Source organism: Vicia villosa, unplaced genomic scaffold, assembly GCF_029867415.1.
Source record: "Vicia villosa cultivar HV-30 ecotype Madison, WI unplaced genomic scaffold, Vvil1.0 ctg.002408F_1_1, whole genome shotgun sequence".
NCBI lineage: Eukaryota > Viridiplantae > Streptophyta > Magnoliopsida > Fabales > Fabaceae > Vicia > Vicia villosa.
Window position 1 is genome coordinate 9306 of NW_026705920.1, and position 72089 is coordinate 81394.

A 72089-nucleotide genomic window follows, 5' to 3' on the forward strand; every position below is an offset into this window, starting at 1 on the left:
CTACAACCACCTTTTAAAATGGGTACATTTTCCATTAACTAGGTGCAGCTTTTTACATATAAATTTATGTTTGAAAAAAAGTATATAACTTTAATAAAATATGTATAGAAAACATATCTTTAGTAAAATATTAGAGTAGTAGTCTAATTTAACCCAAATTATGAGAAATGTATTGAACTGATTTTTTTAAAAACTACTTTTGCCAAAAAAAAAGTCTTAAATTTTGAATGATTATAATTTTGTCTGGCATAAAAAAACAAATAGGTGATGAGTTAATTATAGAAAGAATTTATAATTATTTTTAAAATTTGAATTCATAATTATTTTATAAAATTTGGGGTGGGAATATCTAATTATTCTGAATTATTAGTTGAACAGTCTGATTGAATCTTATAGAATTCAATGATTTATTTAATTTATGTTATATAAAAAATAATTTTAAATTAAATTAAATTAAAATGATTTCATTTTTTAATAATATCATATTATAAAATTTCTTTTGTTGAATTTTTTTTTTGGAGCAATAAAGAGAATATATATATTCCAAAAAAATCAGTTTAATACAAGCTGATCCTAACCAGATCCAAGCCCCTGATTACATAGAAAAGCAAAAACTAACTACAAGTTATCAACATATGCTCTAAGTTTCCTAGCAAAATCTTTCTTTTATTGAATTAATATAAAATTTTATTTAATGGTTTATTGTCTTATAAAATAATTAATATTTAATTAAACTGTATAATTAAACTAGCCACACATATATGTTCTTCCCATGCTAAATGGCACAGTCAGGCCAAAATATTAATTGCCCGAGAGAATCTATTGAAACATGCAACAAACACCAACTTGTGAAGTATCAGATTGTAATATGTATGCAGGCAGAGAAATAGCTTTCTCATGCAAACTCACATAATTATGAAGTATAGATTAGTCTGTGCTGTGAAGTATAGGCTGTAGAATAGAAATAGACTAGTATGTAAAGTGAAAGCATGCAAGTTCACACAAATCAATGTTTAGCTGCATATACTAATGGTAGATTTCTAATTGCATATTCAATAGTTAAATAGTTAAAGATAGGGGTGGACAATTGGTCGGTTTGGGTCGGTATCGGGTCTAAAACTTTAAATCGACGTAAACCGCGGTTTCATTTTAATGATTTAATTTTGATCAAAAAATTTCAATTTTCGTCGGATTCGGTTAAATCGGTTAGGCGGATAAGTCGGGTGGATTTTATCGGTTTAATATTTATTTAAATAAACTCATTAAAATGACTATTTTTTAAAAAAATTTCATATATTTATTTTTTAATTGTAAACTAATAAATAAAATTTTAGAATAATTAAAGAATTAGTTATTTTTTTATTGATTATTATTATTATTATGTGATAACATTTTTAATATTATTGACATTATTTAAGTCGTTATCATACTTTAAACTATAAATTAAATAACATTCAAAATTTTATTGTGCAGTTCTTATATTATTGTAATAATATAACATTATTGTTAAACTATAAAAATGATAATAACAATATTGTGAATTTTTATTTTATAATATATTAGCCTTATAGTAATAAAAATAAATAAAATAAATATTAATTGAGTTCGGTCAGATTCGGTTTTTGACAAATACAAAATAACCATTCAGGCCCGACAGAAACAACTCTATAATATCCAAATTAAACAACTAATTCAACCCGACACCCAATTCGATTATACAAATAATTAATAGATCGGTCGGTTTGAATCGGGCGGATAAAATTTGTCCACCCCTAAGTTAAATGTTTTAACTTGAAATGAATACAGTCCGGTTCAAATTTAATCCAAATAGTACTCCATACTAATATAAATAAGTGAGTAACACTTTTTTTTTGTAGTTGACAATCATTGTGAACTTCAAATACCTTATACTTTTAAATATATCTATTTAAAGATTTTTCTCTAAGATTAATTATTAAGTTGACATGAAATATTTAATATATTTTTAAAAGAGACTACTTTCAAATGAACAATTTTAAAATTTAAATTCAAATGATTTATATTCATTACAAAGTACAATTTTTTAATTCAGTTTATAAAATTATTTTTTTAATACAACAAAAGAGATTTAGTTTAATCTTTAAAAATAATTGAACTCATAAAACTTTTTATTTATTTAATTTTTTTTAGTTATAGATATAAACATTATGTAATTGAGGCAATTGTCACCGAATTAGACTAAAAAGATGAAGACTAATTTTATATGAGAAATAAATTTGAAAACTTGATATAAATAAAAATTCTTTAAAATCCATATTAAATTAAAATAATATTAGTAAGTGATTACATGAAAAACTCGATACATAGAGCTTGTGAAACACACTATCATACTAACTATCTAATAACATATGTTAACTAACAATATAACTATTTACTAACAACAAACTAAATCCAAATTCAAGCTTGCAAAGCTTAAAAATGTTTCAATTAAATGTGAAAAATATGACCTTACCAATTATATCCACAAAAGTTATTAAAATGTTGTTGCTAGTATGTTTAATTAATCACTTATATTTTTTCTTAATAATTAGTAAGAAACTACTGCTCTCGTACGGGTAATTTATTTATGATATTGTGTAAATAATTAAAAAAAAATTATAGTATTTGAGATTCTTCAAATAATAATCATATAATAATACAATAACAACAAAAGTTTTGATAAGGTATAAAATATATTAAAAAACACATATAAGTTGGAAATGAGATATTTAATTGTAAAATGAACAATTATCATAAAATTCAATTATATAAAATAAAAAGAAAAAAGGGGCCAATGAAATGGAGAAAGAAAAAAAAATGAATTTTTAATATTTGAAAATAAAGATTTTGCTTTTTAAATAAAAATTATTGTTAATTAAAATGAAATATGCGTTGTGTTGATAGTGACTCGTAAAATAAAATAGACATTGTGTAAATAGGCATTTTATTATTGTAAGATTAAATGTGTTTAGGCCACAAAGACTATGAAATATACTTCTAAAATAATTGTCCCATTGAAGAAAAATATTTTTTCCAAAATAATTATCACATTTTAATGAAATAATTCCAATTATACTCTTAATCATTTTTCTAAAATATTTGTTTTTAGAATAACTTTCATACATTCATTAATTATAAATTTTATACAGATTCATTAATGCATTGTCTTTTCCCATGGAGTAATGTACTTTTTTTATTTTATTTCCATATAACTAAAAAGATTTATGAAAAGTATACAATTGTCTTAAATACAATTTTTGAATTAATCTGAATATGGAAAAATTACTTAAATTCAAAAACATCATCATTAAATTTAATTAATAGATAATATATTCAATAATTATAAATATTGAAAAAAAATATTCTGCTAAAATAATAGAGTTGAGTAACAACTAAACAAACTACTAATAATATCAACAAATCAAAAAATTAACTTGAATAATTATAAATAATTTTTTAAATAAAACAACAATAAATAAATAAATAAATAAATAGCAGTACATAAGAACAAACCTAACAAAAAATTCAGCATTATGAATATTGAAATAAAAAATTATTCTACTATAATTATCTTGCATAATTATGAATAGGTATTTAAATGAGCAAAACAATTAATAAGTAGCAATGAATAGAGGATAAAACATAACTGGAATAAATTGAACATAAAAAAATCAATAAAAAAAAATTGAACATAAAAATCAAGTGATTCTTCAATGCTATAAAATAAAAATCATGCTAGTATAAACGACGGCTGTCCATTATGCTTTTGAAATGAAAATATTCAAAATACTTTATATACTGATATACCATTCCACATGCTTTTGTGAAACAATATTTGTGCATCAGGTTTTTTCTTTTTAGAAATATAAAAATTAAATGAAGAGTTTACACTCATGTTGCAGAGAATGGTACATCAGTGGTTCATTTATGTTGTGATTGGTGGAATTATCATTGACATTCTACTTGATTTCCTTGTGTATCCTTCATGACACATTGCTCCTTCTCAATACTTTTTCCCCTACATGCCAACAATAACCAAGGAAGATCCTGCAATACTGCTTATAGCAGTTAGGGATTCATTAGGTACAATGGAAGAAAGAAAAGGTGTGGAAATCATAGAAGAGTGAAAAAACAAATCAACCTTCCCATGTATATTTCCTCCTTTAGTATTGAGAAATCGAGAACAACTACAGATATTTGTAAAAGAGGGGTAAATGCAGTAGTAAAAATTGGACCCCTTTGTTTGACACACCATGACATTGCGACATATAACACATGTAACACCCCAATTCTACCTATGAAATTTAAATAAAATCAGAGTATAAAAATTCACAAACAAATAATTGAAGTATCACATATTCAATCTCAAAAGAAAATCACCTCGTCGCATAAAGCGAATACATAACATTCATAAGATTGATGAAAAGATAACATCATATAATAGTTTTTAACATGAATTCAACTTCCATAAAAGTGCAACGGAAACTCAATAATTAATTTAAGGAGTCATAGCATCTTAACTCAACAATTAACACACTCTAAGGTGATAGTCTCAAATATTCACCAAGACATGATAATCCAAAAACAAGTAAAATAATGCATTCGTCCTCCCGAGTGCTACATATCAGAGCGACAACGACTCAAGACCAACTCGGCTAATCTCCTCTCAATGCGTATCATCTGCACGTTACCAATATAAAGGCAACGGAGAAACAAAGAAAGGGTGAGATATCAATTCATATAATTGAGCGTATGATAAAATGTATATCAGAAATTAGACATATTCAGTCAATCGCATTCACGAGTATTAATATCAATATGCCATTCACAAATCATTAACTCACCAATTCACATACTTTCATCAATAACAAGTCACAAAAAACAATCACGACATAGTCACAAAACGTCACAATTATGAATCACATAAGACATATGGGACATGACTCATGTATATGCATGCGGTACCAATTGGAGCTTCAGCCCCCGTCACCAATCGCCTAATTCAGAGGCACAAGGCATAAGCCTTTGTCACAAATTTGCCAATCCAGGCCATCAAAATATATATGCAAATGTATGCGACTCAATGAATCGGACACCACACAACGCCATTATCATCATTTACTTCACAAAAATATTCGTCACGAGGCATACGCCTATATCACAATTATTACCGATTATTAAAGGTAATAACACTTCACATATATTCCAAGAACTTCGAATAAACAACGGAGCAATTCCGATAAATCACCAAGTCAACGGTCAATTCAAATAATCAAACAGTCATAAAAATATTCACAACAAATCATAAGATATAATTATAATTCAATACCGGTTAATCGGACATAATTCAATTATTTCACCGTGTGTCAATTTCCATCACAAAACCAACTTTGATTTATAAAGAATATTTAAATTAAACCCAATTTCGGTCGATTCGTAAAATATCACAATTTTAACAAACTAACACCACTACGTTAATCTACTAATTAAACTTAGCTACCACGTAAATTTTCATCAAATTCCGGACAACTAATTATACGGTTTAATTCAGCTATGTCGGTCAAACGAAATTGTTTTGAATTACATAAGGCACCTATTTCCTTCTCTTTTTGGCTACAGTATGTTATATATACATATTTTCGTTTCACTATTGGCAGTTTTTGTGCAATGCTAATGCACATGAACTCTCTTCTCTATGAATATAGAAATAATTTTCAAAACAAAACAACCTAAAGATATATTTGATTTTTTTCTTCTTCTTATACAATAGTGTTATCAACTCCAAATAGTGAAGCATAGCAGTCAACCGAAATAATGCTATAGCAAGATAGCAAAATGACTTCTATTTTGATATTTTTCTATAGTTCATATAATTTATACTATATTAGCATCAAAACTCAACAACTAGAGGAGGCGAAGCCGAAATGTTGTTCTAGTGTTTTCAAATTACAAGGTTCCTGAAATACCCCAACCATAAAGGATACTTTTTAAATTCTAATATTCAATCTCATTCTGAGGTACAACACTACAGCATCTCTTTGAACCCATTTCTATTTTATAGGTTTTCAACGAGCTTATTCTACTCAAGTATAAAATCAAGGAACAATAACGCAGAAACTCAAACAATTTCATGACAGAATCTTACTTCTAACAATCAATTAACACAAGCAATTGCAATGAATCTACACACCTAATTACCCCACATACAAGGTTTCATAAGCCCCATTATAGGAAGAGAACCCCATCCCTACCTTGTTTTGATTGAAGAAAACTCTACAACCCTAGCACTTGGATTGGGATCTCTCTAAGCTTGCTCTACTCTTCAAGACCTAGCCTCCTCCAAATGCCTTCTATTTTTCTAGTTTTCTCTCCACTCCTCTTCCTCTTACTAACACTAAAAACCTAATTTTATCATAATATTGGGCTTAGTAATTAACACCCCCTTCACTATTCTTCACTTAGCCAAAGTAGGCCCAATAAGCTCATTAACTCAAAAACGATTTAAAATACTATATCTAGCGATATCCTACCGGTAAAAACATATTATTCTCAACCAAAATATTAACCAAGTCACAATTACGGTCAAATCTTAATTACTCGGAAAATTCCCAAAACGTTACATATTACCTCATTAATATTATTAATACTAAAAACATTAAAATTTTCGATTAAATATCGACCCGCTATCCCGAACTAATACCGACTAAATCATCTCAAGACGCAAAAAATTTCAATAAACTTCGGAAACGACTAAATTAAGCAAATAATTATATTTCCGGGCGTTACAACTCTCCCCCACTTAAAAGATTTTCGTCCTCAAAAATTTACCTGATTCAAACAATTCTGGATAGGATTTTCGCATCTTGCTCTCCAATTCCCAGGTCAAGCTTTCACCAGCAGCTCCTAACCAGACAATTTTCACCAATGGAATCTCTTTACCCCGTAGAACCTTCATCTCACGATCCGCAATTCGCACAGGCATCGTCTCCACTGTGAGATTATCACGCACTTGCACATCGTCCATATGAATCACATGAGACGGATCTGAAACATACTTTCGGAGTTGTGACACGTGAAACACATCGTGCAAATTAGCAAGATTTGGCGGTAACACCACACGGTAAGCAACCTTCCCAACCCGATCCGATATCTTATACGGACCAATAAAACGGGGAGTGAGTTTCTTAGACTTCAGAGCTCGCCCAACACCATTCACAGGTGTGACCCTCAAAAACACATGATCACCAGCTTTGAATTCCAAATCTTTTTATCTCTTGTGATGGTAACTTTTCTTCCTACTTTGAGAAGCTTTCATCTTATCTCGAATAAGCTTCACTTTCTCCATAGTCTCTATAACCATATCGGGTCCAAGTACCATACTCTTACCCGACTCGTGCCAACGTAACAGAGTTCTACATCTCCGACCATACAACGCCTCAAAAGGTGTCATCCCAATACTAGAATGGTAAATGTTATTGTAAGTGAACTCAATCAACGGGAGATAAGTATCCCACGAACCTCCCTGCTCAAGAACACGTGCTCTCAAAAAATCCTCCAATGACTGAATAGTCTTCTCGGTTTGACCATCTGTCTGTGGATGATACGCCATACTCAACCTCAACTTAGAACCCAACGCCCCTTGCAAACTTCTCCAGAAATCGGAAGTAAACCTCTGATCTCTATCCGACACAGTACATAAAGGTATACCATGCAACTTCACAACCACCCTGGCATATATCTCTGCTAACTTTGCTATCGGAAATGTGATGTTAATAGGTATAAAGTGTGCCGACTTCGTAATCATATCAACAATCACCCAAATCGAATCAAATCCTCTCAAGGTATTAGGTAATCTCGTTACGAAGTCCATTGAAATGCTATCCCATTTCCATTCTGCAACTTCTAACGATTGCATCAATCCTGCAGGCTTCTGATGTTCGTTCTTTGACTTCTGACAAGTCAAACAAGTATACACAAACTGTGCCACATCACATTTCATACTAGGCCACCAAAACAAACCCTTCACATCTTGATACATCTTTGTAGCTCCTGGATGAATACTTAAATTGCTTCTATGACTCTCTTCAAGAATCGCTTCTTAATCTCTTCATTATCAGGAATGCAAATACGATCTCGGAATCTCATCACACCACGTGCATCTAACTTGAAATCACCATTCTCAAGTCGATCGCTTCCCACCATCAAATCCACGAACTTCACATCTAGCTTCTGAGCCTCTCTAATATTGTCAAGAAAGTCATTGTTAATCTTTAACATTCCCAGCATAACACTATGCGGTGTCACTTCGCAAACCAAACTCAAGTCTCGAAACTGCTCAATGAACTCCAACTCTTTAACCATCATAGCCGACATATGCAAAGTCTTTCGGCTCAAAGTATCAACCACAACATTAGCTTTTCCGGGATGATAGTTCAAACCAAAATCATAATCCTTCAACAATTTAAGCCATCTTCGCTGCCTCATATTCAACTCTTTCTGATCAAAAAAGGTACTTCAAACTCTTATGGTCGCTAAACACTTCGAATCTAGAACCATAAAGATAATGTCTCCAAATTTTCAACACAATAACTACTGTAGCCAACTCTAGATCATGCGTAGGATAATTCTTTTCATGAGTCCTCAACTGCCTAGACGCATAAGCAACCACTTTACCGTTCTGCATAAGCACACCACCTAACCCCATCAGACAAGCATCACAATACACAACAAAAGGCTCTCTTGAGTTAGGCAAAGTCAAAACCGGAGCCGACGTTAACCTCTTCTTCAACTCATTGAAACTTTCTTCACATGTAACATCCCACACAAAAGCCTTTCCTTTGCAAGTCATTCTTGTCAAAGGAAGTGCTAACTTAGAAAATCTTTCGATAAACCGTCTATAGTAACCGGCTAAACCCAAGAAGATTCTAATCTCAGTAGCTGACTTCGGAGTCTCCCATTGTAACAGAACATCAACTTTAGAAGGATCCACGACAATGCCTCTACCAGAAATGACATGACCAAGGAAACTAACTTCATGCAACCAGAATTCACACTTAGACAATTTGGCATACAATTACTTCTCTTTCAGAACTTGCAACACAATTCTCAGATGCTCTTCATGCTCTTCTTCAGATTTAGAGTAAATAAGAATGTCATCAATGAATACCACTACAAACCGATCCAAGTAAGTATGAAAAATATGGTTCATATACTCCATGAAAACTCCCGGCGCATTAGTGACACCGAAGTGCATCACAGAATACTCGTAGTGTCCATATCGAGTCCTGAACGCAGTCTTCTGAATGTCATCTTCTTTTACTCTAATCTGGTGATATCCGGACCTCAAATCAATCTTAGAAAACACACTAGCACCCACTAACTGATCCATCAAGTCATCAATTCTTGGAAGTTGATACTTGTTCTTTATCGTCACTTTATTCAACTGCCGGTAATCGACACAAAGTCTCATAGTTCCATCTTTCTTCTTTACAAGTAATATGGGTGCTCGCCACGGTGATACACTTGGTCTTACAAAATTTTTCTCAAGCGATTCTTTTAATTGCTTCTTCGATTCAGATAACTCCGATGCAAACATCCTGTACGGTGCCATAGAAACAACTCTGGTACCAGGTACAAGATCAATCACAAATTCAACTTCTCTTTCTGGAGGTACATCAGGAATGTCATCAGGAAACACTTCAGGAAATTCTCGCACCACCTTTAACTCATCAATTCGAACTTGATTCTCAAAAGACAAGGACGCCATCAATGAGAACATTTGTGCTTCGTCTTGCATCAGTTTCTTCAATTGCTTACCAGTCAACAAACCAACTCCTTCTTCTTCAAGAGAAGAAAATCTCACCGTGTTGTTAGAACAATTGATATGAACGTAGTTGCGTTTCAACCGATTCATACCCAAAACCACATCCAAACTATCAAGCGGTAAACACACAAAGTCAACAACAAAGTCCCTATCAAAGATCGAAAAAGGACAATTCAAATATACTAGAGAAGTAGTCATTGTTCCCTTAGCGGGTAGTTCGATAACCATTTCTCCATTCATAGCAGACAAATTAAGTAAGACCCAATCTTCTCACACATTCATCAGCAATAAAACAATGAGTGGCACCGGTATCAAAAAAAGTAATTACATGAATGCTATTAATGAAACAAGTACCTCTAACAAGGTCGTCCTCAATAGATGTCTAAGTTCCTGACAAAGCAAACACTTTACCACCTACAATTGTCTTCTTTGGCTTCTAACACTGGCTATCATTATGCCCCTCCGCACCACAATTAAAGCAAACAACATCCTTATGCTTACAATCAAAAGTCACGTGTCCCGTCTTACCACAACGGTAACACCTCTTCACCTCAGCATTACAAGCATTGCTCTTATGACCAGGTCGACCACACTTGAAGCATACAATCATAGCAGGAGCATCTCCCCCACTAGTCTTATGACCATGAGCAACTTTTTGCTTCCCTTTAGCAGCATCATATGGTTTCTCACGGCTTTGTTGATTCTGGCCCCTCTTCTCATTAATAACACGATAATGAGCATTATTTTCCTCCTCATAAATCCGACAACTATCAACCAAATCAGCAAAAACACAGATCTTCTGGTAATTAACCGCTTTCAGGATTTCTGGACGCAACCCATTCTCAATCTTGATACACTTGGAAAACTCACCGTTCGCCCCATCATAGTATTGGTAGAACTTAGCCAACTCACCAAACATGGCAGCATACTCCACAACAGATTTGTTCCCTTGTCTTAGGTCAAGGAATTCAATCTCCTTCTTACCATGAACATCCTCAGGAAAGTACTTCCTTAATTATTCCATGCGAAACGCAATCCAAGTGATCTCCTCACCATGAGCCTCCAACCTCCTACGGGTCTCTAGCCACCAATCACCCGCTTCCTTAGCCACCATATGAGTGCCATATCTAACCTTCTTTGCAGGAGTGCAATCCATAACACAAAATATTCGCTCGATCTCCTTCAACCAATCAAGAGCACCATCGGAGTCATGTGTACCCTTGAACACTGGCGGATTCTCCCTTTGGAAAGTCGCCAAACTACGAGATCCAGCATTCTCGTCAGCATTAGGTTGGTTCTACGTAACCTGAGCCATCGCTTCCAAAGCAGCAGGTATCGCAGCGTCATTCCTCCCAGCCATAATGTCACTACAACACAAAAAAAATCAGCACAAACAACAATACACGATTGTTAGATTACACTACGACTTGACACTTGGCCGGACAAGACCAACCAGTGTTAGAACAAGATTAAGAATCTATGTTCAGAATATGGTTTTGATGATAACAAGCATATATTTTGTGAGTAATAATTTTATTACTAATGGTTTCATTTAGTGTGCAGATATTATGCTATAAGCCTTATACAGGATTTACCAGAAAAAGAGCACAATGAATACACCAGAAACTGGCTCATATATGAAAGAATACATGAAGAACCAAACATTCAGAAGATTAACGAAGCCAAGACATCAGTCATCAGATGTTCTGATCTAGAACACATCAAACTGCCAAATTCAGCAGATCAAGAAGCAAACAAGCAAAGATGGAAAACAAGCTTATTCAGAAAGAGCACGCAACATCAATGATCACATACATCAAGCTCAGAAATATCAGAAAGAGTATCATACAAGCTTCAAAGAATCAAACAGAAGATCAATATACATGAAGATTCGTTACTACACAAAGATCACATATTGAAGAGATCGCAAGTTCTGATAGAATAACACAGTGACATACTAAATACAAAGTCAACAGAGTCACTTATGAACCAATGAAGAATCTACAGCTCAGCATACAAATTAACTAAAATACAAAAGCGTAGAATCAAATGAAGCCGTTAGAAACATCATCATAAGCAAAACGGTTGCAACATTAAATGGAACAACTCTCAAGGTTGAAAGAAGAAGCACCCACATGCAACGCGTTGGAAATGACAAACCAAGGAAACACGCCACCAACTGTCATCATCACTCTAGGGATAAGGCTGTTCCATGAAAAACACTTGTCATTCCTGGTTCAATCGAGATAAAGCATTCAAAGCAAATATTCAAACAAATCTCAACGGCTAGATTCCAACGGTAACACATCAAGCTATATATAGATCAAAAATCAAATTTGATAGTGTGTCAATGGTACACCAGAATGTGTATCCATGGTGTGACTACAGACTGCAACAAAAGAGAGATCTTGAGAGAAAATATGTAGAGAACAACTGAGCATGAAAGCGCAAAAGAAACATATGAAACCATGCGTCAGAAGTTACATCTAGAGGCAACGCATACTCTATATGTGATGAATCAATCCACAGTGTTGTCACACACTAAACATAAGCCTGTGTGAAGAAAGAAGGAAATGGAGAGCATGAACGTGAAAGCTGACAATCTAAATCAAACTGCCCAATTAGAGGCAACATACACTAAGTGTATGATGAATCAAATGTTGAAATATACATCATATGGCTACAAGAAGAATATCTTAGAAGATGAAGAAGAAAACCTGCATGTTATGCAGAATGCTCCAATGGAGATTAGAAGACAAAGATCAATTTGAAGAAGTAATTAATCTAAGAGCTTATGCTCTAAATCTGCTTGAAGAAAAAGTGTAGTTCAACTACAGAAGCAATCAACATGAGAGCAGTTGCTCCATATCTGCTTAGGAGAAAGAAGATGAAGATCAAGCCAAGAAGCAATCAAGACAAGAGTTGATGCTCTTAATTTTCTTACCAAAAGAAGAAGATTTCATCCAGAAGTTCAAGAATAAAAGACTACAAGATTATGCATTGTTCTTGAAATTAACTGTCAAACACATAGAGTTGTAGCTTGTATTATGTTATATCTGTTAGAACAAGAAATGTTCTGATCAATATTCTTAGTTTTGATGATAACATATGTATGAATTTTATATAAGACAATATGGTACTCTAATCCTTTACGTTTTCCATTTCAGGAAAAGTGTAAAAGAGTATGCACAAATCAGCGCTCAGAAGCACTGACCCAGAAGTTCTTGATGGCTTCATCATAACATGGTTTGGTAAGACATCAGAAGATGGTCATGCAGAATAAGAACATGAACTGGAAAGCATCAGAAGATGGTAGTCAGAAGTCCAAGCTCTGAAGCTCTAATGGTATCACGCTCAAAGCTCTTCAAAGTCAGAAGACAGAAGATGCTCTGCACCAAAGCTGAAGACTCTGAAATTCAAACGTCTATTCAACAAATTCTGAGTCCAGAAGAAAGTACAAGATGAAAAAGCTATAACGTCAAATCTCTGACTGACAAAAGGAACGTTAGAAGCTACAGAAGGCAAAGTCAGTAAAAGCAGCAAAAGCATGGCTCAAGGTAGTTGACAAAAGTGTGAAACATTAAATGCAGCGTTGTACTATTCACGCAAAGCATTAAATGCTCCCAACGGTTATTTCCTCTCAAGTGCCTATATATAGAAGTTCTGATTCAGAAGCAGCAACCAACTCACTTGCAATATACCAAAACGTTGTCAAACTAGAATCGTGAAAAGCAAAAAGAACTTCATCTTCAACCTCACATCTTTGTAATATCTTAGTGGGTGTTAAGAATTAGAACTTAAGAGAAATATCACTGTTGTGATTACAGCTTTATTAGAAGCAATCTAAACTCTTATAAACACTTTATTTTACATTGATTGTAAAAGATTTCCTAGAGTGATCAAGTTATGATCTGTAGACTCTAGAAGACTTAGAGGGTATCTAAGTGGATAACCATTGTAATTAGTTGGATTAGTGGATTAAATCCTCAATTGAGGTAAATCACCTTGTCAGGGGTGGACTAGAGTAGTTTGGTTAACAACGAACCAGGATAAAAATAATTGTGTTCATTGTTTTTATCTTCCAAGTTTTTGAGTTACACTTATTCAATCCCCCCTTTCTAAGTGTTTTTCACTCATTCAATTGGCACAAGAGCACCGGTTCTAGGTGCAAGCACTTAACCGTGTTAGACAAAAGATTCAGGGAGAAAAACACAAAGTCAAAATGGTTGAAACAACTTCATCTACTCCTACTTCTGAACAAAACAACAATGGTAACAATGGAAGCAGTAGCTTCAATGGTTACAATAGACCACCAGTCTTAGATGGTGAAAACTTTGAGTATTGGAAGGATAGACTTGAAAGTTACTTTCTTTGTCAAGATGATGACTTATGAGACTTAGTGTTGGATGGTTACTTACATCCTATAAACACTCGTGGAGTCAAGATTACAAGGCAAGTTATGAGTGGTGACCAAAAGAAAGAATTCAAGAATCATCACAAGTCAAGGACCATATTGCTAAATGCTATCTCTCATGCTGAGTATGAGAAGATAACAAACAGAGAAACAGCTCATGACATCTTTGAATCTCTAAAGATGACTCATGAAGGAAATGCTCAAGTAAAGGAGACAAATGCCTTAGCTCTAATCCATAAGTATGAAGCATTCAAGATAGAGGAAGATGAGAACATTGAAGCAATGCTTTCAAGATTCCAGACTCTGACTGCTGGATTGAGAGTGCTAGATAAAGGCTACACCAAAGTTGATCATGTAAAGAAGATCATCAGAAGTTTACCCAGAAGATAGGGACCCATGGTGACTGCATCCAAGATTGCCAAGAATCTGAATGAAGTGTCTATTGAGGAGCTGATCAGTGCCTTAAGGAGTCACGAGATTGAGCTGGATGCAAATGAGCCTCAAAAGAAAGGTAAGTCTATTGCATTAAAATCTATTAATAAAAAATGCACTAACGCTTTTCAAGCAGAAGAAGAAGAAGAAGATTCTGACGAGTCAGAATCAGAAGAAGAAGAAGAAGAAGAAGATGAACTATCTCTCTTATCCAGAAGAGTAAATCAACTCTGGAAAAGCAAGCAGAGAAGGTTCAAGAACTTCAAAAGGCCTGAAAAAGGAGAATCTTCTGGACACAGAAGATCTGACAAGAAGAAAGTAACGTCTTATGAATGTAAAGATCCTAGACACTACAAGAATGAATTTCCAAAGCTTCAGAGGGTAAAGCCCAAGAAAATATTTGAAAAGAAGAAAGGTCTTATGGCTACATGGGATGACTCAGATTCTTCTGATCAAGAGCCAGACTCTAAAGATGAGCAGGCCAACATAGCACTCATGGCAACAGTTGAAGCTGGTGAAGAGTCTACCTCTGATTCAGACTCTGATGAGGTATTTTCTGAACTTACTAGAGATGATTTAGTTTCCAGCTTATCTGAACTTTTGGAAGTCAAGAGTCATCTTAGTATCAAATACAAAAAGCTAAAAAAGCTCTTTGAATATGAAACTAATAGACTTGAAATAGAAAATTCTGAACTTAAAGAAAAAGTTTTAAAACTAACTAAAGATGTTGAATCATCTTCAAGTTCAGAAAAGTCTATTCCAAGGACTAACAATATTCTGAAAGAATATGACTTGAGCTTCAGAAAGTTCTTATCTAGAGGAATAGGCAGAAGTCAGCTAGCCTCTATGATATATGGTGTAAGTGGAAACAAGAGAATAGATATAGGCTTTGAGGGTGAAACCCCATATAAACTTGAACCTGTTGATGAGATGATTATCACATACAAACCTTTGTATGAACAATTCATGTATGGCCATTCTCATGATATTAAACACACATCACACTCTCAGAGTTTCCACATAACACACACAAAGAAAAATGTTGTTGCACACCATAGGAAATCTTATGTTAAACCACATGCTAAGTCTCAGTTCAATCAGAACTTGAGAAGGACTAACCCCAAAGGACCCAAAAGAATGTGGGTACCTAAGGATAAGATAATTCCTGTTGGAGATCTCTTTCAAAGCTCAAAAGACAAACATGTCATGGTACCTGGACTCTAGGTGCTCACGACACATGACGGGAAGAAGGTCTATTTTCCAAGATCTGGAACTTAAATCTGCTGGAGAAGTAAAGTTTGGAGGGAACCAGGAGGGCAAAATCATTGTGTCTGGAACCATATGCATTGGTAACTCTCTCTCTCTCTATAACTAATGTTCTTTTAATAGATGGATTAGCTCATAATTTATTGTCCATAAGTCAATTAAGTGACAATGGTTATGACATAATCTTTAATCAAAAGTATTGCAAAGCTATTAGTCCGAATGATGGCTCAATCCTATTTACAGGCAAGAGAAAGAACAACATTTATAAGAATGATCTTCCAGATATTAAGAATCAAAAGGTTACTTGCCTTATGTATGTCAGTGAAGAGCAATGGGTCTGGCACAGAAGATTGGGTCATGCTAGTTTGAGAAAGATCTCTTAGATTAACAAACTCAATCTGGTCAAAGGACTCCCTAATCTGAAATATAAATCAGATGCTCTTTGTGAAGCATGTCAGAAAGGGAAGTTTTCAAAACCTGCATTCAAGTCTAAAAATGCGGTCTCTTCCTCTAGGCCGCTAGAACTTCTGCACATTGATCTTTTTGGCCCAGTCAAAACAGCATCAATCAGAGGGAAGAAATATGGATTAGTCATCGTAGACGACTATAGCAGATGGACATGGGTAAAGTTCTTGAAACACAAGGATGAGTCACATACTGTGTTCTTTGACTTCTGCACTCAGATTCAATCTGAGAAGGAATGCAAAATCATAAAGGTCAGAAGTGACCATGGTGGTAAATTTGAGAACAGATTCTTTGAAATTTATTTCAAATAAAATGGTATTGCCCATGATTTCTCTTGTCCTAGAACTCCATAACAAAATGGAGTTGTAGAATGAAAGAATAGGACTCTACAAGAAATGGCCAGAGCCATGATCAATGAAACCAATATGGCTAAGCATTTCTGGGCAGAAGCAATTAACACTACATGTTATATTCAGAATAGAATCTCTATAAGACCTATTATAAATAAGACTCCTTATGAATTGTGGAAGAACAGAAAGTCCAACATTTCATATTTCCATCCATTTGGATGTGTATGCTATATTCTGAATACTAAAGATCATCTGCATAAGTTTGATTCTAAAGCTCAGAAGTGTTTTCTACTTGGATATTCTGAACGCTCAAAAGGCTACAGAGTATACAATACTGAAACTCTGGTAGTTGAAGAATCAATCAATATCAGATTTGATGATATGCTTGGTCTTGAAAAACCAAAGCAGTTTGAGAATTTTGCAGATATAGATATCTCAACTCAGATCATGAAGAACCTAAGAGTAAAGAGGTATCAGAAGATCAAGTTGCAGCTTCTTTAGAGAATCTCAGAATATCTGAAGAGCTAACACTCAGAAGATCTTCTAGACTCAACTCTACTCATCCAGAAGATGTTATCATTGGAAAGAAAGATGATCCCATCAGAACTAGAGCATTCCTGAAGAACAATGCACAATGTCAATTTGGTCGAGTGTCTTTGATTGACCCAACTTCTGTTGATCAAGCTCTGGAAGATGCTGACTGGATAATTGCCATGCAAGAAGAGTTAAACCAGTTTACAAGGAATGATGTTTGGGATATGGTTCCAAGACCAAAAGGATTTAACATCATTGGATTAAAGTGGGTCTTCAGAAACAAGTTGAGTGAGAAAGGTGAAGTCATCAGAAACAAAGCCAGACTGGTTGCTCAGGGTTATAGTCAGCAAGAAGGTATTAACTATACAGAAACCTTTGCACCAGTGGCCAGGTTATAATCTATTCGTTTATTAATTTCATTTTCCACTCAGAATAACATCACTCTGTATCAGATTGATGTTAAGAGTGCCTTTTTAAATGGTTATATAGATGAAGAAGTATATGTCCACCAACCTCCTGGTTTTGAAGACTCTAAGTCTCCAGAACATGTTTTTAAACTTAAGAAATCATTATACGGACTGAAGCAAGCTCCCAGAGCTTGGTATGACAGATTAAGTTCTTTCCTTCTGGATAATGGTTTCACTAGAGGAAAAGTGGATACAACTCTCTTCTGTAAAACCTTTAAAAAGGATATTTTAAATTGTCAAATATATGTTGATGATGTTATATTTGGAACATCTAATGCTACACTTGGAAAGGAGTTTGCTAAGTCTATGCAGGCAGAATCTGAGATTAGCATGATGGGAGAACTCAAGTACTTCCTAGGCATTCAGATCAATCAAACTTCTGAAGGAACTTATGTTCATCAGACTAAGTATGTGAAAGAGCTTCTGAAAAAGTTCAATCTGTCTGAAAGCAAAGAAGCAAGGACTCCAATGCATCCAACGTGTGCATTAGGTAAGGATGAGGTAAGCAAGAAGTTAGATCAGAAGATCTATAGAGGTATGATAGGATCTCTTCTATATCTTACTGCTTCTAGGCTTGATATTTTATTCAGCGTATGCTTGTGTGCTAGATTCCAATCAGATCCTAGAGAATCTCACTTAACAGCTGTTAAAAGAATTCTTAGGTATCTGAAACGTACTACTAATGTTGGTTTAATCTACAGAAGATCTGAAGAATACAACTTAGTAGGATACTGTGATGTTAATTACGGTAGAGATAGAGTTGACAGGAAAAGTACTTCTGGAAGCTGTCAGTTTCTAGGTAGTCACCTGATCTCCTGGTACAGAAGCAGAATATGTTGATGCTGCTGGATGTAGTACACAAATGCTCTGGATGAAAAGTCAGCTAGAAGACTATCAGATATATGAGAGTAATATTCCTATACTCTGTGATAATACTTCTGCTATTTGTTTATCTAAGGATCCTATCTTACATTCTAAAGCTAAACATATTGAGATTAAACATCACTTCATTAGGGACTATGTTCAGAAGGGTGTTCTTTCTTTAAACTTTGTGGATACAGAACATCAGTGGGCTGATATCTTTACAAAACCCCTTGCTGAAGATAGGTTTAAGTTCATTCTGAAGAACATCAGTACGGATTTATGCCCAGAATGAAAGGGTGAGAAGATCTGATATATGGATTAGATTTGAAATGTTTATTTATTTCTTATCAGATGTTCTGGATATGTTGATCATTTAGATACTCTGATTCTGTTACTCCTAATGTTTCATATGTCTAAGTATGATCCAGAATTTCTGTTAAAGCAAAACAACTGTCACCAGCTATTCCAAATGATGACCACGTGTTCATTCTGAAGGGACAAGCATGTGTGCAGTTAATGAGACGCCGCCCTAGGTAACTGTTCAAATCATTTCAAATTTCACGTTATCTCTCCTAACGTCATTCAGCATTAAATGTGATTGATTCTCTGCATTTTGTAACTGTTCATTCTCATAATTTCATTGCATTTTGTTTCACGTCTGTGGCTATTTAAACTCATCTATCATTCATTTTCCCTCTTTTCACGCATTCATCATCTCTTTGTTTATGCATTTCTGCCTCTTCTTCTCCCTTTTCAAAAACCCTAAAGTAAAGAAACCTAGAAATCTCAGTTGTGCTTCAATGGCGTCTTCATCTAAGTAAAATGTTGGTTCATCTTCTCAACCACAAAATCAAGATCAACAGCAACAACAACTTGTTCCACATAAGACTTTTTTTATTCCGTTAAAAGAATCAGAAGTTATCTGTGAAATGATGGTCGACTTTAATAATCTTGAAGAACATGACATTCATCTGAAGGATAACATGATTTTTCAAGGATGGCAAGCTTTCTTCTATGGTTTGTGTGGACCAGTTTATCCAGATTTGGTGAAAGAATTTTGGGTTCATGCAACTGTAATGCCTAAAGCTATTTTGTTTATTGTTCATGGTGAACTATTCTCCATCACTGAAAATCTTCTAAGGAAATTGTTTGGGTTGGAAACCGTTGAAGGTGTTTCTGGATCAGTTGTAGGAAGAACAGAGTGGAATGATGTGTATGAAGGAATCTACAAGTCTGGGAAAGAGTCTACAGAAATTAAGGAACTGAAGACTCCTTACAGAATCTGGGCTAAGATTCTTCTGGGTTGCATCTATCATAGAAAGGCAACTGTTCCCTCCAACTATGTCAATAAGGATCAACAATACATTCTGTATTGTATTGGTAAACAGATAAAAGTGGATCTTCCCTTTATCATCTTCAACCACATGTGGAATCATGTGAAGGAATCTAAAGATGAATCCAGATTGAAGAACCCTAAGCACAAGAGAAACATTATTCCTTTTGGAAGAATCATCACAGATCTTCTGGTTCAAACAAAGATAGTTGAGGATCTGGAGAAAGTTGGCATTATCAAGGATCCTTATACAACAATTGAAAGCACCATGAACGCTACCAATCTAAAGAAGATGGGCTTAATTGAGACCATTGGTGCTACTCCCAAAATGGACACTAAAGTTCTAACCAGAAAAGCTCCTGCTCTTGCCACTACTGCTGATCAAGTTCCAGAGTTAGTGATAGAGAAAGAAAGAAGAATGAAAAGAAAGTTAGATCTACCAGAAATAAGGAAAGATAAGAAGGAGAAGAAAGAAGAAAAGAAAGAAGAAAAGAAGGAAGAACAGAAGGAAGCAAGGAAGGAAGAGACTAAGAAGGAAGAGAAGAAGGAAAAGAATAAGGAAGAAAAGAAGGAAGAGATACAGAAGGAGAAGAAAAGGAAGACTGTTGGAGAAGGACCTGCTAGGCCTCAGAAGAAGAAACGACCTTCAGGTATTGTAATTTCTGAACCTGTTTCTGGTCCTGTTTTAAATTCAAATATTGCATCAACAGAAGCTCCACCAAATATTTCACCAGAAAAAGCCCCAGCAAATCCACCTCCAACCACCAAAATTTCTAACCCTCCATCTTCCCCCAAGTCTAAAGGCAAAAAGCCTATTCTTGATTCTAAACCTCCTGTTTCTGAACCAATTCTTGAACCCACTCCTATAAACACCATCATTCCTCCTCATGCCATAATCTCCACTTCTGAACCTCCTCCTCATTCCAACTATGAAACTGTTGACACTGCTGTGTTATTTCACCTCCCCTCATCAGAATCCTCTATTTCTGATTCTTTCATTCGCCTCATGCAATCCTATAATCGTAAAAACAAACCATCTTCTGACCTCGTTGTCGTAGTCTTAGACTCGGATAATGAAGTTGAATCCTCTCATCAACCATCCTCTTCATAAACATTGTTTTTCTTGATAGAGAATCTCAACCCTATGCTTTCTTTCACCCAGAAAAACCAATCTCATCTCTCAATCCAAAATCTCCAATCTCACCTCCCATAACAAACCCTCCTAAACCTTTTGTTGATGCACGTTTTTATTTTTTAAATACCAAGGTCAGGACAGGTTTAGAAGTTCTGAAGGTTGCTCATGATTCCAAGTTGGATCATGTGGCTGCTGGAAAGCTCTGGAGAGCTTTTGGTGAGGAAATACAGGTTGAATTTCTGGATCTCCAAAAAGACTGTTTGGCTGCTGCTCCTGGTCCTGCTGGACTCTTCTTGGAGTATGATGATGGAAAGTACTATCATCCAATCACCAACTGGAAGCCTCTGGAAAAGAAGCAGTTTGTTGATGAGTTAGAAGAAGAAAATCCTCTGGCTATAGTGGTATGGAAGCCACATCCTTACAAGGTTCTGACTAGATATTTTTAGTTGTTGTTCAACTGGTTCAGGGAGAACCCTCTGGAGAAGGCCCCTGATATGGTATATCTAGAAGTTGAGTACCCTCTAGAACCTGAGCTTCCCTTCTTTAAAGAGCAACCTGCTGAAGATATTCCTGCTGAAGAAAATCATGAAGATGTTCAAATGTTTGAAGCTGATGCTGCTCATCCTGTTCTAGAAAATAGTTTTGATGCTTCTTCTGCTGATCCTTCTGCCTCTGTTCTGCTGAACACTCTGAAGGAACTCCAACAGAATCAAGCTACCTTGGCTAGTCATCTAGACAAGCAAGATGACACCATTGCTGAGTTCAAAACTTGGATGAAGAACCAAAAAGAAACCTCCAAGAAGCAAGCTAAAGACACTTCTGAGATTAAGAACCTTCTGGCCGCCTTAGCTTCTAAGTTTAGCCAGTCGTAGTCTGTCTTGTGTCTTAGTTGGTTTTTCTTTGTTTTTGCATCTGTTTTGCTTGCATCTGCTTTGTATTCTCTTCTTCTGACTAATCAATGAAATATTATCTTTTTCTTTCTTCACTCCATCGTGTCTTTCATTTGAATCTTTTTTGCTTTTTGATGTTATGACAAAAAGGGGGAGAAATGTGATAATTGAATTGATTTATAATATCATTTGCTGGGCTTAAGTCTCAACATTCCTAACAGTTATTTGCAAGTTTTCTGTCTTTGATAGTTTTTGCAGGAATGTGATATTCTGTACAAGCTCAATATGAGAAGCAAATACACGGGGAAAAGCAATTCTAAAGCTCTTTAAGAATTGAAGCAAGCTTAGTGCTCTGAAGCTTCAAGATCTGAAGCAAGAAATGCTGTGATCAAACCTAAAAGCTTTGATACAAGAAGTTTCAAGATATGATAGCTCAGATACAAAGAAGACTGAAGATATATAGCTCTGATACAAGTGATCACAAAGAGAAATTCAAAGCTCTGAAGCTGTCCAATGGAAGCTCTGAAGAGAAGCTCTGAATGTTCTGAAGTTCTAGTTCAACGTGAAAGTCTCAACTGAAATGGAAAAATACTCAGGGAAGTATTTTATTTATAAATTCTTCTAGTATTAATTTCAGGGGGAGATTGTTAATCTCAGGGGAGACATATTCACACACTCTGAATTATATGCTTATGCTATATCTGTGTAATTGTCTTTGTTCATCTGATATTCTGGATACAAATTCATATCAATTCTGTATGTTTTTGTCATCATCAAAAAGGGGGAGATTGTTAGAACAAGAAATGTTCTGATCAATATTCTTAGTTTTGATGATAACATTATGTATGAATTTTGTATAAGACAATATGGTAATCTAATCCTTTACGTTTTCCATTTTAGGAAAAGTATAAAAGAGTTTGCACAACAGAAGATCTAGATGGCTTCATCAGAACATGGTCTGGCAAGACATCAGAAGATGGTCATGCAGAATCAGAACATGAACTGGAAAGCATCAAAAGATGGCATTCAGAAGCACAAGCTCTGAAGCTCTGATGGTATCACGCTTAAAGCTTTTCAAAGTCAGAAGACAGAAGATACTCTGCACCAAATCTGAAGACTCTGAAATTCAAACGTCTATTCAACACATTCTGAGTCCAAAATAAAGTACAAGATGAAAAAGCTATAACGTCAAATCTCTGACTGACAAAAGGAACGTTAGAAGCTACAAAAGGCAAAGTCAGTAAAAGCAGCAAATGCATGGCTCGAGGTAGTTGACAAAAGTGTGAAACATTAAATGCAGCGTTGTACTATTCACGCAAAGCATTAAATGCTCCCAACGGTCATTTCCTATCAAGCGCCTATATATAGAAGTTCTGATTCAGAAGCAGCAACCAACTCACTTGCAATATACCAAAATGCTGTCAGACTGAAATCGTGAAAAGCAAAAAGAACTTCATCTTCAACCTCACATCTTTGTAATATCTTAGTGAGTGTTAGGAATTAGAACTTAAGAGAAATATCACTGTTGTGATTACAACTTTATTAGAAGCAATCTAAACTCTTGTAAACATTTTATTTTACATTGATTGTAAAATATTTCCTAGAGTGATCAAGTTGTGATCTGTAGACTCTAGAAGACTTAGAGGGTATCTAAGTGGATAACCATTGTAATCAGTTGGATTAGTGGATTAAATCCTCAGTTAAGGTAAATCACCTTGTCAGGGGTGGACTGGATTAGTTTGGTTAACAATGAACCAGGATAAAAATAATTGTGTTCATTGTTTTTATCTTCCAATTTTTTTAGTTACACTTATTCAATCCCCCCTTTCTAAGTGTTTTTCACTCCTTCAATATCTTAGAAACTTCTGATAGATCGTTTAGGCTCCAGAAGTGACTTCTAGTCAGTGAGTCATAAAAATATGTACTTAGAGTAGGAGATAATCTGCTTAACTAAGAAGCACACATGTAATCTCCAGAAGATTGATGAACGTTATATCTCACTGACATCATCTGTAGTCAGCCACGAGTAGTTGGCTTGTGCAGGGTTAGTCACAACAGGATAGTTCTGCAGGAAGTCAAGGGATGATATATCTCGTGGAGATCACTGATTAGTCCTTTGTAGTTAATCACGAGTAGTTGGCTTGTGCAGGTTATTAGTGTGATGAACGTTATATCCAGATGGGATCACTGAACGGTTCAGTCAACTAGGGGTTAGTTACTCGCGGGTAGCTTGTTCAGGGTTCCTGAGTCAATGGACGTTATATCTCGTGGAGATCACTGAACGGGTCATTGTCCAGATGGTTAGTCACATCAGTTGGATGTGCAGGATGGTTAGTCACGACGGAGGATCGTGCAATTGTAATCATGATTTGGTTGTAGTGGATTAAGACCTCTGTTGAGAGGCAAATCACCTGAGGAAGGTGGACTTGAGGTATCCTTATTCAGAAGGTGAACCAGGATAAAAATAAATGTGTCTTTTACTTTCTACACATGTCATTTTAACTCAGAACTTCCAAGCTTTAATCTGCAGAACTGTACTAAGCAAGTCAGAAGTTCTGATATCCTTTAGAAGTTAAAATGAATGTCTCATTGGCTATGCAATTATCCTTCAGAATATGCTTCTGCTACGTAACTCATAGCATATCCAATACGTGAGATACATGAAGAAAGAAAAGAATTTGAAAGAAAGGGAAATATATTTTTAGAATAACACAATTCAATCTCCCCTTTCTTGTGTTTTTCTCCACCTTCAACCAGGCTCTGATACCACTAATGTAACACCCCAATTCTACCCACGTAATTTAAATAAAATCAGAGTATAACAATTCACAAACAAGCAATTGAGGTATCACATATTCATTCTCAAAAGCAAATCACCTCGCCGCATAAAGCGGATACATAGCATTCATAAGATACGGATGAAACGATAACGTCAAATAATCGTCTTTAACATGAATTCAACTTCCATAAAAGTGTAACGGAAACTCAATAATTAATTTAAAGAGTCATAGCATCTTAATTCAACAATTAACACACTCTAAGGTGATAGTCTCAAATATTCAACAAGACATGATAATAAAAAAAACAAGTAAAATAATGTGTTCGTCCTCTCAATGCGTATCACCTGAACGTTACCAATATAAAGATAACGGAGAAACAAAATAAGGGTGAGATATTAATTCATATAATTGAGCGTATGATAAAATGTATATTAGAAATTACACATATTCAGTCAATCGCATTCACGAGCACTAATATCAATATGCCATTCACAAATCATTAACTCACCACTTCACATACTTTCATCAATAACAAGTCACAAAATACAATCACGAAATAGTCACAAAACGTCACAATTATGAATAACCTAAGACATATGGGACATGACTCATGTATATGCATGTGGTACCAATCGGAGCTTCTGCCCCCGTCACCAATCGCCTAATTCAGAGGCACAAGGCATAAACCTTCGTCACAAATTTGCCAATCCAGGCCGTCACAATATATATGCAAATGTATACGACTAAATGAATCGGACACCACACAACACCATTATCATCATTTACTTCACAAAAATATTCGTCACGAGGCATACGCCTATATTACAATTATTACCGATTATTAAAGGTAATAACACTTCACATATATTCCAACAACTTCGAATAAACAACGGAACAATTCCGATAAATCACCAAGTCAATGGTCAATTCAAATAAACAAACAATCATAAAAATATTCACAACAAATCATAAGATATAATTATAATTAAATACCGGCGGTTAATAGGACATAATTCAATTATTTCACTGTGTGTCAATTTCCATCACAAAACCAACTTTGATTTATAAAGAATATTTAAATCAAACCCAATTTCGGTCGATTCGTAAAATATCACAATTTCAACAAACTAACACCACCACGTTAATCTACTAATTAAACTTAGCTACCACGTGAATTTTCATCAAATTCCGGACAACAAATTATACCGTTCAATTCAGCTATGTCGGTCAAACGAAATTGTTTTGAATTACATAAGGCACCTATTTCCTTCTCTTTTTTGCTACAGTATGTTATATATACATATTTTTGTTTCACTATTGTTTACTAGCTAGCTATACGCTGACCATTTGTATGCAATCTAAAGATATACAATAACTGTAATCTCAAGTTAACTACTTGGTTTAGAGGTTAAAGTTTTAATAATAGTTTTGTGGCAGTTTTTGTGCAATGCTAATGCACATGAACTCTCTTCTTTCTGAATATAGAAATAATTTTCAAAATAAAACATCCTAAAGATATATTTGATTTTTTTCTTCTTCTTCTTATAAAATAGTGTTATCAACTCTAAATAGTGAAGCATAATAGTTAACCGAAATAATGCTATAGCAAGATAGAAAAATGACTTCTATTTTTATATTTTTCTATATATAGCTCATATAATTTATACTATATTAGCATAAAAACTCAACAACTAGAGGAGGCGAAGCCCAAATGTTGTTCTAGTGTTTTCAAATTACAAGGTTCCTGAAATACCCCAACCATAAAGGATACTTTTTAAATTCTAATATCCAATCTCATTCTGAGGTACAACACTACAGCATCTCTTTGAACCCATTTCTATTTTACAGGCTTTCAATGAGCTTATTCTACTCAAGTACAAAATCAAGGAACAATAACGCAGAAACTCAAATAATTTCATGACAGAATCTTACTTCTAGCAATCAATTAACACAAGCAATTGCAATGAATCTACACACCTAATTACTCCACATACAAGGTTTCATAATCCTCATTGTAGGAAGAGAACTCCATCCCTACCTTGTTTTGATTGAAGAAAACTCTACAACCCTAGCACTTGAATTGGGATCTCTCTAAGCTTGCTCTCCTCTTCAAGACCTAGCCTCCTCCAAATGCTTTCTATTTTTCTGGTTTTCTCTCCACTCCTCTTCCTCTTACTAACACTAAAAACATAATTTTATCATAATATTGGGCTTAGTAATTAACACCCCCTTCACTATTCTTCACTTAGCCAAAATAGGCCCAATAAGCTCATTAACTCAAAAACGATTTAAAATACTATATCTAGCGATATCCTACCGGTAAAAACATATTATTCTCAACCAAAATATTAACCAAGTCATAATTACGGTCAAATCTTAATTACTCGAAAAAATTACCAAAACGTTACATATTACCTCATTAATATTATTAATACTAAAAACATTAAAATTTCTGATTACATATCGACCCGCTATCCCGAACTAATACCGACTAAATCATCTCAAGACGCGAAAATTTCAATAAACATCGGAAACGACTAAATTAATCAAATAATTATATTTTCGGGCGTTATAGCACAAGCCTGATCCCACCAATCCCTAGGATCAGATCAATAACAATTTTGAGTTCTAAGATTTCTATATTTAGTCATGAACTTCACAATTAGTTTTGAAAAGGATTTGAATTTGCTGCAATCAAACGTGAAAAAAGAAATATAGAAGCTCTCTTCTCTCTCCTGCTGTACCCTTTGACATTGTGATTCAGCATGAAAAAAGTCATCGACGCAGGAGGATGGTCCAAGGTCAGGAGGCGAAACGGAGGTTTCAATGCAAGAGGAAGCTGGGAGAATGGTGCAAGAGCAGGTTATAGTAGAAGTGGCCCGGAAACTACAACATTCTTCGTAACTGAGTTTGGAGACAAGTGGGAGGCTAGAGATCTTTATCACGAATTTAAGGACCTTGGTGATATAGATGAAGTCTTCATTCCAAGCAAGAGATCCAAGTGGGGGAAAAGATACGGGTTTGTTCGATTTTTCAATGTGGAGGATGAGAAGTTACTAGAGACGAAGCTTGATAATATTTTTCTGGATGGAAAGAAGATTTTTGCAAATCTCCCAAAGTTCGGTAGAAGGGAAGCTCCTAGGGTAAAAGATGGTCGTCCGTTCAGAGACGAAACCACCACTAGCCACATCCCCACCTGGGCTCCGGAGAAGGCAGGTTCGAGGGGGCTGGTCAAAGGTGTCTCTTTTGCGAAGATACTTCAGGGAGAAACATCATCTAAGGTTTTGTCATTCAAATCTGCGAACCTCGATAAGCTAAGATTGGAGAAAGCGTTCGTGGGGGAGGTTGTCAACCCGGGGTTGGTGCACGACATGCAAGATCGCTTTCACGCTGAGGGTTTCTTTTCTATTAAAGTAACTCCTTTAGGAGCCAGCTTGTGTTTACTTGAGGATGAGGAAGGCATTCTGAAAGGCATGGTGGACGGAGGTAGTATCTGGCTTGAGCAGTGGTTCAGAGAAGTGAGAAGATGGAGTCCTAAAGAGGTTGATAAGGAGAGGCTAGTGTGGGTTAAGGTGTTAGGTGTTCCGTGCCACGTCTGGAACTTTATGTTCTTTGAGTTCATAGCACATCAAGTTGGAGTCCTAATCCATGAGGATGATAGAACCAAAGCTAAACAAAACTTGGATGTTGCTAGGATACTCATTCGTTCCAATAAGTTTTCATTCATCAACGAAGATTTCAAGGTTAATATTGATGATGATTACTTCAATATTTCTCTGATAGAAGACTCTTGTGAGGTGGTGGATAGTAGTAATCCTAAATCCATCAAATTCAAGTTTCGGAAGAAGATAGAGTCATCTTCTGAAGATTCAGTTAATGATTCAGATAATGATGATGCCGGTAGTGAGTTTGAGTACGTGTCGGAATCGGAGCTTGGGACCGGCGGAGAAGGAGAACCGGAGTTGGTGGTCAACATAAAGAACAAGGGTGAGGTTAAAGGTGACACAGCTTTCAAAATGTGTTATCCAAAGGATAATTCGAAGGTTTCTCAGGTTTTTAAGGAAGGTACTGATGGGACGTACATAAAGAGTGGACTGAAACAAGCGGTCTCAGCTAGCAAGGGCGTAGAGTCAGCGGGAGGGACAGATGGCAGTCCTAGGATAGTTACTTGTCCAACGAGATTTGCTGAAGGAGGAATTAGATCTTGTTTGGAGTTGGATAAGGGCCTAGCCAATGTTGGGCCTCTATCTCTGGGCCTTTTATCTTTTGACAAGGCTTGCTCCCTTTCAGTGAAAAACAGGCCCAAATCCAAGAAAGTTCGTCCGGTGAAGGATTTGGGAGAAAGGGTCCAAATTGAAGAAAATTTTGAAATCCAATAACCCTATTTCGCTTGTCTCAACCCTAAATTTGGCCCCAATTTCGTTCCTCAAAAATCTCACAAAAGTACTGAGTCTGAAGATAATTTCTCAGGAGGCATGAACCTGTGTTGCGAATCAACCACGGATTCCGACATTGTTCAATGCAACAGGAGATTGAAGAATAATAAGGAAGCTCACATGGCTCATTCGATCAAGGAGTCAATTGAGAGGCTTGGCATTGGGTGTGAAGGAATAGAAGATTTTATGCTGAAAGAGTTAGAAGAACTGGAGAAGAGAGATAAGGAAGGAATGAAAGCTACGAAGGCGATAACTGACAGCTTGAGATGATTATTGTAACTCAGAATATTAGAGGAGGAGGCTGCTCGTTAAAAAGGAAAAGGATAGGCTTTTCGAACAGGGTTGCGAAGGTGGATATGTGTTTCATTCAGGAAACAAAAATCTCTTCTTTCAATCAGTCTTTAGCTGTAGATTTGTGGGGCGACAGGGATGTTGAGTGGACTCATCTTGATTCTAATGGTGCTTCAGGCGGTTCGGCAATTATGTGGAGGAGGAATTCCTTGAAGCTCATTCAAAGCTTTAGAGGTCTAGGCTTTGTTGGGTTGAAGGCTGGTTATAAAGGCACCTGTGTTAATTTCATCAATGTTTACGCTCCCTGTTCTCCTGTCTTGCGTAGAGAAGTCTGGAATAACTTGATTAGGCTGAAGAACCAGTCAGCGGGGGAGGAATGGTGTGTAGGAGGTGACTTTAATTCAATTATGTTTAAGGAGGAGAGGGTGGGCAAGAGCTCTAATAGATGTGGCAGGGATTGTGCTGATTTTGTCAATTTTGCGAAGGAGATGGAGATTATTGACCTGCCGTGTGTTGGGGGCAGGTTTACCTGGTTCAGCGGGAGCGGCGGTGCTATGAGCAGATTGGATCGATTCTTAATCTCTGAGAAATTAATAACAATGTGGAAGCTTGATAATCAAACGATTGGCAAAAGAACTCTTTCGGACCACTGTCCCGTGTGGATAAAATCGGGTGGAAGTGACTGGGGCCCGAAACCTTTTCGGTTTAACAACAGCTGGTATAGCCATAAGGACTTTGATTCATTTGTGACTTCGGAGTGGAATTCTATGAATATCAAAGGCAGAGGCGACTTTGTGCTATACGAGAAGCTTAAAACCCTTAAAACGAAGTTAAAGGTTTGGAATAAAGATGTCTTTGGGTGGCTTGATTTAAGGATTGATGAGAAGATTGATGAGCAACACGAGCTGGATCGGTTCTTAATCTCTAATGCAGGTGGAGACGCGTTAGAAGCTGTCGAGGCAAGAAGAGTAGTGGCTGATGAAATCTGGAATAACCTGGCTTTGAGGGAACGCATGCTTCGTCTAAAGTCCGGTAATCTATGGCTTAAGGAAGGAGATATGAATTCCAAATTCTTCCACAGCTCCCTCAAGGAGAGAAATAGAAGGAACTCTCTCACTGTTATAGACTCGCCTAGTGGACAGGTGGAGGGAGTAGCGGAGGTTAAAGCGCACATCCACCAACACTTTGCTACTTTCTTCAAAGAGCCTCACGAGATCAGACCTGTACCTGTTGGCATTGAATATAATTGTTTGGAGCCTAACAAGGTGGAGAGGATGGAGAGACTTTTTACTGTTGAAGAAATTAGAGGAGCTGTCTGGGATTGCGAAGGTAACAAAACCCCTGGCCCTGATGGATTCACCATGTCGTTCTTCAAGAATCATTGGGAATTGCTAAAATCTGACATTGTCAACTTTATTAACGATTTCCACGACAAGGCGACTCTTACGAAAGCCTGTACAGCCTCCTTTATTACTCTAATTCCGAAGGTCCTTAATCCTCAATCTTTAGCGGAGTACCGTCCCATTTGCTTGGTCGGGAGTCTTCAAAAAATCCTGTCGAAGCTGCTGGCAGGTAGACTCAGAGAGGTTATTGATTCATTGGTCTCCACCAAACAAAGCGCTTTCATTAAAAACAGGAACATCATGGATGGTATTCTTCTCGTGAATAAAGTTATGGATTTGGCAAAAAGAGAGGGGTCCAAGTGTCTTGTCCTTAAGGTTGATTATGAGAAAGCCTACGATTGCGTGAGCTGGAATTTCTTGCGGCAGACCATGACAAAGATGGGGTTCGGCAGAAGATGGTTAAGATGGATGGAGGCGAGCGTTTTTACTAGTTCCATGGCTGTTCTTGTGAATGGCAGTAGTACGAAAGATTTCAAGGTTCACCGTGGCCTTCGCCAAGGTGACCCGCTTTCTCCGTTGTTATTTGTTCTAATTATGGAGGGCCTTACAAAGCTGATGGAGAAGGCGGTGATGCTTGATGAGTACAAAGGTTTTCACTTTGGAGACGACAATGTGGTGGATATCCTACACTTCGCAGACGACACTATTATTCTCGGAGATGGGAGCGACCAAAACCTTTGGAGTTTAAAGGCAATTCTGAGGGGTTTTGAACTTATGGCTGGTCTTAAAGTTAACTTTTGGAAAAGTAAATTATACGGTATCAACATATGTGAAAGGAGACTGGGGTTATCGTCTACCTTTCTTGCTTGTGGCATAGGCGTAACTCCATTCAAGTTCTTGGGGGTAATGGTAGGTGATAGTCCAAGGAAAACGGGGATGTGGAAGGAGGTAATCCGGAACATAAAAAGAAGACTCGATAAATGGAGAGGTAGATTTCTCTCTATAGGAGGAAGGGTGGTGCTGATCAATTCCGTTCTGAATGCGATTCCCATATATTCGCTATCGTTTTACCGTGCTCCACAGAAGGTGATAAAAGAAATTGTTAGCATCCAACGTAAATTCTTATGGAGGGGGGGTGGAAGGAGGTGGAGGGATCAATTGGGTTAGTTGGCGTAGTGTTTGCAAGCCGAAGGCGGAGGGTGGGCTTGGCATCCGTGACGTGGATAGCATAAATGTGTCCCTTCTCATGAAGTGGAAGTGGCGAATCATGACAGAGGAAAATGCTATATGGTCCAATATCATCAAGCATAGATACTCCAACCCTGTGGCGAAGATGTTTGTCAATGACAAAGCTGTTATATCCCGGAAGGATTCCATTTGGTGGCGGGATTTGCTGTTAATTAATGACTGTGCTGGATCCAATGGTGTCTCTGTTTCTGACTTATTTTTTTGCAGGGTTAAGTCTGGCGATTTTGTGTCTTTCTGGTTCAGCAAGTGGGCTGGAAACCAAGCTATTTCCGAAGCCTTCCCGGAGCTGTACAATTCCGCGATCAATCCATGTATGACTGTGGCAGAAGCTGGGTTTTGGCATGATGGATCTTGGGTCTGGGACAGCGACCGGTGGATAAGCAATGTTGATGACGAGACAGCTATGGAGCTGCTGGAGCAGCTGGTAGAGATGCTGCCACCGCTGGATCCAACAAGCACGGGCAGGGACGAATTTATTTGGGCAGAGGACGATTCACACAGCTTCACTGTAAAAGAATGTGCGAAAATAATTAGGAGAGGTGGTTCTTCTGTGGGGCTGCAGGAAGAGGTTCTAAGCAGAATTTCTTTCTTGTGGAAGCTCAAAATCCCTTCTAAAGTGGGAATTTTTCTTTGGAGATTTTCTTTAGGAAGATTGCCCACTAGAGATCAACTGAAAAAGAGAGGGATTCTCATGGATGATGGCGAGTGCTGCTGCGTGTTTTGTTCTCAGATTTTGGAGGACAATTATCACCTCTTTGATGGGTGCATTATTACTAGAAGAATTTGGCACAAAGTAGGAGAGTGGATTGGAATAACTTCTATTAATTTATCGAATGAAGAGCTGAGGAACTTTCCGGATAACTTCACAAAAATTAAGGCGGTAGACGAACGATTAACTGTAGGTCTCATTTGGTCGGCGGTTCTGTGGAATCTGTGGATTATTCGAAATAGTATTATTTTTAGCGGTAACGACTTTAACTTTGACGAGTGTTTTAGTGCTATAGTTCTCACCTCGTGGAAATGGTTTAGGTCAGTTAATGTTTCTTCTACGGCTTGTAATTTTCACTTTTGGAACATTTTACCTCCCTCTTGTATAAAGAGGTAATTTGTTGGCTTTTGTAGCTCCTTGTTCATATATATATCATTACTTATTAAAAAAAAAAATAATTCACGCAGTTAGCACATGGGTGGAAGTTCAATCAAGATCAGACGATGTAGAAATCAAAGAATTGTTTTTTTGCAACTCTATCATGGTTGCGATCTGACTATCCAATCTTGATCCATCGACCATGATGTCCTGGCTGCGTGAATTCGTGAGATTTTTTACAGCAACCAAATCCTTTTGAGAACCTTGTACATGATGCGTGTATTTCATTGCAAAGAGCATACTTACAGAATATATTACACACACTATTTCTAGCTTTCCTTTGAGGATCCATGAGCCATTCTTTCCCTTGATGACCAAAGTTAATATTGTTGATTGAATAGTAGCAAAAAGTGACAAAATAGAAATGCTAGAGTATTGATATGGATACTTTTTTCTAATCTTAGCTTGTATAACAAACCAAGAATACCACAAAATGCAACCTCCAGATAGAAGTATTGAAACTATAATCCATTTCTTTAACTTTGCAGCTGGTGGCACATCTGTGTCTCTATTTGCTATGTGTCGAGATTGTGATTAGTTTAAGGGAATTCCTTTATAAAGGGCTAATAACAAAACTCCACCAATGCACACAATAGCTCCCAAAGTTTTGGCTGTACCACTCTTGCTTTTCAAGTTCACCTTCTCTATCCTAGAAAATTTTCAAACCAAAAGGTAATTAATTGAAAACTTATTGTAGTTATATTAATAACACAATCAAGTAATTATACCTTTTTGTTTAACTTACCCAAATGGAAGTGACATGATGACATGATGAACGTAAATACATGCACCGTGTTGAGGAATGCACATGAGACTGTAGCAGATGTATACTTAAGTCCAAGAAGAAATAGGTACTGAGGGATTGTTACTCTGAAAGGCATTCATAGAACGTTATTTACTCGAAAACTATAGTTATCAACTTATCAACATAGTTAAAAACATTAGCACAGAACTATAAGCATGTTCATTGTAGTGGTAATCGGTTACCGGCTACCGTATCTTTCGAAACCCAGAATTCTGTTTTTTGTATGGGTAATCGGTTACCCCCCTTTCAGTAACCGTTTACTGCCTCCCAAACAACAACAATGACCCTTTCAAGCAGTGGTAGTCGGTTACACCTATCTCAGTAACCGATTACTGCGTACCTGCAACCCCAAAAATCAATTTTTACAGCAACTTAAGCTCCCCAAACACCACCCAATCGAACCATTACGATTGTACACGAAAAACAGAGCCAATTTACAGGTAATACATGTTATATCATCAATCAAACAACACATACAACATCACCAATCAAAATCCCAACCTAGAATCTATCAATTTGAACCTAAAAGATCAAAACTCCAACCTAGAATCTATTTATCTATCGAAACAATAGCATACCATATCAATCCTATCATCTACAACCCGAGAATAGAGGTTAATCGGAAGAGTCCCCCCCCTTACCTTAGAGTTTGGGATCCTTGAAAGCTCTCTTCCTCTTCTTCTCCTCTTTCGCACTTTCACGTTCTCTGCTTCTCTCTACTTTTCTCTTCTCTTCTCTTTTAGCTTTCTATTTCTTTTTCACAAACTTCCTTTATTTTATGAAAATTAATTAATAGTTAGTAGGGCCTATATCACTTAACACCCCTCCTCTGCTAACTGTACCACAACCCCAATAACACTCATCCAATAATTCTTCCAATTTTTGATTTAATCACCGAATAAATTAGTAAATCCAAATAATTAAATTAACAAATTTAATTAAATTAGTTTACGAAATTACAGATGTTATACTTTTTATAATATTGTATTATTCACGTAAATATGACATATCTTTCTAATTTAAAGAAAATAATTGAAATTTTTTATGTATAATTTATTAACATTTCTCACACTATAAAATTTTATTTTGTATTTAACATAATTTTAAAGCATATTTAATCATATAATTATAATTAACTTTACTTAATCAAATATATTATTTCGTTTAAAAAAATTAAGGTAAAAATTATAAACAAACCTAATTCAAGAGGAAATAGTATTTAATTAGTTCAAGAGTATTCAAAAACGGTAAGTTATATAGAACAAACAAATAGAAAATATTAACACGCATCAATTAATTTTTTATTAAATAATAATAAATAGAAAAATTTAAATAATTAAAGCAAGTAAATATTAATTGTTTAATTAATCAGAATTCGATAAATCGTATTGTGTGTTTCGATAAATTACTCTGTAAATTGAATTATTTTTTCTTACTAACATATTTTCAAATAATTGGTTTTTTCCGGAGACAACATTCTAAAAAGAGTGTTTGGTTCTTGAATAACCAATTTTTTTTAAATTTTAAATAATGCATATTAAAGTTTATAAGAAAATTTATATAATACGATTAAGTTATTAAGTAAGTTTTATTAAAAAAAGGTGGTAAGAGGACTTACCAAATAAGTTGTAAAAAAAACACATGCTAAGTATAAACAATTTGGTTCAATGCAATAATAAATAAAAGTAAATATTCATTCAAATGTATAATCCAAAGCTAATGTAAATAAAGTTCATGACTTGGAAAAGAGTTGGTACCAACACTATCATTAACTAATTTAGACACACGGGTCTCTTAAGTAGCAACGTTTTTTAAAGACCATGCTTCATAACTTGTGCATCATTTACAACCTTTTAATTTTGTGATCATCAGCTTACCCCAAAGAACCTTTTTCAAGCGGAAATACATATACTTTTAAAGTAAGAGCTTCGTTTTTGGTCAACTCAAAAACACACACATCACCCGTTTTCAATTTATTGTCGGCTGCAAATTTCTTCCATCCAAATTTAATTTTTCCAAACCAATATTTTGCTTCCCATGTTCTCCCATCCGTAAGCTGAAGAAGAATATCATTCTTCTGTGTCTTCATATAGTTTTTTGTAAAAGTTATTGGAACATACTGCATTTAAACTTTTCTTTATTAAAAATTACAAAATCTAACTAATAAATATTTATTAGTAGAATATTAAAAATTAAGAATTCAGTGAAAAATTGTTTTGTTCATGTTGAATATCATGCAACGGATATTCAATTTCAAGGGTTCTCTTGTCAAATATATGAACCATAAAATGAGAAGTTTTCTCATATTGAAACACTATCATGTTTCCATGAGCTAATGAATAGTATGTAGCGAAATCCTTCCAACCCTTTTGAAACCAGAAATCACCATCAGCTTTAACGGTATGTATTTCCCATTTTTTCTCATCTGGAGTCTTGAGAAATATAGGATTTACCATATCATTACTATATTTCTTAGTGAAATCCTTTGGAAGCCTCTACAAAATATGAAATTTTATATTAATAAACATATAATAATAAAATTCATAAACTCTAATACAATCTTTGAGATAAGCATGTAAGGTAGTGTGAAAGTAAGTACCACGTAATTTCTATCTTGCTTGATATAATGAGTGCAAAATAACAAACACTGTATATGTATAGTAAAATCAAACAAAAGAAGAAAAAATTGATTAAATAATACTTACTATTTTTCCATCTTTAACCATTGCTGTAGTAATAATTTTAAAAAACCGAACAGTGGAAGTTGATGAAATTTGCTGGTTCATATTGGTCCTCATTGTTGATAAAGTCTCTGCTTTTGCCTCAATAACACGGTCTATGGAAGTAGATGAAATTTTAATTACTATAAAAATAATGTAACATTATTTTTGAGGAGCAGTTTTATATTATAAAAAGACAATATTTTAAAAAAATTTATATAAAAAATAACTTAAAATTGAATATAGTCGAATGATATGTAAATCTAACTAACCTCTAAAAGTAATAGAAGGTTCATATAAAACATCAAGACTTAATGACTAAAAAATTAAAAACAAAACATTTTCCACATAGTAATATCATCATTAGAAAGAATTACCTTCTGTGTTTTAATACCTAAAGTCTTCTTCTTGCTTTGCTTTATAATATGATACCTTCGTCTTGCTGTTGCTCAACTTCACAACACACACAAAAATAATCTGTTTGCTCGGTTAACACTTGTTTTAAATATATGTATTCTAGCAGAATACATATATTTGTGCTAAGCAGAGGTTTCACTCATTTAGTCCAAACTGATCAAATTAATCTCATTAAAGCTTCTAAATCTAGTTTCTTACCCTCTCACTCTCTCTTTGCTGATGATATAATGGTTTATTGCAGGGGTGACTCCAAGTCTTTGACTGCAATTTCTAAACTCCTCTTGGAGTATGGAAATTACTCTGGCCAATTTTGTAGCCTCTCTAAGTCCCTTATCTATGTTGGTGGAATGTCTTATTCCAGGCATCATAGATTAGCTGAAATCATTGGGTTCACTAGGGCTGAACCTCCTTTCACTTATCTTGGGGTTCCTATTTTTGTTGGAAGGCCTAAACCTTGTCATTTTATGTTTATTGCAGATAATATCAAGATTAGGCTTGCTGCTTGGAAGGCAAAAATTCTATCCATGGCTGGCAGGGTGCAATTGGTGAAATCAGTGATTCTCAGCATGTTAATACACTGCCTTTCCATCTATAACTGGCCTGGAAGTTTACTTAAGAGGTTGGAGAGTTGGTTGAGAAACTTCATTTGGAGTGGTAGTATTGACAAGAAGAAACTTGTTACCATTGCTTGGAAATCTTGTTGCAAGAAAACTAATGAAGGAGGCCTGGGCATTCCCTCTCTTAAAGTGTACAACTCTGCCACCAATCTGCATTTGTGTTGGAAGTTTATGAACAACAATCAATGCTGGTCCAATGTTCTTAAAGCAAGAGTTGACAGGAATGGAAAACTCATAAAATATCATATCAAGTCTTCCATTTGGCATGGCATAAAAGAGGCCTATGGTACTGTTTTAGAGAATTGTGTGTGGAGCATTGGTAATGGTTGCAAGGTGAACTTTTGGCTTGATAATTGGATTGGTGAGTCTTTGGCTAGCAAGTTCAATATCCCTGATAAATTCCACTATGCTCTAACTTCAAAAGTGAAAGATTGGTGGATTAATAACTCTTGGTCCATAAATCAGAATATTCAAACAGCCTTGCCTAGCCTTTTGAATGAGATCTCCACCGTGCACATTTCTGAATCTCTTGTGGAGGATCTTTTCGTGTGGAAGGATGCTGATGATGGAAAATTAACTCTCAAATTAGCTTATGACTGTATTCAAAAACCTTGTCCTTCTGGTTTGTGGAAATCTTTCCCTTGGGACATTGACTCTCTTCCTTCACACTCTATGTTAGCTTGGAAACTGTTGCACAATAAAGTCCCTACTGATGATCAACTTTGCTTGCGTGGATTTTTATTCCCTTCCATGTGCAGTCTTTGTCTTTGTGACAGTGAAACCTCCAAGCACTTATTCTTTGACTGCGTGTTTGCGAAGAAAATCTGGAATTGGTTTGTTGCTACTACTAATCTAAACTTGGTAGTTACTAACATTGAGGATTGCTTTTGGATCATCAACCAAAACTGGTCTGCCCAAGCTAAGTCTGTTATCCAATCCAGCATTGTTTGCATCCTTTTTCAAATTTGGACTGCTAGGAATAAAGCCCGTTTTGAAGACAAGATTTGGAGCTGGAAAACCTGTACCTCTGCTGTCTCTGCCCATGCTAAGTTAGTTGGCAACAACTCTAAAAAGGCTTCCAATTCTGACATAAACAATTTCAACTTCCTGAAAAAGTTTGACATCAATTTGAATCCTAGAAGGCAGTTAGCTACTCTGGAAATTTATTGGTCTCCTCCTCTTGATGGGTGGATCAAATGCAACACCGATGGTGTTGCTATTGGCAACCCGAGTGTAGCTGCGTATGGTGGCATCTTCCGGAACCATTTGGCGGAGCATGTCTTGAGTTTTTGTGATTTTGTTGGCATTGAGTCTTCTAAGAATGCTGAGTTTTTGGCTGCATTAAAAGCCATTGAGCTAGCTAAGCAACATAACTTCTCGAAATTGTGGATAGAAACCGATTGTACCTTTGTTGTTAACGTTTTTAAGAATCATGATTTGGTGCCTTGGAAATTCCGATCTCGTTGGCTCTCGTGCTGGAACTACACGCTTGGTATGGATTTTATGATCTCTCACCACTATAGAGAGGCCAATTTTTGTGCGGATTCTTTGGCTACTCTTGGATTAAAAAGCAAGAATTTTAAATTGTTTCATTTTGTTCATGAGGATATCAAGAGAGATTACTTATTGGACAAGGAAGGCTCTCCTAGACATAGAATTTGTAATTAAGGGGTTTTTGGCTTGGTCCCCATTGTGCTTTGTAATCTCTTTTTAATTAATGATATCTTCTTTTGTTTAAATATATATATATATATATATATATATATATATATATATATATATATATATATATATATATATATATATATATATGTATTCTTTTGCTTCTTAACTTTTGTTTGCTGATTGAGACTCATCAAGCTAGCTTAAGTGTATAGGTATTCCGAAAGAATATCAAATCTGAAAAAGTCCTTTGTTTATTTTTGAAAAGTATTTTGTCCTATCTATAAAGTGCGTTATCCTCTGTCACGAATGATATTGTTCATTGGTTTAAATACATGGATTGGTTAATAACCATAGGATGTTATCTTTGATAAGTCATATCATATTTATTTTGATAAACATAGGAGTTGCTTGGAAACAAATTAAGTAGTGTGAAGAACAAACCTATATATTTTTATGTTATAAAATATTTAATGTTTCAACAAAATAAAGAATTTGAATATTCAATAAAAATTTTCTTCATACAAAATTAATTGTGTCTATATTGAGTTATATTTTTTAATTAAAATTTTAATGATGGGTATTTATATTGAGAGTTACTATATTTTTTACTCATTGAATTTCAACTGTTTTACCGTAAGCTTTCAAACATCTTATAAACTGGTTATAGTATGTATTAAAAGCAATAATATAGAAAAAATATGCATCGAGAAATGTATTTATCTTGAACAATCATTTTACATTTCTTTGATCATTATTCTTGTTAAATTCGAGAAGAATTTAACATTAAAGTCTTGCTATATGATTGTTCAAAATTGAGTTTTAACATATCAAAGTGTTAATATAACACCCCAATTCTACCCAAAGTATTTAGGCAAGAAAATATCAGAGTATTAAAATTTCATACAACACAATTAGGATGTTACACTAAGTAACCAAACAAACACCTAGAAAACAAACGGACATCAGTGATGCCAAAAGCATACAACACCTGCCAATAAAATGATACATAACACACGGAAGATGTGAACATATATATATATATATATATATATATATATATATATATATATATATATATACGTATAGCTCTCACTATCAAAGAGGAGTTTTCCAAAATAAAGTGTTTACAATACACAATGGCACGTCATCACATATACATATTCAAATGAGTCATATACAAATAAATAACAATAGACTCCCGACTCCCCGGTGTTACGTATCAGAGCAACCGACAAGACCAACTGGAGAACTACCTCATCCAAAAGACTCCCAAAGTGGCTAATCTGCAGGATGTCACTCAAGCATCAAATCAGCAGAAGGGTGAGAATATAATTCATAATGAAAAGCATGTTAAATATAGTAATGCCAACAAGTATCATCAAGAATCATACAACAAAGTAATCCACTCATTTAACCACAAACAATATATAAGTAATGTGACACATGAATGACAACATAAATTATAAAGACTGACGATGATGAATGAGACTCGACTATGCATATGCATGTGGTACCAAATCCGGAGTAAAACTCCTCCTTGTCATTATGACAAATACACTTGCCGAGCATTATGCTGGGACTTTATTCCACTCAGGAAGCCCGCAGGCTGTCGTCATCGAGCATGCAGCTCCCACTGATGACCTCTTGCCACTCAGGCTAATATACCGTTACCGAGCATTAAGCTCCTACTGGTAACCATGCCCGCAGGCCATCTGTTAACAGCATTCCGCCATTAACGTATTGAAATGTTATGCTGTGCAAATATATGACTCTTTTACACGACAACAACATCATCAACAATATAACACGATCATACACTCACGTTACATCGTTTATATTCTATCCAAAAGGATACATCACCGATTAATAACATCGTTATCAATTACATCACACCGTAATTACCACACAGGCATTAATAAGCACACAGCACACATTCACCGTCAAAACATACTGGCCACATCGGCATAGATGAACGTATAACACACTTATACACATCAAATAAATATTGGCCATCGGCCCACAACTTCATCAATACATCATCAACAAGTTGTAATAACAACAATTCAACAATGATAATACATCATTCTCATAACAACAATTACTTGCCATAAGGCCACACATTATGTTAACAACAAACAACCAAACATCGTCACATATCAAGAATGAACAGTCATTAATACATAACACATACGAACATGATTTCATGTTAATCCACACATCAACAACAATTGCAACCAAGCACTATGATTATTTACCAATCATATCGCGCATATAAATAATTATGTGTTTTCATCAACAACACATCATAACCAATTAATCACAAGCTAACAAAGCCTATACTATCATATAGAACATCCAACTAGCTTCCTAACGCTTCGAACGGCGTATAAAACGGAGTTACAGATCAAAAGTTACAAGGTTTCAAAGTTTGGAAAGTTGAACATACTACACAATTCATCACTTGATTCTAATAAAAATAATAGGAGACTACATCCCATGAATCATTTAATTAGATAATAGTATAGTTCATTGCGTTAGCTTTCCAACGCTTCGAACGGCGACAAAATCGGAGTTACGGTCCAAGAGTTACGAAGTTTCAAAGTTTTGGAAAAACAGAAAATGCTGTTGGCCGCTCAGCGGGCTCAGCGGGCCACTAAGCGAAAATTCCAGAATCGGACCAACTAAAACTCCGCCCAGCGGGCCTGAGGCCGCTTAGCGGACCTGAGAAAAACCAGAAAAAACCCAGCACGAACAGAACTGTCTCAAGCCCTAATACCCACCAAAACCACTCCAAAACATCATTATAACTCCAATACAACACTTACATACCATAGAAACAACCTAACATCAAACTTTTCATGGTTGATTCATCAATATTTCTCAAACCCTAACTTTATCTCCAAACTCAAACAAGCCATGGAAATGGAAAACAAACATCATCAATGAAGATATCTATCATCATACTACACATACACCCCACAAAATCATGTTCATAACTTCAAAACTCACAAAACTCATAATCTACCATTGTTGGCCAAAGCATGGAAAATGAACAAGAACAAGAACAAGACTATAAGAATCATACATTCAAGATAAATTAGATTCACCCCCTTACCTTGGATTTGTTCTTGGATCAAGGTTTGTTTTGATCTCCACAAAATCTCTTTTCCTCTTCTTCTTCTCTTTCTCTCTTCCTTTTCCTTTTCTTCTTTCTTCTGTTTTTTTTCTTTTTCTTTCTCTCTTATCTCTTTTCTTATAAAGAAAATATCTATTTTACGGTCTAAACTCAATTGCTCATAAAAACCCCAAAACGCCGAATATTACCTTAATAATATTTCTAGTACCAAAAATATGAAAACCTTCAATTAAATATTAGTCCGCCATCCCGAACTAATACCGACTGAAACAACTCCAAAAATGGTAAAATTCCAACAAACGTCCAAATCAAGCATATACTTATTTTTCCGGGCGTTACAGTTAATCTATTCTTGATTAATTTCAAAATACTTTAACATTCAAGCATCCCTGAAGGATTGCACGAAGAATAATTTTTCTTGATAGTTGTTTATGAAAATAATTTGAGATGTGGTTTTTGTAGAACTAAAATTTAATATTAAATTATTTCCAAAGAATTGTTCAAAGAATGAATTTTAACTTATTATTGTGTTTATTAGTAATTGATGAATTCCAGAAGAATTCAACATTCAAGCATTCTTAAAGGGTTGGATCTATAATATTATTGAATCCTAGAAGGATTGCATCCTTAATATCAAGGAATCCTAGAAGTATTGCATTTACAACATTAACGAATCTCAGAAAGATTGCATCTACAAATATTAACGAATCCTATAAGTATTGCATCAACTATATTTAAAATTAGCAACCTGATTGCATCAATAATATTACCGAATTCTAGAAGATATTAATCAATAAAGTTTTGTAACATAAATTTATGAGAAATCAAATTGAATAAAAATTATCCAATTTTTTCTCCATAATTTGATGGTAAGCATACATGGAGGATTGCAAATATTGTAATTTTTCTTAATAGACTGAAGCTCTCAGATATATTTTTTAGTTTTAGTTCCATAAATTATATTAGTTTTATTCTACCTATTATATCTTATTTGACAAGAAAAATATCAATTGTGAAGGATTGCATGAATAACATGCATCCCTTAAGAATTGCATGAATTGTATTAAAATATCTCCGAAAAATTTCACAAAGATTTTTGTGTTTCGATGTAAAAATTTGTAAAATGCTCATAAAATAATTATCATTCCAGAAGAATAACACGGATGACTCTAGTGCAATCTAGAAGGATAACTATGTTTTTATATTTTTGAAGTTTTTTTCCTAGCAATTGACAATTTTAATAACTTCTTAAATTTGTTAGTATATCATTTGTTGCATAATTGGAATTATAAATCCATATATTTCATTTTATTGACAATATCTAACATTTCTTTTTTAATTACTATCTAGATTTTTTATGTGTCATGGTTTAATATTTTTGATGCCATTGATTATAAGAAAACTTGTGTTACATTGTAAAATCACAAATGTCATGTCCTTTATATTATTTAGACCTTCTTTTTGTTTCCAATAGATATAACATGAAATTTTTTACTCCTATAATTATCAGGGTTGAGGATTGTGATGTCACTGACAAAAGGAAATTGTTTTACTTTCGAATCACAAATATAATGTATCTTAATGTAATTTTGAGCTTTTGTCAAATTTGGCATATATATAAGTTTTGGAATGTAAAACTGATTCAAATTTTTATCACTACTATCGTTTTGGAGAAAAAAAAAACAAATTGAAATTTTTATTGAAAATAATTTTTCGTTACATGACTTTTTGTCTTTTTAGTTATCATTGCACTAAAAGTTATCATGGATAATATTTTAAGAATTATTTCAATTCAATCACATGGAAGTGTCAAGAAAAAGAATTTATGAAAATTTCTTTTTAGTTATTATAATAAGTTAATCACATAAAAAAGCATTTCTTTTATTTAGTAAAACGAAAGACTGATGTCAATATTATATCTGGAACCTCAAAAATAATTGAAGGCTCAGAAAGAGAGAGGGTGTTGTTACGTGGAGGAACAATATTTCATATTGATAATGAATTATATTCCTCCAAGTCTCATAGAAATTTATTAAGTTTCAAATATATTCGCCTAAATGGAAACCATTGAAACAGAACATGATAGAGGGGTTGAATATCTCTGTATTACAAAACACGATTTGGACACAAAATATGTAATGGAGAAGCTACTAGCTTTATCTTTTGGCTTGTACTACACTTATATTAGTACAATTGAAGCACATACAACTTTTAACCAGAAGTTTACAAATAATGATAAATTTCTAATTTGGCAAGATCGGTTGGGTCATCCTGATTATATAATGATGTGAAAAATAATTGAAAACTCATGTGTTCATCAATTAAAGAGTCGGGAAATTATTCAATCAAATAAGTTCTCATGCAGCTAATACTCGAAAGGGAAGTTGATAATTCGACCATCACCAACAAAATTGGAAATGAATTTGTCTATTTTTTAGAGCGAATGCATGGTGATATTTGTGGGCCAATACACCCATCATGCGTATAATTTAGATATTTTATAGTTTTGGTTGATGCATCACCTAGATGATCACATGTTTGTATGTTGTCAACTCGGGCACAGTCGTTTGTGAGATTGCTAGCACAACTAATTCAAATAAAAACTCATTTCCCTAAATATCATGTCAAGGAAACACGTCTTGATAATGGTGCAGAATTTTCATCCCAAGAATCTAATGAGTATTGTATGTCTATTGAAATTGACATTGAACATCCTGTAGCACATGTTCATACACAAAATGGACATGCAAAATCATTTTTAAGAGTATTAAATTAATTGCAAGACCGCATATCATGAGATGCAAACTCCCAATTTCTACTTGGGGACATGCAATTTTACATGACACAACATTAATTCGCACCAGGTCAACACGTTATCACACCTCTTCCCATTTACAATTAGTTTTTGGTAAAAAAACCTAATATTTCCTCTCTTAGAATTTTTTTATGTGCGATTTATGTTTCAATTTCTCTACCACATCACACCAAGATGGATCTTTAAAGGAGGACGAGAATATATGTTGGATATGACAATCCATCTATTATAGAGTCCCTTGAACCAACAACAAAAGATTTATTCACGGCTTAATTTACTGATTGTAATTTTGATGAATAAAATTTTCAACATCAAGGGAAGAGAATAAGAAGCTGGAAAAAGAGACCAGTTGGAATGAATTATCATTATCTAATCGTGATCCTCGGAAAAAAAAGTGAACTAGAAATTCGAAAGATAATTCAGTTGTAAAACTTAGCAAATTAATTACCAAATGCATTCACTGATCCAAAAGGTGTGACTAAATCATATATATCAGTTGCAAATGCTCCAATAAAATTGATATCCCTGTTGGACAATTCAATGAGACTCAAGCACGGATGAAGCGTGACAAAGAAAAATATGGCCCAAGTGAGGATATTGAAAATCTTAAAGAATCTTCAGACATAATAAATATTTTAGCTATATAAGTGGCTTATCAAGTACCTAAAATTCATGAAAATAAAGAGATCTCGATAAATTATGCCTATAATGGAACCGACAAGAATTCGACGTTTATGATATTTTGTATACAATCCGCTAAATATGATAAATGAAAAGGAGGATCATGAACCAATATCTATTAAAAATTATAGACAAAGCGAGGATTGGCCAAAATGGATATATGCAATTTAAGTAGAATTAAACTCACTTCGCAATAGACAAGTTATTGGACACATAGCCCGAACACCTCAAAGTTGTGAATCCAGTTGGATACATATGGATTTTCGTGCGAAAATGAAATGAATATAATGAAACAATGAAATATAAAGTCAATCTAGTAGCTCAAATATTTTCGTAAAGACCTGTAATTGATTTCGATTAGACATGTTCACCTACAGTAGATGTAAGTGCTTTTCAATATTTTATAAATCTTGTAACACATGAAAGAATTAATTTTCATATAATGGAAGTTGTTACAACTTATTTATTTGTATGGCTCACTAGATTGTGAAATTTACTTGATACTCCCTGAAGGGTTCAATATACCATATGCACATAATTCTGGATTTCGAGAAAGCTACTCAATCAAATCGAGCAAGTCTATCTATGGACTGAAACAATCTGGGCGCATGTGTTATTATCGTCTCAGTGAATATTTTTTAAGGGAGGAATATACAAATAACTTCATTTGTCCTTGCTTTTTTATAAAATGATATGGAAAAGTATTTGCAATAATAGATGTCTATGAGGATGACAAAAATATTATTGGAACTTTTGAAGAGCTTCCAAAAGGTATAATTGTGTAAAGAAATTGTATGAGATAAAGGAATTGGGAAAGATAGAGTCCTTATTAAGTTTACATTTGGACAATAGAAATTTATACACCGATAAATCTATATAGAAAAAGTGATAATGTTTTTCTATATGGGCAAGTCTCAATTTCAGTCTACTCCGATGATGTTAAAGCTTAGGATTTGGATAAGATTCTTGTAGACCTCGAGAAGAGGATGAAGAACTACTTGATCTAGAAGCACCATATCTCAGTGTAATTCAAGCACAGACATATCCTGCTAAGTATACACACCATGAGATATCAATTTTTGTTAATCTATTAGTAAAGATATAATTCTTCACCTACACAAAGACGTTGAAATAAAGTCAAACAAATACTTTGTTACCGTAGAGTTGAAAGTTACTTATCAGATCTTTATAATGGTAGATCACAAATATGTCACTTGTTTACTTGTGGAGGTACAACCATTTCATAGAGATCTATGAAACAACTCATAGCAACAAATTCATTAAATCATGCACTACATGAAGTCACTTCCAAGAAGAACTTTTAAGTAACGACTACAATGAATATCATCTCACATATAAATGTATGTATAGGGGGAATACATATGTTTTGCACTCTTTTTTTCCTTTACCATGGTTTTGTCCCACTGAATTTTCCTACTAAGGTTTTTAATGAGGCAATTCACATTGAAAGGATATTATACTTTTTTCCTTCACTATAATTTTTTCCACTGGATTTTTTCTAGTAAGTAGATGTGGATGTTCATTTACCCAACTTTCTATATTCTTTAACTCATATGAGTTAATTTTCTAACCTTTTGTGTATTCCTTAAGTTAATGATTTTTAATTGATCATGTACTATAAATATGTTTTATGTTGCAATGTAAGTGGACTTGAAGATGATAATACAATATTATTTTCTCTCTTCTCTTTCTTTCATTCATCTCTCATTCATCTCTATTATTTTGGTTAATTCAATCACACAAAAAATTATTATGTAGGAATTAGTTTTTATTAAATAATAATAAATAGATAAAAGTAAATGATTAAAACTGAAGTAATTTTTGTGATTATCATGCTGAAACATTTACAAATTTGTTCCACAACTTATTTATTTTTCAATAAGTAAAGATTTCATTAAAACCATAGAGAAAAATTACAAGCAGTAAAAAATCCCTCTACCTCACCTCTTGATACAACTAAGAGACAAGGTATTCCACACATGAAAATTACACCATACAGAAGAAATGTTAACAAACCTAAACCATTTCCACGACACAAAAATGATCGACGTAATACAATCATCAAAATTGAAAATATTATCGTAAACATTATCGCGTTCCTCATCAACCAAATATTCCAAATCACCGCTAACCAAATAACCCCGATTGTTAATCTTTCCTGAGTTCTTAATTTTGTGATCATTTGGTACCCCAAAATGCTTATTTAATCATATAGGCAATTAGTTTGAGTTCATCCTTAGCTTCTTCAATGAGTTTTTCAAGTTGACCACAACCAAGACGACTCTTAATTATCTCCAAGTCTTCTTCTTGACAAACCACCATAAGTTTTTGATTTGTAATTGTTTCAACAGCTTTACGATACACGTGATCTTCCGGAAACTTTTGGAGCTCATGAAGTATCTTATGATAACATTCTATTAACACATATCTTGCATTTGGAACAAATAATTCAACATTCTCTCTTATTTGTTTTGTTTTCTCCATCAATGGTTGAAAGACGAGTAATTAAGCAAAAAAGGAATTTTGAAGTTGATTCCAAAATTTGACTTCCAGATTCAACTTTTTGATTGTTCTCTTATTGAAGTTGACTCTTAAGCCCGGAACTAACTCAAATCTACGAAGAATAGTTTGATGGTCCATATATTTTCCCAATTGGGGGTTCATCTTGATGATCGGAGGTTGAATTTCTCATCGATTGGTGTTGATAAACCAATAAATGTTTGGTTCCTCTTCTTCTCTTCCCTTTGTATTTCTCTTTTGTTGAGTTTGTATGTAAATTACTCTAAACCCATGGATGTTTGTTACTCTTTCTACTAGTTGTATAAAATTTGCTTTACAAATCTTAATCGGTGTTTTTCTTATCTTTTGCTTAATCGCTTCAGATTTATGTTGTTATAGAAATATGCTTCGTCAATCTTGATTAGGAGAATACCTGTTAGTTCTAGATTATAGACATAGGGTTTGGGGTTAACATCCACATAATATCAGAGTTTAATACTTCTGTGTTGTTATATCGGTTGAGACATCGTCGAAAAGAGCAATATAGTTGAACTCTCGTCGATGCTGCAGAAATGGACATTGATGTGAGAGATAGTTGAACTCTCGACCAATGCTGTAGATTTTCTTACGAAAACTAGCTTTTATGGAATTTCCTGCAGATTTTTCCACGAAAATTGGTTTCTGCAGAACTTCCTACGAAATTTCCAGCAGAATTTAATAAAAACTATTTTAAAAAATCATATATTTAGAGAATCCGTAGGTAATTATGTGATTGTAGAATTTCGCAGAAAAATTTGCAGGTAATTCTCTAAGAAAATCCGCATGTAATTAACAAATAAATTTTTAAAAAATAGTATATTGGTCGCCGAAGCATTGGTCGGACGCACAATGCCAAAAAAAATTTCCTTCTGAATAGATGGTACTTTTAGAATAAATTTGAAAAGTATGGTATTTTGGATAGTAAATTGAAAATGAATGGTAGTTTGGTAAAAAAAAAGTCATGTTTGGTTGTCTGGTAGAAAAACATCAGAATAAATTTTGAGCTTGTAAAATCAATTCTGGAATGTTTGGCATTCTCAAACAGTCTGCCACCACCGTGCTTTTTCTGGTTCAAAATTGATTTTTTAAGAAGCTACAATTTCTAGCTTATTGAAATCAATTTTTGGAATCAATTCTCCCTTTCTCTCAATTTTTCTTTTTTTCCCTTAAATTGGACAATGTTCTTAACTCTCACCATCTTTTTTTTTACCCTTTTCGACATATACACATCCAAAAGCAATTTTGTTAAAATATCCAAACAACATTTGTCATGCAAATCACTGTTGTTGTGAATATAACCCAACATAAATCACTTTATATTAAACTCAATTTTAACTAAAATCAATTCTATAAAATCAATTCATTCAAAATTAATTTTTTTTCACCGCGGAACAAAAAACACACTAAATTGACCCATACTTCTGAATTTCAGGAATATTCAATATAATCTACAAAATTTTGTATTATCGATTAGATATGTATTCATCAAATTGTTAAAAAACAAAATGTAATATATACTTTTATGTATTATCAAGATTTGTATTCTCTATAAATATGATTATAATAGTATATAAAGCAATCCAAACTATAAAGGAATGTGTCTCTAAATATGAAATTTTGTTTTCTAATTATGACAAGGGAAGTGTTGAATTGATTTTTTTTTTTAAAAATTACATGAAAAAGTATTAAACTTATTAATAATCATGATTTTGTTTGGCAATAAAAACGGATATGTTATGACTTATGAGTTTTTTTTGTAAAAAAAAAAGAATTTATCGAAAAAATATAAGGGATACTCAACCAAATACAAAGAGAAAGGAAGTTTTGATCAGCCAAACATTAGCCTACATCAACACAAAGTTAATACACAATAAAGGGTTGTAAAACCAATCTAAAAAGTTGGAGAGAATAGAAATATTACAACTAGCTCCAAACCAATTCTATGAGCAAAGTTTAACTAAATACACTAGCTCATTCTCATCAAGCAAATCCCATTTAAAAAGGATAGCATTCCAAGCTATCCAAAGACTCCAAACAACTGAAAACCCAAAAAAAATATTCTAAAAACCTTAGTAATTCTTCCAATGAACAAAATATCAATGTTACATAATATCAAAGTTCGAGAAGTTTTCTAAAATAGAAGTTGGAATTGAGAAGTGGTCTAGAATAGAAGTGGGAAGAAGAAAGCCATCATAATCCAACCAAGCCAACACCTGACACCGATTGCAGAAAGCAATTAGATAGAACAAAATAAAATGAATAACAATTTTTTCATGACAGAAATAAAAAGGGCATACCAGATAACGAGAAACATTGATAACTCAGTATTTTTTAAACTCAAACCGAATCGGGAGCCTATTCAGAAGGAGTCTCCACACAAAAGTGAACATTACTATGAATCTTTGCTTTCCAACTGATACTTAGCGCTTAAGAAAGGGAAGACGAAATGGAGAACTCAGAATAAGAAATGTAATTAAGTATTGAGCAAGCTTATTTCACCAAGATTTCTTTGGATCGCAGCGCCAAACAATTACAACCGACCAAGAATCAGTTTTCACTGGTCGAAAAATTCAAGATTTTGCAAAGGAAGTTGGAATTAAGTTGTTGACTTCTACTCTCTACTATGCTCAGGCAAACGGCCAGGTTGAAGCAGCCAATAAGGTGATAATTAGCCTAATTAAGAAACATTTAGGCAAGAGAACCAAAGAATTGGCACAAGACGCTAGATCAAGCTTTGTGGGCATGTAGGACTTCACCAAAAGAGGCAACTCGGACGACCCCATTTTGACTTACTTACGGGCATGATGCATAGTTACCAATGGAGATCCAGGTTCATGAAGTCAGAATCCAAAGGCAACATGAAATACCATTTGAAATATACTAGGGTATGATGGCAGATGAGCTAATCGACTTATACGAAGAAAGAATGTTAGCCCTAGATTCGCTAAAAAGACTGAAAGAGAGAGTCGCAAGAGCTTACAACAAAAAGGTAAAGGATAAGATGTTTGTTTTCGACAACTTAGTTTGGAAAGTCATCTTTCCTATGCACAGGAACGACAAGAATTTGGGAAAATGGTCCCCAAATTGGGAAGGACCTTTTAAGGTACTATAAGTTTTTTCCAACAATGCCTATGAAGTTGAAGAGTTGGCACTAGATATACGAGTCTTAAGGGTAAATGGAAAATACTTGAAGAAGTATAGGCCTATTCTTCAAGAGGTCACAATTTCGACAGAATAAATAGGTGTCAAATAAATTAAGTTGGAGAAAACTACGTTTGAAACAAGCTACAAAAGCACATATGAAACTAAACATACAGAGTGCGGAAAAGTGAATGTATTAAAAAGGGGAAGGAAGCCATTATCCAAAATTACATAGAAAAATCGTAAACTGCTAAAATGTCTAGAAATGGCGGAATTTCTTCTAGAACGCCTATAACTCGAAGTTGAAGTGTAAGGCTTGAGAGTCAAAATCATCTGCGTGAGCCTTGAGCTTTTTAATCTCTTTTTCAACAGAAGAAATTCCATCACCTACAGCTAGAGCATCTCTAGCAGTTTTGTCGATCTTTTCCTAGGTCGCGTTGATAACCTCGTCGATTATTTTTTCTTCTTCCTCAACAATTGACTCAAATTCTTTATTCAAAGCAGCAATTTGGAGGCGTAGTTCATCAGCCTTTTTCTGCTTGGGAATCAACTCTTATTTCTTCTCCTCAATCACTGCCAGCAATTTGAAAATTTCCTTTTTGGCCGTTATCACCATATCCCAGCTCTTCTTCACAAAATTCTCCTTAGTCTCGACCAGCTGCTCATTCTCCCTAATGTTGTCAATATTACAAAGCATAGGAACAAAAAATTTCTCAAAAATTGTCATCATGGTTCAAGCATGTTCAGAGATATTAAGTTCCTTGAGTGGAGCAAGTGCATCCAAAATTTTTGGACCGACAACAAGTTCACAAAGAAGCACATGAGGCAAATCTGGATTCAACGCATAAGTATGAATCTTAGCTATTAAAGTCTTGATTTTTGTTGTCTCAGGTCCCGATTTATCACTATGGAGTAGGGACTGATCAGAGTCAGAAGAGATTTCACGTGAACTTACTAGACTACGAAGCCTAGCTATTGCCTCCAGGGTAGAAGATTTTATCATCAACGTCTTTGAGGATGACGGCGAATTAGACTGTTGAGGCACGCCTTGAGGAGATTGGGTTGCAGTAGCGGTAACATTTTATTTTGCCACTAAAGCCTGTAAGGAATCTAAAAGACTAGAGTCAGAACTAGTTGAACTGGAATCCTTATATGTGGCAGGACAAGTGACTGAGTCAGAATCACTATCAATAGTTTAAACAGTCAGATCCATGAACTCACCAGTGTCGACGACAGGAGTTTCGTGATGGTGAGGAGAAGAGTCCATTGACAAAGGAGAGTATCCAACTATACTTTGAGGTAGTTGACCAGAAGTATCAACCTGTTTAGTACAAATGAAGGTGTGTAAGGAAAATCCAACAACTTATAGCAGTTTTTTGGTTTGAAATATTAGAATATTTAATTTAATATATGTATAGGTAAATAAGAAGATGTATAATTATTATTTTTAAAATAATTAAAGTAACGAGAATATGTGATGAGATGAAATTATTAAACTGACTAAAAAACCTCATATTTGTGGCAAAATTACTCATTTCAATTTTTCTTTTTACAAGTTCATTAAGGACCCTTTGTATTTTCTCTCGTAAATGTAGTTTGTTTGTATTTTTTCTTTTTGTCAGGTTTTCCCGTGTCCTCTTGTAATAGGGATGGAGAACCCATTGTTCTCTATTTTATATATAATATCTCATGCTTACTAAAAAAACTACTTATCATTAATCAATGTCACACATATGAACTTTATCTTAAAAAATATTGATTAATTGATCAATCAACCACATTCTAATACATTGTGTGTTCCCAAGACTTTGTTACTTAAAAATAATTATATTATTTTGTTCTATATAATATGTTTTTAAATATTTAATTTTTTCTGAGAGCAACATTTCTAATAAAAGTATTTGGTTCTTAAACAACCAACCTTGTAATGGTTATTCATTGCATTTTAAAGTTTATAAAGATTTTAATATAAAATAAGAATAAAAGGGATATGCACTGACAGTGTAAAATATTTTTACACTGTCAACCAATCATAACCATGTATCCAATTAAAACACAATTTTAATTTTAAAAAATTAATATGACATGGCAAGTGTATGAATTTTGATTGGATGTACGTGTAAAGTTTGTTTACACTATCAGTGCACTACCTTTAAACTCATAAAATAATTGATTTAAAAAAATAATTTTTATAAAAAATAATAGAGGTAATAATACGTAGCAAGTATGTTGTAAAAAAACACTTGCTAAATACAATATTTTGATTTAACGCAATAATAAATAAAAGAATAAACACATTCTATTGGATAATTCGAAGCGAATGAAGATAAAAATCATGTCTTTGATGCTAGAGTTGGCACCAATTCAAAGCTAAAAGTGTTACTACAAAAGTGTCTCTCTCACTTAGTAATGTTTCATAATGAATATGTTTTGTAATTGATGCATCATTTTCAATCTTCTTAATGTTGCGACCATTAGAGTCCTCTTAAGTAACCTATATAATCATATCGCCAATTAGGTTCAGTTGATCCTTAGCATTTTTAATGAGTTCTTCAACTTGACCACAACCAAGACGATTTTCAATTTTCTTCAAATCTTCTTCTTCTTGACAAACTGTAAGTTTTTGATTTGTAATTCTTTCAACAACTCTACGAAACTGATATTCTTTTGGAACCTTTTGGATTTCCTGAAGTATCTTACAATAAACTCCTATTAACACTTCCCTCGCATTTGGAACAACATATAGTTCAACAACCTCTGTTGTTTGCTTTGTACTCCCGATCAATGGCTGCAACATCTTTGACGAGTTTGTGTTTTTCTCTCTCACATGATCATTTTCTCTTTCAACCAATTCTGAAGGGAAAAAATAGGCAAACTATTATTTTTCAAATCAAGAAAGGTAATAAAAGTAAATACTTTGAAAATTAATTTGGATTATATACCTTGAGGTAGAGCCGAATGTGATTCTTTTTCTAGTCGAAATATTAATACTTTGAAAGTAAGATTTTTACTTTCGATCAACTCAAAAACACACACATCACCATTTTTCAACTTATTATCCGCTGCAAATTTCTTCCATTCAATATTGATTTTTCCCAAATAAAATTTTGCATCCCAAGTTCTTCCATCCATAAGTTGAAGAAGAATATCATTATTTCCTTTCTTCATATATTTTTTTGTAAAGTTTGCTGGAACATGCTGTATTTTTTTTACATATTATAAAATCAAAATGTAGAATAAATAACTGATTTAAAGATAAAAGATAATCAACTATTGTAACTTTTAATTTAAAATTTAATATATATATATATATATATATATATATATATATATATATATATATATATATATATATATATATATATATATATATATATAGAGAGAGAGAGAGAGAGAGAGAGAGAGACATACCAAAAAATGAGAATAAAGATATGAAGATTTCATAACAATAGTGAAATAGGGCTTTTTGGATTTGAAGTTTCTTGCTCTATTTATTACTTCATTAGTTTTAGAAGTCTCCTTCTCGTGTTCTTCTGTTCTACATATAGTGTTACCATCTATGTTCACTAAGAAAATAAAAAACATAGTGTTTATAAAAAAAATTGCCTTAAGATTTGTATGAAATAATTGAAAAGATAGAGAGTATATGCGATTATGAAATATACCACCAGTAGTTTGGACATGATGCTTAGAAAAATTAGAGAATTTGGAGCCTATTCCATCACCTTCCCAAGTATCATCTAAAAAATAACAACATAGAAATATATGAAAAATAGATCTCAAAGTTTAATTGGATAAATGTTATGATAGTCGAAGAATAACTCAAATCACAAATTATACCACTAATTTGAAAATTAAATTTAGATAAGTTTTGAAGTATAGTACTTGTTTCAACACCGTCATTTGTGTAACTTCTCAATTTCTTTTTTGGTTGAGGACATGGAATTGATGATTTCGACCTAGTCTTCTTTTTGCATGAATGCGACTCATTCAAAATTTCAACTGAATCAACATCACTGATTTGGACAATGTTGTTTTGTTCATGTTGATTGTGATGATAAGGATATTCAATTTCAAGAGTACTCTTGCCAAATATATGCACCATAAAATAAGAATTTTCCTCAAATTGAAACAATATCATATTCCCGTGATCTAATGAATAGTACATTGCAAATTCCTCCCAACCCTTTTGAAACCAAAAATCTCCATCAACTTTAGTGATATGTATTTCCCACTTTTTATTATCCGGAGTCTTGAAAAATATAGGATTTGGGATATCACTACTATGTTTTGTAGTGAAACCCTTTGGGAGCCTCTACAAAAGTACAACAAATAGAACTATAAATTTTAACTTTCATATAATAATAAATTTTATAAGCATTTAAATCATAAATTCATGTCACTTTTAAGAAGTTCTAATATATAACACAATCTCAAATTTAGGGACATTTTTATGGAATTTGCTAGGAACTATATTGCTTTTCCTTGTTATAGATTTTTTCACTAGGAATATTGATTTGGTCTCTTTGATTTTTGTATCTCTACAATTTCTCTTATTTATATACATTTTGTGTAGTGTTTGGCCCATTTTGATTTAAAAAAATCTAACTTATTTTATATTAAATCTAGCTCATTTTATAAATTAACTGACATTCACTTTATTGAAATTTATTTTAAGTTTTATCTCTTTAATAAAATACTTGCGTTTCATTTCCAATAATTTAATTAAATCAATAGATAAAAAGCAATAATATATATGTGTGTATGGCAATGTAGTGAGAAAGTAGTTTCTAATTGAATTTACATTCTTTGCCGTTAGCATCTCATTATTTATAAAATTCATTATATGAGTGGTGTTTGAATTGAGATAGACAATAGAAATTTAAAGTTCAAATTTTTTAATTTAAAATAAAATAACATATATTAAAATTTGAGCTATGTAATTTTATTTAGCTTGAGGTTAGAATTTTAATTTTTCTAAAAACACAAATTCATTATATTAGTGGTGTTTGAATTGAGATAGACAATAGGGATTCAAAGTTCAATTTTTTAATTTAAAATATAATAACATATATTAAAATTTGAGCTATGTAATTTTATTTAGCTTGATATTAGAATTTTAATTTTTTTAAAAGCATACAATCAAAATTCAAAAGAAGAAAGTATTAAAATAAAATAAAAGAAAAGGCTAATAAATTAAAAAATACTCACTATTTTTTTATCTTGAATATTTGGTGTAGTAATAATTTTAAAAAACCGATCACTAGAAGTCGAACCTGCAAAAATATTCTTACTTTGCTGGTTGTTCGTTGTTGATGATAAACTCTTGACTTTTGACCCCATAACACTATATAGGAAAGAAAACAAGATTTAAATTACCATAATAATCATGGAACATTAGTGGAATGATGCCTAATATCCAAATCCAACAACATTTTAAAAGTAAGATAATGTTCATAATATAACATCAACACTTAATGATTTTGATGTTATACACTAATTAACTTAAGGAAACAATTAAATGTTTCATTAATGAAAAATAAAGAAGAAAGAAATACCTTTGTTCTCAACTTCACAACACAGAGCTTATGAATTCTCTTAACTTCACAACTCACAAAAACAATCTTTTTACTCAATCACCTTTTAAATAGTAGAACTAAGAAATGCATTAGTTTACCTTTTTTTTTTAAAGAGAAGAGTAGTAAGAATGTAGTAATTAATGTAGAGAAAGTTTTCAAGACATTCTAATCTACAACAACCTTTTGAAATTGGCACATTTTCCGTTAACTAGATGCAGCTTTTTACATATAATAAATTCTATGTTTGAAAAAAAGTATATAACTAATAAAATTAAGAAAACACATCTTTAGTAAAATATTATAGAAGTAGTCTAATGTAACCCAAATTATGATGAATGTATTGAACTAATTGTTTTAAAACTACTTTTGACAGAAAAAGTCTTAAAGTTTTGAATGATTATAATTTTGTTTGGAATAAAAAAAACAAATAGGTGATGAGCTAATTATAGATGAATTTATAATTATTTTATAAAATTTGAATTCATAATTATTTTATAAAATTTGGTGTAGATATTGAGTCATCTTAGAATATCTAGTTATTCTGATTTATTAGTTGAACAATTCGATTGAATCTTATAGAATTCAATAATTTCATTAATTTGTGTTATAAAAAATAATTTTATATTAAATTAAATTAAATTGAAATGATTTAATTTTTTAATTTTTTTATAATATTATATTATAAACCTTCTTTTGTTGAATTAATATAACTTTTTATTTAATGGTTTTTTGTATGATAAAATAATTATTTTTTAATTAAACTATATAAATGAAGTAGCCATCATATATATGTTTTTCCCCATGCTAAATGGCACAGTCAGACCAAAGTATAAATTGAGAGAATCTATTAAAATACGTAACAAACAACATCTTGTGGAGTGTGTAATATGTATGCATGAAGAGAAATAGCTATCTGGGAAGTATAGACTAGCTAATCTGTGAAGCTAGTATAGGTTGTAGAAGAGAAATAGACTAGTGAAAGCATGCAAGCTCTCACACAAACCAATGTTTAGCTGCATATTATATGAAGCATTTTAAAATTTTAAATTTTGTAACAATTAAATAATTTCATTCTAATGTTAGGTTTTTAATTGCATATTCAATAGTTAAATGTTTTAATTTGAAATAAATACAGTACCATTCAAATTCAATCCAAATTTAATATAAATAAGTTAGTAATATTTTTTTTCTAGTTCATAGTAATTGTGAACTTGTGAACTTTAAATACCTTATATCTTTTAAAGTATCTCTGTTTAAATTGTTTGATTTTCTATAAGATTAATTATTAAGTTGACATGACTCATTTAATATATTTTTAAGAGAGACTAATTTCAAATAAAAATTTTTAAAATTTAAATTCAAATGATTTATATTCATTAAAAAGTATATTATATTAACTGAGTTTATAAGAATATTTTTTAATAAAATAAAAGAGATCCAGTTTAATCTTTAACAAAAATTGAACTCATACAACTTTTTCTTTATTTAGTTTTTTTTTAGTTATAGATGTAGACAATTGTTATGACATATACGAGCAATTGTCACACCAAATCAGATTAAAAAGATGAAGATTAATTTTATATGAGAAATAAATTTGAAAAATTGATATAAATAAAAATTCTTTAAAATTCATATTAAATTAAAATAAAATTAGTAAGTGATTACACGATAAACTCTATATATAGAGCTTGTGAAACACACTATCAAACTAAATATCTAATAACACATGTTAACTAACAATATAACTATTTATTAACAAACTTTATTTAACAATCTAAATCCAAATTCAAGTTTGCAAAGCTTAAAGAAATGACATTCGAATGTACTCGCATTACAATTGAAATGAAATTTGTTTTTTTCTTAAGCAATATAATATATAATAGAGAACTAAGTATTCTCCAATTTGTTTACACGAAATACGGGAATACTCGTTTGCAAAAAAAAATCAATCAATTACAATTATGAGAGAAAAAGCAACGGATCCTTACTAAACTCGTAAAACGAATAATTGAAATGAGTAATTTTTCCGCAAAAAGACCACTTCCAAACAAGGAGCTTTATGTTCCAAACCGTATCATTTACGTTCCAAACCTCCTCCCGGAAACACACCACGTTCCTTAAAAGCCATAAAGTCCAAGTTGTGGCCAACCAAACAACATCTACTTTACTATCTCTAACCTTTTGTGTACAAAAGAACAGATGTCAATTCATAAAACTTGACAAACACTCATCCTCCCTTTTATACTCTATACCAACCAAAAGAGCAATTTTGCTCTAAATAAACTTCACCACAATACAACCAAAAAAGAATGGTTCCTATTCTCTACAATCAAACCACAAAAAACACACTTAGATTCGTCGAAGAGAATAGGAATACCTCTATCAACCAAGTGATATTTAGTCGGAATTCTATCAAGAAGAACTCTCCACCCAAAAGCCTTAATTTTGAAAGGCACCTCCGCTTTCCACACAAGCCGAAAAACATCATCGAACTTATTTGGTGGACCGAAAGGAATAAAGTCATTACAAAAAGAAGATAACACGACGCCACCGAAAACTCATCTTCGGTATTGCAAGCCCATGAAACCGCATCCTTACCCTCCGAGACACCACTAAACCTAGGGGTGGCAAAACGGGTCATGGCCCGCCGCCCCGGCCCGCGAACCTGCCAAAAAATGGCGGGTTTGGTTGTCATTTTAGGACCGCCGTCCGCCGTCTGCCAAAACCCGCCACCACCATAGCCCGCCCTACCAAAGCCCGCCGCCCCTTCAAAATCCGCTATTTTTTAAGTTAATTCTACTAATTCTAATTCTGGATGATTTTATTTTATATATTTATTTGTGAATATATGCAATATTTTTAAGTAAAATTTGTTAAAAAATGCTTTATAAAAAATTATTTTAAAAAGTATGTGAAAAATCTAATTAAAATATAAAAAAATTTATTTAAAAAATGAAAAAATAATAAATAAAAAAATAGGCGGGCAAGCCCGCCGCACGCCAACCCGCCACCTTGGCGGGGCGGGCTTGGTTTTTATGCCCATTTCAATTTGCGGGCTTCCCGCCCTACTCTTTTTTTTGGCGGGCATATGACGGGGCGGGGCGGGGCGGGCCGCCCGCTTTGCCACCCCTAACCAAACCCCTCCAAAAAATTCCGAAATAATAAGAATTCAATCAATAATCCGAATTGTTCTATACAATCTGCGGACAACCCAAAGTCGTTCCACCTCCACCTCCCATCCAAACACCCACCCATGGCCACCACGGAAACCCCTTTTAAACGAGAGGCCTTGTATAAATTCGGAAACTCATCCTTTAAAATCATTCACTCAAACCATTTTGCTTCCCAAAACGGTCTATTAAAACTGTTCCGGATCGTAAAACTACAACAATTAACAATAGGATCCTCGAAAGAGCAAAACCCAATCTTTACAATATCCCTCCACCAAGTAGAAGAATAAGAAGATGAAGATGAGGAAAAAGCTTTAAAACCTCGATCACCAATGAATAATAGAGAAGATAGATCACCATACCTCGCTTTTAAGACGTTGTACCAAAGTGAATCTTTCCCTTAAAGAATTCTCCACTTCCATTTGTTGAGAAGAGCTAAATTAAACACCATAGTATTTTTAATACCAAGTCCCCCTTTATCTAACGGTAGAGTAACCTTCTTCCAACTAACCCGCTGAATCTTACTCCTTTCTTCTATCCCTCCCCGCAAAAAATTACTTTGAATCCTATTAAACTCCTTCATCGCCTTCATCGGCATCTTTTAAAAGGACATAGTAAAAATGGTTAGAGAAGATAATATAGACTTCAAAAGCGTGAATCTACCTCCCAAATTAAGAAAACGATTCTTCCACCCCGCCAACCGATTCTTCATTTTACTCAAAAGGGAATTCCAAGTCAACTCCTTTCTAAGATCACAGCCAATAGGAATACCAAGGAAATTGAAGCTAATCTCCTCCATTTTATAAGAGAATAAACAAGAAGCGGCTTCCAAAAAAGAAGAAATAATGTTAATACCTATCAACTTGCTTTTGTGATAATTAATTCCAGGACCCGAAACTAGCTCAAACGCCCTAAGCACCGTCTTAATCGCCCAAAGATGTTTCCAAGTTCCTTCCCCCACTATTAAAGTGTCATCCTCAAATTGAAATAAGTCTACCCAACAAGATCTTTTAATAGCAAATCTCTCAAATTCCCCAATTTCAACGGATTTCCAACAAGTCCCGTTAATCCTTCCGCCACCAAAACAAAAAGGAAAAGAGATAATGGATCACCTTGTCTCAAACCTTTATACACACCGGAATATTTGGTAGGACTTCCGTTGACAAGCACCGACATGTTAATATTAAAAACCAAAAGCTCCATCTAACCCAACCATTTTCTCCCAAAGCCCATCATTTTCATCATATACCACAAAAAAATCCAACTCACTTTATCATAAGCCTTCTCAAAATCCACTTTAAAAAGCACACAACCTCTTCCTTCTTTCCTAGCATAATCCACCACCTCATTAGCCACCAAAACATCATCCAACAATTGCCTTCCGGGCACAAAAGCATTTTGGCACAGAGAAATAATCTTAAAAAGGACTTTTTTAATCTCCCCGCCAAAAGTTTTGCAACCACTTTATACATGCAACCCACCAAATAAATGGGCCTATAGTCGTCCAAATTCCAAGAATTGTTATTCTTCGGAATTAAAGTCAAGAAAGAGGACGTTACCTCCTTAGAGATCACGCTTCCGGAATAAAAGGAGTTGAAATAATTAACGAAGTCCTCTTTAATGAAAGCCCAACAATTCTTCGAAAATAGAAACAAATACCCATCTGGACCCGGACTTTTATCTCCCCCACAACTCAAAATTGCTTCCCTAATTTCACATTCAACAAAGGGTTTCTCGAGCTCCGCCTAATCCTCCTAGCTTAAACTATTAAACTCAACACCTTCCAACAAGGGCCTATCCTCCTCCGATTCGACAAATTTATTCTGGAAATGATTATAACTGCCTCCACCGACTCCACACACCCCTCTCCGCTAATAAAGGACCTAAATGATTGATTCTTCTCTTCTCCTTCATTAACTTATGAAAAAATCTACTATTAGAATTTCCTTCTTTCATCCACCTCACTCAATACTTTTGAACAAGCATGTTTTCTTTGATTCTCAAATTTCTCCAAAAACGACTAGAAGCTTTCCTTTTTCTTTACAACATTCTCATCACATAAATTTTCCCCTTCGCACTCAAATCTACCATCCGCCCTATTCAAATCACGAACTCCCTCCTCCACTTCCAAGTCAATCTTACCGAACACCTCCTTATTCCACCACCTTAGCTTCCCCTTCAAAAGTCTAAGTTTTTCCTTAAGAATGAAATCACCTCTTCCCTCCACTTTCATATTATTCCACTATTCCTCCACGAAAGGAACGGAAGAATCAAAGGAGAATCACTCATTATTGAATTTTGAATGGTTTCAGACACTAATTAATGTTGTCCTTCGCTAACCATACTAATTAAATTTGTATTTTCCAGAACATCTAATTTTCTTATATTATAGATTTCAAATATATCTTGATGAACAAGATTCAATCAACCCGATCGAATTCCTCTTGTTCTTCATTCTTCACTAGAGTGATTCAACCAATCTTAGTTGCAAGATAATTTTACGTAGCAAATTTAATGGAAGAAGAAAGAAAATATAATTGAGAAAAAAAATATTAAGGTTAGAACAAAATAAGGGAAGAAGATGAATATCTGCAAAGTTTTTCTCTGCTCACAAATTGTGAATATCCTTTGCAACTACAATGTTCAAGTGATTACACTAATAGGGGTTACTTCATATTTATAGTTGAGCTTGCTTGCTCCCTAAGCAAAGCATAAAATTAAAAAGCTCAAAATACCTAATTATGTTAATTACAAAATTAGGCCTAAATCTAAATCCTGTCGAGGCAACCCCTTCGACAATTCGGCACAGACATAATAAGTTATTTCAACACGACCTTGATTCTGTCGAGCAACATGCTTCGACATAAAGAAGTACAATCTCGACACACCACTTAATTCATTGTGTCTAAGTTGTCTATATTCCTCATTGATCTTTATTTCTTGAACACTTCAACCTACACTCCTTTCGTCATGATGTCTGCAATCTGATTCTCAGTTCTACAATGTTTGAAATCCAGCTTACCATTTGCTACCTGGTCTCAAAGGTAATGGAACCTCATTTTGATGTGCTTGCTTCGTTCATGTGCTATCGGATTCTTTGCGAGATTAATATCCGACACGTTGTCGATCTTCATGGTAATTGCTCCATGATCTTCTGCTGTAATTTCTTCGACCAAATTCACTATTCATGTTGCTTGGCATGCACAAAGAGAAGTTGCTATGTACCCTGCTTCACACGAAGACAGTTCTACTACTGGTTATTTTCTCAAATTCCAAGCATTTGTTGCATCACCTAACATAATTATATAACCAGTTGTGCATTTTCGATCCTCGGCATCACTACACCAACATGAGTCGGTGTAACCCACTATCTTGCATTCATTTCATGCATCATCTACAAGAAATAAAATGTCATAGTCAAAAGTTCCATTGGGATACCATAGTATCCTCTTCGTCGCTACTAGATGTGATAGCTTTGGCTTCTGCATGAATCTACCCACCATGCCTACAATGTATGCTAGATCATGCCTTGTGTGACAAAGGTACCTTAATGGCCCAATAAGTCTTCTGTACTAGGTTGGGTCGACATCATCTTCAATTGAGTCTTTCGACAGTTGTTGTCATTGTTTAGCATGTGTCAAAGTCAAATTTCTATCTTAAATCTCTTGAGTATTTCACTTACATATCTTCTTTAATGCATCATCAATCCTCTACTACTTTTGTAGAATATGATGCAAAGGAAATATGAAATGTCGCCCAGGTCAGGCATTTCAAATTCCTTTCTAAGATCATATTTGAAGTCTTCAATATCTTTCTTGGAACTACCCGTTATCAACAAGTCATCGACATAGAGACATATATAAGCAATTCACTCTTGCTTCTTCTTACATATACTTCATGCTCAGTTGTGCACTTCACAAATTCATTCTCCCTTAGAAAACTATCTATCTTCTTATTCTAAGCTCTTGGAGCTTGTTTAAATCCATACAAGGCTTTATGCATCTTGTACACTTTTCTTTCTACGCCTTGTTTCACAAATCCAAATAGTTATGAAACATAAAATTCTTCATCTGAGGGGCCATTCAGGAATGCACGTCTCACATCCATCTAACACATGTTCCAATTGCTCATGTTCGCTAGACAAACAACCAACCTGATTGTTTCGATCCTAGCAACAGGTGCAAAAACCTCATCAAAATCGATTCCTTCTTTCTGAAGAAATCCTTTTGCCACAAGTCTTGCCTTCTGTCAAGTTACATCTCCTTTGGGATTCAACTTCACCTTGTATATCTATTTCACATCAATTTCCTTATTTCCTTTAGGCAATTCGACAAGTGACCAGATGTTGTTGTCTTCAATGGACTTCAGTTCCTCATTCATTGCTTTATCCACTTCGAATCTTTCAATTCCTCGATTGCATTAAATGGTTCGTCATCTCCATAGAAAGCATAGGGTACCACCTCACCTTCATTATTGACTACAACATCTGATGTAATAACACATTTTTGCAACCTTGCAGACATATGTCTTGTTCTCTAAGGTTTACTTGGGCCTGCTTGACCTTTGATTTCTTATCGTCGAACTTCTCTTTCGACTTCACTATCTGGTTCTTCATATAAGATTCTAACTGAACCATTCTTAACAAACTCAGTCCAATCCCATTCCTTAAGCTCATCTATGATCACGTCCATGCTAATCACAACTTGCTTGTTCACTTGGTCGAACAATTTGTATCCTCCAATTGAATGATATCCTATTAGGAATAATTGACTCGACTTGTCATCCTGTTTTCTTCTCAACTGATCAAGCACATACCTATGTGCTATAGTTCTAAATACTTTCAAATGAATCAAGCTAGGATTGACACCATACCAACATTCTTCTGGCGTAATTCCTTATAGCTTCTTCGTCGCACATGTGTTCAAAATGTATTTTGTAGTCGACACATCTTTACCCCAAAATTCCTTATATAAATGCTTGCCTCTTAACATACTTCTCACCATGTTCATGATGGTTCGATTTTTCCTCTCTGTAGTTCTATTATGCCGTGGAGTGTAAGGGGCACCACCTCATGCATAATCCATTCTTTCTCATATAATACATAGAAGTCTTTCGACACATACTCTCCGCCATCATCAGTCCTTAGGATCTTAAGCTTTCGACCACTTTGTCATTCGACAATAGACTTAAACTTGGCAAATACCTTGATCGCTTCGCTTTTCTTATTGATCAGGTAAGTCCATAATTTTCAAATAAAATCATCTATGAATGTGACAAAGTATCTGTTACCTCCTATAAAATCCACCCGGATAGGAACACATACATCATAGTATATGATTTCAAGAATTGCCTTCGACTTCCTTCCTGCATCATTGTTTAAGTTGTTCTTATTCTACTTTGCCTGCACACATTCAATTTTGAAGTTCACACACTTCTGAGCGTCTTCGGGATCGTGAGTGCCCTTGAACAATGGAGGATTGTTCCTCTGAAAACTGTTTAATTGTTTATCAGCACCAATCCCATCTCCATTTGCATTCCCTCCCAGAACACCAGCAATCATGCCCAAAGCCTCAATAATCGCATAATCGTTTCTTCCATCTCTTCCGGCCATTGTTCTGCTAATTCACAAAACAATTTCGTTAGAACAAAAGTATCGACAGTGATACACACGCTGGTCGCATACAAGGGAATAATAACAAGACTTTGGTCACAACGACCGACTATGATCTGATACCACTATTGTAGCACCCTTCTAAACCCCCGATAATTAAATAATATTTTCAGAGTAAACATGCAAACAACAGCGTTACAACTACTTCATATAAAATAAATCATCTGTCATGTTATTCCGAGGAACATAAATAACTTCACCATGTTTAAAACACAACGGAATACTTCATCGATTGAATATTTAAAACCATCGTCTACCACATTCAAAGCATAAACAACATTATTCAACAACAAAACCAAAAAAAGAGTTAATATCCAACTCTAAAGACAAACGTTCCCCAGTGTTACAAGACCAGAGCATGACACGACTCTAAAACTATCGAAATGGCCTACGAGCTATCCTCACCAAGGCAAGTACTGCTACACTTCAATCTGAAAAATAACAACAGTAAGGGTGAGTCTCATTCACAATTAAACAATGTTATCAACTCATAAACGATAAAACATCAACAGTATAATATTCACCCAATATAGTAAATACATTCAGATTATATACTCATCCACCAATTTCAACCATTAATCAAACACACAACATTATAACATTGGACCACTTCCATTCATGTTATAATGATTCATACACCTAATGCAATGCAACTATATGCACGTGGTACCAATCATGAGTTTTACTCATCTCACCGATCCACCATCTTCAAGGATACGACTACTTCCTCTCACTAATTCCACACAATGGGAATTAGCGACCACTGATCCATCTACATCGGGATTCAGCCACCATATGATTACGAAATGCATGCATCATCTATCACATGCTAATCACCACTTAATCATGTGAACAACATTATCATAATTCAACTCATCACACAGTACAAACGACAATAACACCTTTCACAATCGTGTACCAAGTACAACAAACCAACACAACAACAGGGGATTTACAACATCACCATACTACATACAACACATCCATCACAATTCATCATTACAAAATATACTCGGTTTATAAAATAAAAATGAGCTACTGCTCTTTGAGTTATTTTATTAAGTAGAAAATAAAGTTATTGATTCGACACTCAAAACGGAACCCGAAATGGACTTACGGTTCAAAAGATACGAGTTTTATAAAAATAATTATTTTTCAAAAACGTACAGTGGTAATCGGTTACCCAAATGCCAGTAACCGGCTACCGTATCTTTCGAAACCCAGAATTCTATTTTTTGTATGGGTAATCGGTTACCCCCCTTTCAGTAACCGTTTGCTGCCTCCCAAACAACAACAATGACCCTTTCAAGCAGTGGTAATCGGTTACACCAATCTCAGTAACCGATTACTGCGTACCTGCAACCCCAAAAATCAATTTTTACAGCAACTTAAGCTCCCCAAACACCACCCAATCGAACCATTACGATTTTACACGAAAAACAGAGCCAATTTACAGGTAATACATGTTATATCATCAATCAAACAACACATACAACATTACCAATCAAAACCCCAACCTAGAATCTATCAATTTGAACCTAAAAGATCAAAACCCCAACCTAGAATCTATTTCTCTATCGAAACAATAGCATACCATATCAATCCTATCATCTACAACCCGATAATAGAGGTTAATCGGAAGAGTCCCCCCCTTACCTTAGAGTTTGGGATCCTTGAAAGCTCTCTTCCTCTTCTTCTCCTCTTTCGCACTTTCATGTTCTCTGCTTCTCTCTACTTTGCTCTTCTCTTCTCTTTTAGCTTTCTATTTCTTTTTCACAAACTTCCTTTATTTTATGAAAATGAATTAATAGTTAGTAGGGCCTATATCACTTAACACCCCTCCTCTGCTAACTGTACCACAACCCCAATAACACTCATCCAATAATTCTTCCAATTTTTGATTTAGTCACCGAATAAATTAGTAAATCCAAATAATTAAATTAAAAATTTAATTAAATTAGTTTACGAAATTACGGACGTTATACTTTTTATAATATTGTATTATTCACGTAAATATGACATATCTTTCTAATTTAAAGAAAATAATTGAAATTTTTTATGTAAAATTTATTAACATTTCTCACACTATAAAATTTTATTTTGTATTTAACATAATTTTAAAGCATATTTAATTATATAATTATAATTAACTTTACTTAATCAAATATATTATTTCGTTTAAAAAAATTAAGGTAAAAATTATAAACAAACCTAGTTCAAGAAGAAATAGTATTTAATTAGTTCAAGAGTATTCAAAAACGGTAAGTTATATAGAACAACAAATAGAAAATATTAACACGCATCAAATACTTTTTTATTAAATAATAATAAATAGACAAATTTAAATAATTAAAGCAAGCAAATATTAATTGTTTAATTAATCAAAATTCGATAAATCGTATTGTGTGTTTCGATAAATTACACTGTAAATTGAATTATTTTTTCTTACTAACATATTTTCAAATAATTGGTTTTTTCGGAGACGACATTCTAAAAAGAGTGTTTGGTTCTTGAATAACCAATTTTTTTAAATTTTAAATAATGCATATTAAAGTTTATAAGAAAATCTATATAATACGATTAAGTTATTAAGTAAGTTTTATTAAAAAAAGGTGGTAAGAGAGCTTCGTTTTTGGTCAACTCAAAAACACACACATCACCCATTTTCAATTTATTGTCGGCTGCAAATTTCTTCCATCCAAATTTGATTTTTCCAAACCAATATTTTGCTTCCCATGTTCTCCCATCCGTAAGCTGAAGAAGAATATCATTCTTCTGTTTCTTCATATAGTTTTTTGTAAAAGTTATTGGAACATACTGCATTTAAACTTTTCTTTATTAAAAATTACAAAATCTAACTAATAAATATTTATTAGTAGAATATTAAAAATAAATAATTGATTTAAAAATTAAGAATTCAGTGAAAAAATAACACACAAACATTATATATATATATATATATATATATATATATATATATATATATATATATATATATATATATATATATATATATATATATATATATATATATATATATATATATATATATATATATATATATATATATATGTATGTATATATATATTACAAAAAATATCAATTTATAAAAACAAATGTAATTAAAAACTTACCAAAAAACTAGTATGAATATATGAAGATTTCATGACAATTGTAAAATACGGATTGTTGGATTTGAAGTTTCTAGCCCTTTTTTTTGCTTCTGTAGTTTTCGAAGTTTGTTGTTTGTGCTCTTGTTTTTGACATTTTGTATTACCCCTTACTTGAACATGATGCTTAGAAAAGTTAGAGATTTTGCAACCTAGCTATTCCATCACCTTTACCTGGATCGTATAAAAAAATAACCAACATATAAATATATGAAATTAGACCTCAAAATTTAATTGGATAAATGAAAAGATGACTAAAAAATATATCAAATCAAGTACTGTACCTTTAGTTTGTGAAACTTTTCATTTTTTTGTGAGGTTGAAGACATGAAATTGGTGATTTTGGTCTAGACTTATTTTTGCATGAAGGTGACTTCTTTAATATTTCACCTTATTCGTCATCACTAATTTCCACAAAATTGTTTTGTTCATGTTGAATATCATGCAACGGATATTCAATTTCAAGGGTTCTCTTGTCAAATATATGAACCATAAAATGAGAAGTTTTCTCATATTGAAACACTATCATGTTTCCATGAGCTAATGAATAGTATGTAGCGAAATCCTTCCAACCCTTTTGAAACCAGAAATCACCATCAGCTTTAACGGTATGTATTTCCCATTTTTTCTCATCTGGAGTCTTGAGAAATATAGGATTTACCATATCATTACTATATTTCTTAGTGAAATCCTTTGGAAGCCTCTACAAAATATGAAATTTTATATTAATAAACATATAATAATAAAATTCATAAACTCTAATACAATCTTTGAGATAAGCATGTAAGGTAGTGTGAAAGTAAGTACCACGTAATTTCTATCTTGCTTGATATAATGAGTGCAAAATAACAAACACTGTATATGTATAGTAAAATCAAACAAAAGAAGAAAAAATTGATTAAATAATACTTACTATTTTTCCATCTTTAACCATTGCTGTAGTAATAATTTTAAAAAACCGAACAGTGGAAGTTGATGAAATTTGCTGGTTCATATTGGTCCTCATTGTTGATAAAGTCTCTGCTTTTGCCTCAATAACACTGTCTATGGAAGTAGATGAAATTTTAATTACTATAAAAATAATGTAACATTATTTTTGAGGAGCAGTTTTACATTATAAAAAGACAATATTTTAAAAAAATTTATATAAAAAATAACTTAAAATTGAATATAGTCGAATGATATGTAAATCTAACTAACCTCTATAAGTAATAGAAGGTTCATATAAAACATCAAGACTTAACGACTAAAAAAATTAAAAACAAAACATTTTCCACATAGTAATATCATCATTAGAAAGAATTACCTTCTGTGTTTTAATACCTAAAGTCTTCTTCTTGCTTTGCTTTATAATATGATACCTTCGTCTTGCTGTTGCTCAACTTAACAACACACACAAAAATAATCTGTTTGCTCGGTTAACACTTGTTTTAAATATATGTATTCTTTTGCTTCTTAACTTTTGTTTGCTGATTGAGACTCATCAAACTAGCTTAAGTGTATAGGTATTCCGAAAGAATATCAATCTGAAAAAAACCTTTGTTTATTTTTGAAAGGTGTTTTGTCCTATCTATAAAGTGTGTTATGCTCTGTCACGAATGATATTGTTCATTGGTTTAAATACATGGATTGGTTAATAACCATAGGATGTTATCTTTGATAACTCATATCATATTTATTTTGATAAACATAGGAGTTGCTTGGAAACAAATTAAGTAGTGTGAAGAACAAACCTATATATTTTTATGTTATAAAATATTTAATGTTTCAACAAAATAAAGAATTTAAATATTCAATAAAATTTTTCTTCATACAAAATTAATTGTGTTTATATTGAGTTATATTTTTTAATTAAAATTTTAATGATGGATATTTATATTGAGAGTTACTATATTTTTTACTCATTGAGTTTCAACTGTTTTACCGTAAGCTTTCAAACATCTTATAAACTGGTTATAGTATGTATTAAAAGCAATAATATGGAAAAAATATGCATCGAGATCCCATCCTTTGAAGATGATAATACGAGATTACCTTCTCTCTCTTTTTTTTTATTCATCTCTATATTGTTTTGGTTAAATAATATGTTATTAGCACGAGACTCTACAGTGTGAGTGATGATATATCTAACTTCTACGCTATTTTTGTACTCTCAATATGTTTGAACCAATATAATATAATTCATGATCTTGTTACTATTTTTTTCTTCATGTAAATATGTTTATTTTTTATATATTTTGTAGAGAAATGTATTTATCTTGAACAATCATATTACATTTCTTTGATAATTCTTGTTAAATTCGAGAAGAATTTAACATTAAAGTATTGCTATATGATTGTTCAAAATTGAGTTTTAACATATCAAAGTGTTAATCTATTCTTGATTAATTTCAAAATACTTTAACATTCAAGCATCCCTGAAGAATTGCACGAAGAATAATTTTTCTTGATAGTTGTTTATGAAAATAATTTGTGATGTGGTTTTTGTAGAACTAAAATTTAATATTAAATTATTTCCAAAGAATTGTTCAAAGAATGAATTTTAACTTATTATTGTGTGTATTAGTAATTGATGAATTTCAGAAGAATTCAACATTCAAGCATCCTTAAAGGGTTGGATCTATAATATTATTGAATCCTAGAAGGATTGCATCCTTAATATCAAAGAATCCTAGAAGTAGTGCATTTACAATATTAACGAATCTCA

The 72089-nt window shown here is 33.6% G+C and overlaps 1 protein-coding gene and 1 pseudogene across 1 annotated transcript; both read right to left on the reverse strand.

Moving 5' to 3' along the window:
• Window positions 1-3966: 3966 nt before the first annotated feature.
• On the reverse strand, window positions 3967-36767 carry LOC131638758 (WAT1-related protein At3g30340-like; annotated as a pseudogene).
• Window positions 36768-69773: 33006 nt separating this feature from the next.
• Window positions 69774-70316, reverse strand: LOC131638759 (B3 domain-containing transcription factor VRN1-like). The gene is made up of 2 exons (XM_058909305.1): window positions 70296-70316; window positions 69774-70085 (listed from the first exon to the last, which is right to left on the reverse strand). The coding sequence occupies exons 1-2, from the start codon at window positions 70314-70316 to the stop codon at window positions 69774-69776; spliced, it is 333 nt and encodes a 110-aa protein (XP_058765288.1).
• Between the last annotated feature and the right edge of the window lie 1773 nt (window positions 70317-72089).

Bases quoted from the DNA above. Each gene is read 5' to 3' on its own strand.
- LOC131638759 (XM_058909305.1), bottom strand. From the start codon at position 70,316: ATGGTTAAAGATGGAAAAATA. The intron at 70,086-70,295 runs GTAAGTATTATT...CATATTTTGTAG, and splicing joins TGGTTAAAGATGGAAAAATA to AGGCTTCCAAAGGATTTCAC.